This window comes from Seriola aureovittata, chromosome 18 (genome assembly GCF_021018895.1).
Source record: "Seriola aureovittata isolate HTS-2021-v1 ecotype China chromosome 18, ASM2101889v1, whole genome shotgun sequence".
NCBI classification, from domain to species: domain Eukaryota; kingdom Metazoa; phylum Chordata; class Actinopteri; order Carangiformes; family Carangidae; genus Seriola; species Seriola aureovittata.
Window position 1 is genome coordinate 20,752,276 of NC_079381.1, and position 72,089 is coordinate 20,824,364.

At 41.2% G+C, this 72,089-nt stretch overlaps 3 protein-coding genes across 28 annotated transcripts in view; 1 reads left to right on the forward strand and 2 right to left on the reverse strand.

Annotated features, from left to right (window-relative positions):
* LOC130186219 (formin-binding protein 1) overlaps positions 1-18,331 on the reverse strand; it is a 57,943-nt gene extending 39,612 nt beyond the window's left edge. For 21 of the 24 annotated variants that reach the window (XM_056403083.1, XM_056403090.1, XM_056403100.1 and 18 more), the window contains exons 1-2: positions 8,769-8,942; positions 561-676 (exon numbers count right to left, since the gene is read on the reverse strand). In XM_056403083.1, the coding sequence (XP_056259058.1) occupies positions 561-676; positions 8,769-8,939 (287 nt within the window). In that variant the 5' untranslated portion in view covers positions 8,940-8,942. Of the gene's footprint in view, positions 1-560; positions 677-1,526; positions 2,033-2,523; positions 2,896-8,768; positions 8,943-18,014 lie in introns of those variants that run through there. The other 3 variants (XM_056403094.1, XM_056403096.1, XM_056403097.1) reach the window with 3 other exon arrangements.
* Positions 18,332-26,656: 8,325 nt separating this feature from the next.
* Positions 26,657-45,859, forward strand: agpat2 (1-acylglycerol-3-phosphate O-acyltransferase 2 (lysophosphatidic acid acyltransferase, beta)). The gene is made up of 6 exons (XM_056403190.1): positions 26,657-27,866; positions 34,031-34,164; positions 38,539-38,714; positions 39,503-39,598; positions 41,124-41,196; positions 41,332-45,859. Exons 1-6 carry the CDS (start codon positions 27,691-27,693, stop codon positions 41,487-41,489), a joined length of 813 nt encoding a protein of 270 aa, XP_056259165.1. The 5' UTR covers positions 26,657-27,690; the 3' UTR covers positions 41,490-45,859.
* On the reverse strand, positions 45,523-56,793 carry egfl7 (EGF-like-domain, multiple 7). 3 transcript variants are annotated; one of them, XM_056403187.1, is made up of 9 exons: positions 56,590-56,793; positions 52,408-52,677; positions 51,633-51,755; positions 50,392-50,504; positions 49,749-49,844; positions 49,412-49,624; positions 47,399-47,475; positions 46,904-47,066; positions 45,523-45,993 (listed from the first exon to the last, which is right to left on the reverse strand). In XM_056403187.1, exons 2-9 carry the CDS (start codon positions 52,485-52,487, stop codon positions 45,974-45,976), a joined length of 885 nt encoding a protein of 294 aa, XP_056259162.1. In that variant the 5' UTR covers positions 52,488-52,677; positions 56,590-56,793; the 3' UTR covers positions 45,523-45,973. The 3 variants fall into 3 exon arrangements, with proteins under 3 accessions (XP_056259162.1, XP_056259164.1, XP_056259163.1); XM_056403189.1 differs by lacking the exon at positions 56,590-56,793 and adding an exon at positions 55,184-55,207; XM_056403188.1 differs by lacking the exon at positions 56,590-56,793 and adding an exon at positions 55,115-55,202.
* Between the last annotated feature and the right edge of the window lie 15,296 nt (positions 56,794-72,089).

Consider the following 72,089-nt stretch of genomic DNA (forward strand, 5'->3'; position numbering starts at 1 on the left):
GGGGTTGATAATGCTGATACCTACTAGTCTCTATGGAAACACAAGCTCCACCCCATCCCCCCACAACCTGACTTCCTCTTCCCTGAAGCAGAATCCAGCAACAACAGCAGACAGCATGCATGCACGAAAGAGTGGCAGACACACAGATTCTTTACAGACCAAAAAAGGATGGGGGGGGGAAAGCAGACATCCTCTTCTGCTTGTTTATCTAACTCTACACTTGCATAAAGCTGTTCTGCTTCCCTGCAGAGAAACAACAGTGCAACTATGAAAATTTGATTTTTTTTTTTTTTTTTTTTTTTAAATATTAATATAAATATAACGCACTATGTCCCATAATGAAACTCCCGTTTCAGTCTCCCCCTCCAGAAGGAGGTCAGAGGTCAGGGTCAGCTGCATAATGAGCTGGTAAGGATCCAGTCTCTTGTTTCAAGGACACTTGAGTAGGTCAAATCCTTCTGTAGAGGGGGATTTCTTTATCTAAGCCATCTGGATGGAAAACGGCCACCCTACTGCACTGCAACCCCAAATATGGATCACAGGTCAGCTGGAGCACTCACCTAATTTGTTTTGCATAGCTGGTTTCAATCTCTGATCGCTCCTTGACAAATTTGGTGTACTTCTCCACAAACTCGATCCCCCACTGTGTATGCTTCTCCAAGTTGTCAAACTGATCCTGCAGAAAAAGAGGAGACGTAATGATTAAATCAGTCAAGTGCAAGAGAGATAGCAATCTGTCATCATCACCTCACCCATCACAGATTAAATCAACTTGATGAGGACTTTGAATAGTATATGTATACACCAGTTTTCATCAAATACTACCAAGTATCCATCTTGGTATTTGAGGATTACACCGACATAGATTCTAATTAGCATCTGAAAATTCAACTTCAGCTTTGTGCTTCATTTGTCGTCGATTTATTGTTCATCTGGCTCCTCTCAACCAAAATAATCAGGCACATACTGTGGTATATGTCAGTCAGCATGTTTATTCTCAGTCATCGTCCGGCACAAGCATGTGACCCACTCTCTTAGCTGTAGTACAGACATTTCAACACCTTCAAATTTTCGGTTCCTGGCCTATGACTGTGACTGTCCACTCCATGATCATAAGATGATCTGCCGATGTGACAGCTGACAGATTTCTCTTGACATCCTTCATTTCTTTTAACACTGAGGTCTGTCACTGAAGCCTGTCACTGAAGCCTGTTGTGGTTCATAGCACAAAAAATAGGACCTAACTGCCCTGCACTACTGATAACCAAACACAGCTGTTCAGGCTGAACTCATTATTCATGATTTGCTCATGACTTGTGAGGAAAAAATTAGCCACTGGTTGGCTGAGGTAATGCCTTGAATTTCAGCAGTTCAGAAAAGACAGCGTTGCATCTGGGACATCAATTACCTCTCACACACACATACACACCTACCCACCTAAGATTTACTGACAAGCATACAGTTACTTTTAAATGATTGTCTTACAACAGAGTTAGTATCATTTTAAAGATGAACCAAAAAACGACCTTGGTGTAGCTCCAACAGTTCCCCATCCTCTCCTCTACCATGTCTGGAGTCTTCCTGAGTACAGTTAATAGTTCCTCTGGCACGACACACGGAGCTTGTGAAGTGTCAGCACGCTAAAGTTTCACCTGATTCTCTGAGCAAACCATGCAGTGGGCTCTACAGCCGCTTTAAGCATGTCTATTACTCGCTTGCATCACAAAAAGAGATCGAGCAAGTGGTATTCAAGTTGCTTCCTACTCATCTGCTTCAGGCATCTCTGCACTAAAAGCGTTTTCATTTCAAAGACACAGGAAGCGGTTGTGGTGATGAAAAGTTACACTATAGCCTTTCACAGTGGTGCAGCAATTTGAGAGATCTTCATCTTTTCTTTTTTTTTTTTGTTAAAATTTGATTTTGCTAAAAATTGTAGCTTTAGTGAAGCCACATTATGTCATATAAAGTGTGATTAAAAAAAAATCTCTTTAACACCTTTAAAACCGCATTCTCAAACAACTTCCGATTGAAATACTCAAGGAAAACAATAGGGAGTGATTTGATTGTGTGAGGAATAGGAACTGGGGGGGGGGCTTTCCAGTCTGCATTGTTAGTCAGTTTCAGTGAGCAATCACTTATCAAATGGCCACTCAAGAGAGGAATGACAAGATAAAACCAAACAATTCACACACATTTCAGTGAAATAATGAGACAACTTCTCGTCTTTGTTTTTCTCTGCCCTCAGACACCTACCTTTTTCTTGTTTCTACAACAAGTTTCCCCTTCCCCTCTAAAGCCCAAGAGCATGCTTACTCTCAGACCCATGTGCCAATTAAAGTAATCAAACTGCACTCGCTTCATTATCACTAGACCTCAACCACTCTCCGAAGAAAAGACACAATAATCAGCCCACTTCATGTCAGCCACAACAACATGCACATGAAATCCTCCTCTCCCTCTCTCCCTCTCCCTCTCTCTCTCTCTCTCTGACACACACTCCTTCGCACTCATAACTCAGATTACCCTTTTTTGCAGGGGCACCATCTTATCCAGTGTGTCTCGACGAGGAATGTGTACCCTTGTGAAATATCCAAATGTGGTAAATGTACATCCAACTCGCCCCCAAAGCAGCACAACAAAAGGCTGAGGTTAGGTTAGTGGAGGCATCCACAACACCATTTCCCAGGTATCCAGAGCAGAGCAAGTGTGAGAGCGAGGCTGGGTTGGGAACAATGTCCGCTGACCCCACTCCCACACTATAACAAAGAAACTGTGCAGTTGCAGCAAGTAATTCCCGAATGTCTGGAAGAGGCAAGAATCCCAGAGAGCAGGGGAGGAAGCCGATGCAGCACTGGCTCACTCACACTCACACACTCACACACACCACTCTGAGGCTGAGGCCACGGCTGCCCACAGCATAAAGGCTTAATGCTCCATCAGGCGTAAGGTGGAATAAGTGGGATGGGAGAGAAGGACAGTGAGAGAGACAGAGAGAGAGAGAGAGACCGGAAAAACAGAGGGAGGGGGCTTGAAAGGAACAAAAATGACAGAAGAGGCGGGATTACATGGGAGGGGATTAAATTTGGAGGGGTTCTAGTCCATGCTGCTGGGGCCTCATAAACTCTGTTTCCCCCTCATTTAATTTATATATAAAATAAAACTAGCATAAATATTAAAATCTGCAATATGATGAGTCATTCTGAGCGTATGAATCTTTAATATCAGATAGGATAGAAGAGTTAGTTGCTCAAGTAAAATGGAAAATTCATAAACAAAGATATTCCCCAACAACAAGAGAGAGATAGAGCAAATTAATAAATTATGAATCTGAGTGAGGGGCATATCAAAGAAAACAACATATTATGGGAAACTATGTCAGATTTATAGACTCCTTTACTCTGTCTCATTCTAGCTTGTAAAGAGTCTTTCCTCGTGCATTTTGTCCATTTGTCTGAACATAAAAGGAGATAAAATGACACAAATCTGTATGTAAACAAAAGAAAAACACACCGGCATGAAGAGTTAAAGAGACGGAGGGAAAACAAAAAACTTAAGGGATGAAATGATTAGTCAATTGACAGACAACCAGCAACTATTTTGAAATTTAAGTTATTTTTTTCATGCAAAAATTCCCTGTTAAGTATTAATTATACAAATAATCATCAGATTAATAGATATTGGAAATAATAAGTTGCAGCTTTAACAAACCATAATTTCTAGGTTGAAATGATGAACGTGATGAAGAGAGGTTCAAATATAGAGATGACTTCTAAAAGAAATGAAATCATATTTGTAGCTCTTCAACATTTCTAGCTGCACTTCTGGCTTTAATTTTTCCAAACCAAAGGCAGAGGTGAAGACAAAAATCACTTTCCATTCATTCCATCTGCTTTTTTCTGTTATTACTCCAGTGGAAACTATAAAGCAGCAGGATGCCAAGGACAGTTCATGTGACCATTCTTGTTTTGGTAAAAATATTTTCAGTAGGAAAAGATTCAGAAATTTGACTAACTGTGTAAAATGAATCCCCTTTCCAGTTACTCAAGGTAATGTGTGTGTTTGTGTGTGTGTGTGCTGCATGCAAATTACACAGTGCTTATCATCCTGTCACAGTTGGCTGAAGAGTGACTCAACTCAAAGTCAAACCTGCACATTAATTTTTGTAAAACCTCCTCCTGCGTGAACAAATACGAGCAACTCCTGCTCCTGCTCTCCTCCTGCGGCCTGTGACACCTGACCTTGCTCCTGCAGGAGGGAATAAGTGGGGGATCCCTTCAGGAGACGAACCAGCCCCACTCTGCTTGTTATTTCAGGACGCAATCCTGTTCACTGCCATGTATGTACTATTGTGGTAGTGCATGAAGAAAAATAAATAAAACTACTAAGATAAATATTTTTTATTATCCAGGAAATGGGAAACAGGTTCAAACTGAGAACAAAGGAGACACTTAGCAGTTACTAAATATAATGTAGGTTGGCCATGTGCGGAAAAAAAAAACAAATAGATGCTTGTTTAAGGATCAGCCTCCTGACCTCCAGCCCTTCCCAACTGGTGATGGGGATTATGGTGCAGTTTAGTGTACTGGACCTCCAGTTAATCTGAACTAATGCACATTATTTAGCTACCAATCCAGATCAGATCTCTTGATCTCAACCACACAGAGGACCCATTGACCTGCATCCCCACAACACAAGGTGGGGTTTCTCTTTTTTCTCTATCTGCAACACTGATGAAGTAGAAAACACATCTGGCTGATGGTTTTGCTGAATCTAAACAACAAATCTGCTGCTTCTTTTCAATGAAGCACATTCTTGGTAGAGACCAAACTCTGAAAACTGGCAACAGGAAAAGCTGACGAAAACTCTGCAGTCAAAAATCAATGTTAAATCAATGTTAATCCTTAAGATTTTCATTATATCGAACTCTTTTTGATACTATTTATGGTCAGCATTTTCCTGCAATAGCCAGTATTTACATTCACTAATTACCACTTTATAAAGTAGTTTTTATTGGCACAGACGGAGTCTGACGTTCCTACCTGGAATCAGACTGAACTACCAAAGCACAAAGGAATCACAGGAAAACTATGCAGCATTTAATCCAGCACAGTTTTCCCTTACAGCCTCACTGTTTATGATTCACTCTCTTTGCACCATGTCAGAGCCGTATGAAGTTACTGCTAACGCAAACAGAACATCCAACAACTGGTAAAACATAGAGGCTTTTACAGTGCAGAAGCATGAAACACAACATGATTTGTGCACATCATGATTGTTCATAAAAAAATGATTCTTGCAAGGAGTAATAGAACAAGAGGTTGCAGTCATTGAGAGCTGGTCCACCAGATTACAACTTTAATATTTAGACTTTAGCTGGGATGCTGAGTATTAGCCTGATTTAAGAGTTGGGAAATTCTGCAACCTCACACAATGGCTGGAATACGTTCATGTATTATTCTAGATTCTTATTACACAAACTATGTTGCGGTGACAAAAGCAAACTCAATTTTTGTTCATACAGCAGGTCTTCAGGCTATTATCAGGGTTTTGTTTTTTGTTTTCATAGTATGAAATTAAATGCTTATAACTTTCTTTCTATTTATAGCTTATCCAGTATGATGGAGGACATGAAATACAAAAGTACCCTTAAGAGTCTGTGTAATCTTCACCGTCAGTAAACTGTAATGATGCATGACACCAAATACATATCCGGGTTGCACAGTAAAAGTAGGTAAACTGTCATCTGGCCTTCTGTCATTCTTCTTTCTACCACAGAGGGCAGTACCGAGTAATAACACTCCTTCAATGTCAGCAGGAGTTAAAGTGAAGAAATGATTGATTACAGAGAATATGATCTTCTATGAGCAAATGCCTAAGGATGATATTTAAGTTAATGACAAAAACACATCTGACATAGTAGCTCTCATGGTACTGCTGTTGATTTCTTTTTTTTCTCTCCAGTAGATACCAAAGAAAAACAAAGTTTGTAATAAATTGAGCACATGGTAGAACACTTCTGTGACCTGGCTGAAAATTTCCAACAGACATATGGGTTTCAGATAACAATGCACCTGTAAAACCTGAGAACATGTTGATTGATGATTCGTGGATTCATGAGCATTCAGGAACGCAGACAGCACAAAATAAAAACCACTTGATGTGGTCATCTCTCTTTTCAAAGAAGAATATGGTAAGATAACGAGATAAAGAACTTCAAAAACACACAGATCTGGAGTTGAGGCTGCTTCACACAAAGGATCAGAGATAATAGCAGAACGACTTTAAGACAAGGTTGGTGAAAGCACCGTTTTAAAACCTCTGAGCAAATGCTCCCGGGGACACTTCCTTGTTTTATTACAACCATACCACCTTACCTCCGCAGAGGTTGGTTTGCTGCTCTGATGATTACGGAAAAGTCAATACACAGTTAAAAACACAAGAGAGGAGAAAATTACTAAGCTGTTTCATTGGTCGACTGAGGGGAATGAGCAGATAACAGGAAAAGGAAACCACTGGCAAATATGTTAAAAAGATGTAAATGCAGATGTGAGTGAGCCATCACGCCACATATACACAGCAGCTGTTACCTGACCCCAATCATATAACTGACAGAAATTGCATTTGTGGCCTTTCCTTTAATCAGAATAATGATTATTAAGTGTCATACTTTACAACCTTAGCTTCAAGCTTTCAGATAGTGTCAGTGGTGACGATATGAAATGTAGCTCCCGACAGGAAACCCACTGAGACAAAGAAAAGCAGACGTCACGCCAGAGTAGGGGGGTAATCCACATAGGCTGAGGGGACAGATGTTCTGCTGGAGGGAGGACAATGGGACAAGAGGCCTATGGATTCTTTTGTCTTTTTTATTGGTTCAATGTGCTGAGCAAGGACAGTAGGCTAGGTTGCAGTGGGGTGGGGGGTGTACTTGTGCTGAAAACATCTAATCCCTATCAAACTGCTCAGTGGAGGAGCCTCCTTCTTTCCTGCTGACCTGGACTTCTCTTCACATAGAACATGTACTGACCTGGAGTACATACCAGTAATTGTTAGAGTTACAAGAAAAAGTTGTGTCATAAACTATGATGAAAATGCCGACTGTGTCATACCCAAGCCTACGCCTATTTAGTCTGATCTTTTCTCTTTAGTCTCAGGAACAATGGCTGAAGTTGGTTTTTATAGGCTTGTCTATAAGAATTTTTTACGGTAAACAAGAATGAGCTATTTTAGGCATCTAGTTAGCTGACGAACCCCAAACTGCATTTGAATAAGAAAGATGACAAAGAAACTGCATTCATCCAGAAGTGTTCATTAGTCTGTGAGTGTCCCGACAATTCGGATACTAATAAATAACCCAATTGTTTAAGCGAGACTTGCCCGTCCTTGACAAATGAAGCAAAGAGGTGGAAAATGTCTAATGTTCTGGGCTTGCTCTTTTAGTGATCATCCAAAGCTCCATGTACAGACCATATCAGACAGGACACACCAGAGAAACCGTGTGTTCAGTAAAGCAGAACCACTGAAATCTGCCGGTCAATCAGCGCTTCACTGTATCTCGCGTTGGTGGGCGTCGAGCAGCAAGAACAAATATTTGGGGGAGATGCCAAACCCTCTCTCGGACACACACCGGGCTTTGTCCAAGAAAGCAGGGCGGAACAATGCCGCCATAGCCCGGAGTAACCCCTGTGTCAGAGACGAGTCACAGGAAAAGAGACAGTAGATTCAAACACACAATAAAACGCACGTGCACACACGTAAACAAAAGGACTGATGATAATGTGATAGACCGCTGAATAGCTGCCCTCAGCTATTTCACTTCAGGTTATTAAAGGTTGAAACAGACTCATCTTCCCTCTTTCCCACCTACCATAAATGAGGACACCCAACAAATGATTTCCTCATGGCTCACACAGCAAATGAATCCATCTTGATGCATGTGATTAACTTTTTTTAAAGTTTGATTTTAGTATTTGTTTTTCCATATGTTTGTTAAGGGGTGGATGCAATTTTGCTGAACACAACTCAAACACTAATAACTGCACTGACATTTGCAAAGAGATTGTCACTTTCACCATCCAGGATCAGTCTCCAACTGCCTGGTGATATGCAGAACACTCCTCTGAAGGAACTAAACAGACACACATGTCCACAGGCAAATACCACATCCACATGTACAGACTCACAAACTTCCTGCAGAATATGAACAGCTGTTTGGGGCAGTGGATGACCTTACGAGTAGCAGCTCTTGTTTTGCATGCCATGTAGATATTTATAGAAACAACGCCTCTGCCTGCCTGAAATTTAAGAATGTGTGTTGGTGTATGCACACGTGTATCATTCTTCTGCGCTCTTCTCTGTGCTGCTCTGCTCTGTACATTGTGCAGGTTGCTATTCAACCACCCTCCCTCTGTCCATGTCAGTTAAGAGTCATGAGCAGTATCATGTATGAGTAATCAGCTGACTCCATTAGAAATACCGACCCTTTTCTTATGCCAGTTAAGGAACAGGAAATTGCCTCCTCTCAGTTGTGAGTCATAGTCAACTCATTCATGGACAGAAACTTTTACAGCTGCATTTTTTAAGGCAGTGCCCCCTCGTAAAGTAAATAAGATGGCATGTAATGAGTTCTCGATTTTACAAAGTGAAAACTTTTTTTTTGTCACATTGTATAATGGTACATACTCCAGACGTTGTGTGAATGTAATAATACTGTAGGTTTGAATGGAAATTATAACTGCAAGAATTGCTTTCCTTCTCCGCTCACTTACATCACTGGTCACTTTCATCTGCAGCAGCACCTTTAGATACTCTTCATACGGACTCAGCTCATTCTCCTCCTTCTCCTCTTCCTTTTCCTTTTCTTTTTCCTTTTCCTTTCCTGGTTTCACAGAGCGAACGCTGTCCAGGAAAACAAAAAACTCACTTTTTCTGCGCAACATGGTCATGCTTTTGTGAAGTAGACAAAAAAAAAAAAGAGCCCAGGATGAAGTTAATCCATCTCAGAGGGATATTGTATGATGGAAGAAGTGTTGGTCAAGCAGAGCGGTGTCAACAGTTAACGGATCCTGCGTATAGTAATGGAAAGACTGGATCCGAACACATCCTATATCCTGGTAGAACAGAAGGTTCAATGAGACGGAACAACAGAAATGTTGTAAGCAGCAGAGAACTTGATTAAATGACGCTGTTATTAATCAGATTACTGAACCTCCCTCTTAACTACCTTCACCATCCAATGGGCTGTTCTGAGGACTAATCCTGCTAGGCCACTTAACACACACCAGCCATTGTTCCTGTTGAGCTGTTTTTGTTCTTTTTGTAGGATAAAGCTCTTTAATTCTTATACAACACTTTGTTTGGAACTGGGGAAAAATCTTTGAACTTTAGAAAATGAGAAACCCGCAATAACCTAATGACCTTACCTATACCTAACTGCAAGCTACTGGCTTCAGTTGAGTCCCATCCCTAATAGGCTGTTTCTTAACCCATAAGCTTGATTACATTGTATGGATATGGGCAGTTGAAGCAAGTGGGATATTGATGGTCAGATGAATCCTTATCAGTACAATGCCATTTACTGAAAATGTAAATTTAAGTTAAGAGTAAAGTGGCCTTTAATTTACCAAAGTGTGTCACTTTCAGCAGATAAAGCTTATTGCAGATGTATTGGTATCAGTGTTACTGACAAGTAACACATTAAGGTAGTTCTGCCTCAGTGGTCTAATCAGTCAAAATGATTTTTCCATCATTTGTTTAAAAAAAACTTCAGTCAGTAATGATGGAAACTATTCGGCCAATGTGACCCCTGGTTAACCCTGACTTCAGTGTTACTGTAAATGACAGCCCTGCTCAGCTGCCACCTAACAGTATACAGTAGACGCTATACATGGCTCAGGTGAATCTAATGCCAAGGCACTCATGCTATGTGCTGCCATGACATGTCTCATGTGCTCATTTCCCCCCGAAGAACATAATAAGTATATGTTCCTTTGCAGTTGGTCAAAATGGTACCTTTGTGATTACTATACTTCTTTGCCAATAGGTGTCGGTCTTTCAAGCTAATCACAGTGCTCATGGATCTTGTGGAATTTAGAAAAAAAAACACAAACATCACTAGCTTATAATTAACTCTGTTGGCAAACATGATGGTAGGAAATGAGAGACTAGATTTAACATATTTGGATTTCATGGGTTTCACACTTAACACTGAGGTGCATGTCTTGCTCACACAGTTTCAGTTCATAAATAGATCAGTCTGATTCTTTTTCTGTCAGCGTCATGTAAGGCTTCTCTTCTTGCAGTGGCTCTTTACTCACTCCAGCCACAGCTTAATGACTTAGCTTCAAATAACAAGAGTCAAATTGCTTCCTTGTAGTTGAAGTCATACTGTAGTAAGACCCATCCGGCTATATGTGCCAACCATGTATTGCATTTCTCTTTTGAGTCTCACACCACTTGTTTTCTTCCCCAAATAAGTCAGAGTGTGGTACTCTGTGTCGCTGTATTTACCCACTTAATTTAGCTCATTTATCTTAGATACTGCAGCACAGTGTCATAAGAGTGTGTAAAAGTTTTGCAGGAATGGTCTGAGGGGGTACACACTGTTAAACCAATAGCCGCTGTGGTTGGTCGTTTTTGTGCAGGCAGCACTAACAGTATTGAAGGCAGTTTCTCTGAATTGTGTTGCAGCACTTTCACTCCACCCTGATGTTCCTCATCTCAGGATATGAGTAAAGATGGCAGTGCTTAAGAGTCACCCTGACACAACAAGAAGGTTACTCATCTTGGAGCGACTCAGATCTCTCTTGACGTTTAATACACTTGACATGCAAATTTATTACACTTGTGAGAAAGGCTGTGTTTGTTATTGAATGTAGCCAGGCCTCACTGGAGGAAGTGATGGATATCATTTCAAATATCATTTACTGCTAAGACCATTTCTAATACAATCAATGACCTCCACCCTCTCTGTCTGGCATCATGCACATTAATTGTCCCACATCCTGGCCTATTAAAATAATTCCTAAATTAAGCTCGATATTCAAGCTAGAACAAAAAAAAGATACAGCATCCTACAAACTGCAACACAATGATCTCACCAGAAGGCCTTCTTAAGCTCATGTAGCCTCTCAAAAATTACAAAAATGTGAGGCTAATTCTTTCCCTAAATGAGAAAAAACTAAGCTAAGAGACATTGAACAACCACATTCACAGCAAATATCCATTAACATCTGTCTCTAAGAGAGCCAGGGGAGAGGGGGCAAGCTCGTGAGTCAGTGTGATGAAAACAGAGAGAATAAAACAAAAACACAGCAAAGGAGAAAATGTAAAGATATGCATGAGTGGGCTGCAGTAAATGTTGGACCTGCCTTGCACAGTTAAAATATCTTTAAGCAGTGGGAGACAACTGTGCATTAACTGCATGGCTGCATGAGCCAGCTTCATTATGGCTCTGACTCATTTCACATTAAGCAGCCATAAAAAAAAAAAAAAAAAAAAAAAAAAAAAAAAAAACAGTTAAAAGGTTCACGTGGTACCGACCATGTCTTTCGACCACATCTGGTATGCTTTTCAGGAAGCAAAATAACAGATCACTGCTGTCACAAAGGCAGCAAACCCACTGTGTCTTGGCCTCAGAACCATCCCCTAGCTTCATAATCACAAGAGCACAGATGGAGAACTGAAATAACAGAACCAATCAAATTTACACTAGCATCTTTAGCGCTTTAGCACACACACTTGCTAGCTAGGTAGCTGCAGTAAACATCTGTGCTGTCACATCCATTTGCTCTTTGGGGCTAATAAAAAGAGACTCCATAGGAAGAACCTGCGCAAATAAAAGAAAATAAAAAATTCTCTTTGCATTCAGCCTTAACACAACTTTTCTTTTTTTCCCCTCAAAGCATACTTGGATGTTTCCTGTTCATTTGTTATGTAGAGATGAGCTTATTTCAAACCAGGAAATACAGTATTTCATGTTGTTATTTGTTACATATGTTGAAGACTGAGCCCTAAAGTGCAATTCCTCTTTTACAAAATTAACTGCAATGTTATCAAATTAGTGTATATTTTTTGTTTTTCATCAGGTGAGACTTCTTTGTCCTTACTTTTCAGTAGCTGAATACTTCCGATGCTATCTCTGCCATTAATACTTGTTTATAGGCTACACTGTTTTGCTTATAATGAGGGACACAGTAGTTTAAGAAGGAGAAGCTGCATAAAAATTGCATCCTCCTCCCTGAACAGCCATAAAACAGGCAACAGTGCAGTAACATGTCAATCTCTGAGCTAGTGTTACTCCATTACTCCACTGAGGGAAACTCAATGCTGTCACAGCCTGAAGAACAAATGACACGAACAGTATGTAGTACAACACAGCAGTAATTCAGAGGACATGGAGGGCTGTGAGGCTTAGGTGACAATATGTCAGAGCTCATGTGACTGAGGCCCATCGGCAGCATAATTTCCACTGTTGCAGCACTGATTAGAGGCTGAATTTACAAATAACAGAAGAGCCAGTGCCTAAAAATGAGAGGCTGCAGCAGAAGAGTGTGGTGGGAAGGATTGAGTCACCTTTTCATCGACAAGATGACAAAACTCCCATATTCAGTTTTGAGAAAGCGGAAGGGCTACTCTCGTGGTCAGAAAACGCCCTAGGCACTCAGAATATTTCACTCAATTGTTTGGTCAATAAAACATGAAAAATAGCAAATAAATCCCTGCTACAATTTACTAGAGTGTCTCCAAATATCCTGTTTGTCTCACCAATCCAACCCCAAACCCAAAGATATCCAATTTACTATGAAGTTAAGACAATTAAAAGCAGCAAACTTTCACATTTAAGAAGCTGAAACTATTGAAAGGTTGGTATTTTTGCTTTAACAGATTACTGATTAATTGATCTTTATTGCAATTCATCTGCATATCCTATAATAGTCAATGTGAACCTACTCTGTTTGAATACCCCATCGCCTTCCCCCTCTCCAACTCCTTTCTTTCTGCTCTTTACTCCCCAGGGTGCAGTCTGGGGCCTTCAGATCAAATGTGGATCCATTCATCTCTATTTTACCGTCACAGGGGCTCAAAGAAAGAGGTGAAGAGAAAATGGGCTCTGGGTGGTTTCACTGAGTCAGCAGGTGGGTGGTGATGAGTGTAAGATTTAATGTGGGGGGTGCATCGATGTCTGTTGTAGTCTGCCAAAGGTTTCAGTCTCTCACCTCCCCACCCCACCCTGACTTCAACAGACAGACAAAAGGAAACATACTAGCTCAGGTTTCAGCCCTGGAAGTGGTCTGAATGTCAAGTGAGCAGCAGGGGATGGAGGCCTGACCCTGGGGGAGTCTGATTCAAGATGAGATGCAACAGCAGAACAAAACTGAGGAACTCTAACCACCAGGAGATCCGCCCTGATATCTCCACTGCCATGAATGCATGACTGAAATGCACACAAACAAGACCATGAGGTTTTGATGGAACATTTCTGTCTGCGGCCCTCTGGCGAAGTCTGGAGCACCACTTAACGGCATGAGAGAAAACAAGTGCCATTTACAAGGCCTCTCCAGACAATACCACTTTCCCTTCTCAATTACATTAGGGCATTAGGGCATTGTAGGCGTGTGCCTGCCTACAATTAAAAAAGACTACACAAACGAAAGACTTTTTCTCCAAAGCTGTCCCTGCCGGAAAGACGACAGATATTCACGCCTCAGCTGACACTGAATAAACAAAATAACGCATGATTTGAACAACTTTCAAAATAGGTTCAGTCCAACTCTGATGAGACCTGTGCATTTCAACTCACCTTAAGCTGCTGCTCTTTGAGAAGAGTTTCGACCTTGTCCATGTTGCCTCAATGGTAAATTTTTTCACAGAAAAAGGCACGTTTGCATCCTACAACCTATGGAGGGTTAGTGAACATCCTGCATGGAACTGTGAGAAATGTACTTTACATCCAGTTCTCAAATTAACCACACGAGAGAAGTGAAACATTCAAGGTGTGTAATAGTAGATAGCTGTAGTCAGTTTAATGTAAAGCCAGATACTTACAATTGATTTTTTTGCTGGTATTTAGTCTTTGAATGCTGTGTGTGTATGTAGTACAACCACCTGTCTATTTGATCTTCCTTCACCAGACTAGTCTGGCCTGGTTAGCAGCACCTCTGCTGCTTACACTGCATGTTCTACCTCTGACATCCGGCGCCCCAAAAGTAAATACTTGTGAGATGTTGCGGTCTCTCTTTCATTAGAATCACATGCATCTTGATTTAGAGCAATTATTAAGATTGCCATGCCTCTATAGTTTGGTGTAATTGTCATTTACAATTTCACTTTTTCTCTGTTCCACTGAGAAACAGTCACATGTTTGACCACATTCAACTTCCTTTTTCCTGGTTGAGTTTGCACATAATGTCTCTTGTGGTGGGGGTTTGGGGTCTTTGCTGTGCATGCATGTGACACATGATCCATTTACTTCATCCCCAAAAAGAAAACAACTGTTCTACAGTACATTTCAGTCCTCTGTAGACCCGACTTTGTCGAAATGTAATGTCCGTTTTTAAACATTTCTGTTGGTGACTTGTTGGTATTGTTACAAGGACAGGACACTGATGGTCATTATTTTCATGGAGGCAAACATTCCCAGAGTCTGACTTCAAGAACACAGTGAAGACTATAATCAGCGCTATGATGTTACACCAAAGGCATTCAACATTTTGGAGTCTATCAACTCTGACTGTTGCGCTTTGCTCATAGTGACTCACAAAGCCTAAACAATAGCGGTCCACCCCACTCATCTCTGCTTATTTATTTACCCTGTTAGTTTGTCTGAATGTGATCACTATTTTCCAGCCCTAGCCTGCCCCACATTCACTATATCCAATCAAGTAAGCTACTTAATCAATATAATTTGATTCAGCTCTGCTCAGACTCAACAGCCTCGTCTTCTGTTGTGATAAAATTTCAATTCCATGCTATTAACTTCATGAAACGGTATTTGGGAGGAAGATCACAACGTGGCTTGCTTTTATTACCTCACCGCAGCAGTCATGTTTGTGAGTGGTTTAGAAACCCCTGCTAAGCTGTGACTTACTGAAATATCATTTACTTTCCTGTTCACAGTGAGGAACAACAGGATGAGCACGACAAAATGTGTGCTGCATGTGCTGCCTCATGCTTCTTCTGTCATATTACACCATCTCATTTTTTTAGATAATTAACCTAAAAGACAGTGATCATCATATGCACTGTAAAAATGAATTTCAAGTCCAAAATCTGCCCTTTAAAAGTTATATAAAAGGAATCCAGAATAGTTAGTGTTGATTTTGAATTTTAGTTAGTAACCATTATGGTAATCTGTTAATTGCTAAACATTTATTGATTTCAGCTTCTCGAATCTGAGGTTTTGCTCCATGTGTTTGGGCTTAGGACTGTGAACTGGACAAAACGTGTATTTAAAGAATCTGGATAACTGTGATGAGCATTTTATGCACTATTTTTTCTACATTTCATAGATCAAATCAATTTATCAAGGAAATAACTGGCAGATTAATTTGCTAAATGGAAATAACTTAGTTGAACAACTACTAAAGGTACCTGTATAGCCTCACCCACAACATCCTGCTCTTGCTCTGTATAAATGTGTGGGTGCTGCCACAGTGCTGGTATCACGATATGTTTTTTCTGTTTGATCTGGTTTTGGACAACAAGAAAACAAATTGTGCACAATCACCAGTGGCAACAGCCACCTGCAGAGTTCTGCTGAACGGCTGCTGTCCTATAGCAGCGACTAAGATTAAAGAAACAAGTGTCTGGATTCAATTCAGCCTACTAAAGGGAAAAAAAGAAGCATGCATCTGGTTGTGATACATTATTCTCTGCAAAAGCTCAGCCTCTGTTTAAAAAAGTTGCAAACGTTTTCCAGACTTAAGCTACACATGAAAGCCCGTAAAGTGCCTCCAGGCTGTGTTCGCTTTGCATGACTACCTGGGCAGTGGTGTTTCTCGGTCAAGCATTGCACTAGTAAAGTAAAGCTACACTGACATCACTGGGAAAACACAAAGAATGTGTACTAGTGTGTTTTCGCTGTGAACTTTGGACCAGGTAAATTACTGGAGAATTCAGGGTAGTGCCTCCCCCACCATTTTTTCTTAGAAAGGAAAACACATCCCTGATTCAACTATCTCCAGACTTCTTTGCTGCTTGATAGAGGAGCAACAACTCTAACCCAAAATATTGACTTTAGACTGCAGTTTTATCAGAGAGAAAAAGTGCTCTACACTGCAATTATTGTGATCAGGTGCTGTGCAGAATCAGTGGTGTTTGGATCAAAATCAAATTCAATATATTGAGATATTCATTAAATAGCACAACTCATGTAAAAAATAAAAAAAAACTGCTGTTTGGTGCAATATACTTTCAGTAAAAGGAGTGCAACATGAGATTTAAAAAAATTAAATCTGACCCTTCCTGCAGGTTCAAATGCCAACCCCATGTTGTAACTTACAAGCTCTTGCACGTTTGCACTGACACACAAATACACATGTACTGAAAATACCACCATTCATTCAGAATGTGCAACAACAAGCTAACACCTCCGCCAGGCTGTTTGTCAGCACACAGACAGTGACTGCTTTTCCCAGTGGATCACTTCCACAACAAAATAACAACATGAGCCATTGAAACAAAAACCCTGACAGCAGGAATGGCACTCACCACAACTGCTTATTATCAAGTTGTAAAAATAGTTTGACACAGTCCTGTAATCTTCATCATTACCATATTGTAGTTTACAACACACTGTTTAAATGTGTGAGTATTTGTCTGAATATGGGGAAATACCATTGATACAGTGGCTGGCTTGATAAGAACTACTACTGGGTGAGTAAAGGGAATTTAACTGGGATTTTTTTTTTTTAAGTGACATCATAACACAGGAATTTATTGTAGTAAGGGTCACTGTGCTTTTACTTTGTCTTCAAGTGCTACTCACAAAGAGTGGAGGTTTTGGTTGCCTGATTAATTAAATCAAACATTAATAAGATATATAAGGTAACCTATTACCGAATATATCATTTATGGAGGATTAAACACTACAGGTTCTAGTTACTAGGTCAAATGAAATGCAATTTATGCTCAAATCTTACAAAAACCTATTAGGCATTTATCTTTGTGGATGCAGACAGTTTATTAGCCCAAGATTTGGGCAGTTGTGAATAAAATAAAAAAATTATACAAGATTTTTGTCCTAAAATTAGGTCAAATTTTTCTCACGGTGATGACAAAGAGGCCTACTGTACATCTGAAGTAAAATTAGCAAGCTAATTATCTAGTTGTATTAGTATTTCTTAACCAGTTAACCAAATAGTCTTAACCTCGGCTTGTAATTTAACAACAGTGCTTCAATATCCTTTTGAGTGCAGATACAGTAGAGAACTTGAAGTCCTCATTTACTTCCTCTATTAACAGTTTAATGTACCAGTTTGTTACACATTACAAAAAGACAAGTGTCACTGCAACATGAACACACAGCCTCAACAGCTTGGCACTGCAGGAACAGCTATGTTATATGGTGAGGGGGTGTGTGTGTGTGTGTGTGCAAAGCGTGGTTTGAAATTCTCCAAGGTAAACTAAAATGGATGTTGAGCTAGCTGCGGGTTTTCAATGATACCCGCGTCCTTGCTAACAACGCCGTGTTACACTGATATCGACGGGGGGAATAAATCACAAATCAACGTTGCACCGACATGAGAGCGACGGCACATAAGCTTCGGTGATTACCGCTGCAAATTAGCCCCCTGTTGGCTAACATCACTGAGGGCTGAACATCCACAAAAGCTGCGCATAACAAAACGTCGTTTTTTTTTTTTTTTAGCGGCAAAAGAAAAATGGAGCCACTGCGCCTCGCCTCGTCACGCGCAGGTTTATTTTATCTGAGAACCGTTATGTGTCCACCGAGGCTCAATAACAGGGGAAAAAAAGAAACCGTTAACAAACATTACAAGTGCACTGAGACTTACCCATAGCTCTGACCCCCAGCTCATGGTTTCAGTACGATGTCCTCGGAATAATCCACAACTCGTATGAGGTGTTTTTAGTACACAGCGCGGCAGACGTGATTTATGCCTTTGGTGGTGTTCGCCTGTCAACGGCCGTATGATGAAAAAAAAAAAAACACGCTTCTATGCTCGTAGTTTTTTTTTTTTTTTCACAGTCTCATCCTGTCTGATACAAGATGGCCATGAGCTGCAGCGTAATCTCCAAACAGGATAGTCTCGCTATATGCAGCGCGCGGGCACCCGCCTCAACCCACTGACAGCTGCTCTTGCGCGCGCACTGGCTAGAAGAAAAAGGGTGGTGGTGGTGGTGTTGGTGGTGGTGGTGGGGGGGGGGTCCCTGCAGGGTTGTCCAATAAAGCTTTTCTATCAATATCTCTGCTCACTCACAACCCCTTTTTTGTAATGTGGCTTGAATGCTTGAGGAACTTAGGGCGGTGGTGGGTGGTTCAAAAAGGTCACAACCCATGGCAGATGTTTCATTGAACAGCCCCAGAGGGTTTGATACTAACCTCTGAGCAACCAACCTTACTCTCTTTTTTTTTTTTTGTCTTTAGCGCTCTCCTTCTCTCTCTCTCTCTCTCTCTCTCTGTGACAACACTTTAGATTTACGTAACACGTAACACAACAGCCACAAGCTTCCACTTTGCACACAGGATGTTGCGTTGAAGGTGCAGACTTTAGAAACTTTGATGCACCAAGAATCAGAAAATAATCTGTTGATCCGAACTGGTGGTAAACAGAGTCATAACAGCCACTGGTTGCTATGTTCAGATAAGGATCTGAGCTGTGATCAGATATTTGCGGTTACTCTTTATGGAAAAGTACTTGTAGATAAATTTGAGATTAATTATTCAGTGCATTTATATCTTTCTAAAATATCTTCCTTCTTACACGCTCACCCAACTAAGTACCAATGCAAGGAGTTCCTGTATCTTATCATTTGTCATTCTGACTGGGACATACATTTTCTGTATCCACAGTTTCCACAGGTACTGCAAGTGTTGAACTACAGATATATTTTTGTGGCAAAAAGGAAGACATATTTGACGTCTCACACTACGAAATGCACAGGTGTAAATAATAAAACTGGCTCAATTCCACAGTACTGTCATGGCTTGAACAGGATCCTGCTATCTCTGGTAACAATGGTGACGCCAGCTATGTCTGTTGCCCCAAGCCTGTTTGGTCACATACCTCAATATACTGTAATTATATTACCAACATGTCATCCAGACATAAAACATTCACCATAGCAGCAAATATATAGCCAGCATAATTATTGTGATGTGAATGATTACATAATCTTAAAGTTTTATGGTAATGATGCCTTTAAATTATAAAATCCAACTCGTGTCAACGCTATGGCCAGTATTGCTACAGCAACACTACCATCTAGTGGTGTGTAAAACAGAGAGACACCGCTGGGGAAAGTAAGTGCAGATGAAGGAATTTCAGAATCAGAAATTTTCAGTGCAGACTTGCCAAAAACAAAAAGATTAATATCAGGGTCAGACTGTCTAGACCTGACTAAATAATATACTTTACTGATCTTTCTCAGAGCAAATATCTTTACTTGTCTAGTGTAATAAATAGCATTAATTATGTAGTGATTCTTTTCAGGTGTGCCAGATCCAGGGCCCTGGAACTCAGCATGGCTTACTGAGAGAGTTAATGGAGCAGAGCCACAGTTAACTTCATTACCTACACCTGTGTTTTTCCTGCTGCTGTAAGAGAAAATATATACTGTGAAAAAGAATTGTGTTTAGTTGCAAAAAAAAAAATATCAATGGGAGACAACCAGGTGTCCGTTTTTCCTGAAGTTCTTGAAAGATTTTAGGCCCAGCATCCTTGTACAGTCACTATATGGAATAAACTTACACCCTTTTAGCTGAATATTACAGAAATGCAGTTCAAAGTAAGCTGTTCTTTAGATATCACTAAGTAGGACCAAACCGTTCAAGATATGAATGCAATTACTTCATGGTCTGTGCTTCCAAAATTACACACAGTATCACACCAGCTGTACTCAAATATGCCTTAACGGACCATTAACATGTTCTGGCACATTATAGCTTATTTACAACAAATCATGTTTTGGGATTCATAGCAGTTTCAAGTTGGAGGCTAGACCAACTTTTTTTGTTCACATTTGGATTATGGATTGTACCTGTAAATAAAAGACAATGAAAACTATACATCGCATTCAGGGCTTAGCCCCAACTTAAGTCAATACTCAGGGGACATGCTCCCCCGGGGAATTTTTTCCCCCATTCACAGCAGCTACATGCACTGTTTACTGTATCAAGCCATTTGTACATCATTTGGGAAAAACATGAAAGTTGGCCAGGAAAAAAAATCATCATAAGCCTGCATCATATTTTGAATCTTAATGTTCTCATCATTGGTCTCCATCATTCTGAAAACACAACACAACAGATTTTGACAATGAATAATTTTGACTACTGTCACATAAAAAGAGGCAAAAATTGTCTGATGTTGATTATCTTAATAGTCCCCAACAGGGGGACTTTTAGCCTTTATTTTAGCCTGTTATTTTTCCAGCTGCTTTGAGGATGGAGCACTATATCGTAATCATGGATTGTGCATTTAAAGGAGAATCCAACCTTTTTTAAGAATTCATATTTGTTATTCCTGTGCCCCAGAACAAACTGGTGAATATGCACTCTCTTCTAAAGTAAGAAACCAAAGACAGAACCTGAGAATGTCATCCCAGTTTGCTCTATAACAGTGAATGGGGCTCTGATGCTGTGAGGACTTAAAATATTTGTCTGATTTCTTACACTAAAATGAGTGTTTCAAATTTTAAGCTTTAAATCCAATTCAAAATCTGGATGAGACCTGTTAGGAAGTACTCTACACAGCTACTGTAGATTATGGGGTTGGTGAGGGAACTCAGTGGCTCAAAGTAATTCCAGCTATATAACTCTAGTAGCCCAGTAGCATTCCACATTTTCATTTATAGCTTCTGATATTTAATGAATATTTTACTGGAATACAAATGTGTTGCTTCTTCACATAGTCAGTGCCTCTTGTGTTAATCTTTGGATTCTCTCCCATTTCTAGCTCTAGGACAGATAGATTTAGACTGAACTGTCGTTGGGCCCAGGAGTAACATATGTGACATTTAAGCCTTTCATCTAGTCAAAACTACTTTCATATTAATGAACTGTTTGTTTATGAACATTGTGATTATTATTTATTACTTACTTGAACTTTGTGCACAGCTGCTGATGGACTTATACTTGCAGTTTACCTTCACTTACCACCGCAGTTTGTTGATTTTTGCCGCTGCTCGTGGATTTCATGCTGGTTCACTTCTGTGTCCATGAGAATGTGAGTTCTTGTGTTGTGTAAATTAGTCTTTTAATTAAACGTTATGTAATCTGATTCCATGCTGCCTCTAAGGGAAGGGCTGGCGTGGGGATAATAGTAAGAAATCAACAAACGTCGTTGAAGCCCACCGCCAGAAGAGTAATGGCCGTCCGGCAGGTTTGGCGTGCTTCAGGCCTGGTTGAGGGTTGTTGGACTTGGAAAACCAGTCAGACCGCACATCAGCCGGATCTCTGGGCCCAGACCCGGGTGAGTCTTTGCCAGAATAACAGCATCAGAAATGTAGACTGGGGAACAAACAGACACTGAAACTTTTCGTACCTGTGACAGTTTTGGAAATCAGGCGAACAGGAAACGGGGCATGCTGGGAAAAACCAGAGGTGCGCACATCTGCCTGCTTTAATGGACTGTGCACATACGGGCATTTCGGCCAAAAGGCGCCAACTTTGCTTTAAATACAGAAGACAAAAAGGCAGGAAGGTCGCAGTTGGCCCATGCCTGGCTCTGAGAACAGTCCGCCAGGCTGTAGATGCTGCCTGCACGAAGAAATCAACTGCCCGGTACCGAAAAATGTTCATTTCTTGATGCTTAATGTGAACAGTGCGACATTCACTCACCCGAATAGGCAAACACAAACGTTTGCATATCACAAACTGAATATCAGTAAAAGGGAGACCATGATTGTAGTTATTATTCTAAGCATACATTTATTGTAATTAAGTATGGAGTTATTTTTGTGCCTCATTCCTGAGTGCACAGTGGGACTTTTTGTGCACAGACAAATACATTTTGCAAACACAGAAATTATATTTTGAAGAAAAAATATTATTGAGCAAATAATAACCTGAGCGAACTAAAAAATCTATTCTGTGCTCAATAAATGTATTTCTCATTTTGTTTTTAATCCACAATATCAATTTGTGTCACTCAGTTTTAGTCAATTCTATGAGAAGCTGCTAGGCTGAAACTGAATACTGCACTTGCACATACAGGCATACTATCATGCATATACTATAAATACATGTATACATAGTTATGCATGTGTAGGGCAGCAGCCTAAATAAGCGACTGGGTGTCGCGGTTGTGATGTTTATTCCCAGGTGAATCCCAGTTTTGGTGTTGTTTGACCGCTGTGGGACACCGTAGTTTTGAAGTGCATTCCGTACGGGACGCCATCTTGGTTTAATGTTTTCTTCTCTCGCCGTAAAAGGTAAGCAGTGTTAACAGCAGCGTGTAACATCTTAAAATAGCTTCATCTAAATCACACTTCCAGTCTTTCTGTTAAAGCGATCCGTAAACAACATGTTAGGTAACAGTTTGCCATAGGTCTGAGACGTGAGCAGTTGTATTTCCTGCTTTGGTGTTGTTCGTAATATTGATTAGCCGGCTAGCTTTCTGTTCGTCACTGCAGCGCTCGATCAGTGGAAAAGGTGTGGGATGTCTGATCTGGTTTGTTACACGTACACATGCTACTCATCTGCTAGTTACTTTAGTTAAGCAGTTAGTGATGGCTTCTCTCTCTCTTGCTCGGTGTTTTTGTAAGTTCAGTGTAGAGGACTGTGATGTCTGCTGTAAGTAAAGTAACGTCTTTTGTACAGATTGATACGTGAGGAGTGAAGTACAATCACCAAGCAGCAGGCACATTAAAAATTTCTCCAGGAATTTTCTAGTTGTTGTCGTTATTATTATTATTATTATTATTGTTGTTATTATTATTATTATTAGTATTATTATTAGTATTATTATAAAAGATAAATGTAGAGGAAGATTTATTTGTAACACACATCATGGGCTGTGGGAGGCAGTATTGCATCCAGAGGGTGTCTGTAATTAAAAGACGAAGAAGAAATCCGTTTCCTCAAGGGTTAAAGTGCACCAGCTAGCTAAGCTGGGCGCATGGCCCTGTGAGCTAGCCACCTCCCCCGTGAATTAGCATTAGCAAGCTGGCATTCTACATTGATGAATAAACAATTTCAACATAAGAATAATACATAACAAAAAGGTTTTTAAAAAAGTGCCAGAATACATTCTAAATGCATTGTATATCTAACTGATTGATCTGTCAGACAGACATCTAAGTATTTTTCTCTAACGGGTACTTCCCATCAGGGAGGTTCTCTGGGATGAGGTGTAATGTATACTATGTACACTTGTATTCATGCGTGATAACTCTAATAAAAATTGTAAAATGTCATTAAATGCACATTTACAGTGCTCCTTTTTGTATAGTGTATGTTTGCATGATGAGTTTAATTTATTCTTTCTGAATAAAAATCATTGCTAAAATATAACACTGAGTCTAACGTCTCAACGTTAACAATGTTATTATCTATGTTAATATTTATCTTTATGTTAAGTCATCTCTGACTGGATATATGTAACATTGTATATGGAGAAGTGCTAGTTGCCATTCTCTTTATTCCACTTAACAAAATTAGATTATATACTGTAAATGAGTGAATGAATAAAAATATTTTTAATGGTGGAGTTTCATCTGGTTATACAATCCTGTGTCAATTGATAAATACATGAACCTTGTAACCTTTCACTTATTTGGTATATATTGTGCATTATGATATATTCCTTACTATTACCACCTGTAAAATATGAGTTGGCTGTTCTAGTGAATGTACAGGACAAGTGAAGATAACTGCCAACTGAGTATAGCCTACATGTAGAAAATTTTGTCATTTGAAATGTTTTTTTTTTCACCAACAGGGGGTGCCCAAGGACCTTCACTGTCAGTGTCAAACACCAGTCTGCATACCCAATATCACAAACTAGTGTGATAAACTCATCAGTGTAGGGGGATCAGAGGCTTGTGCAGCCACATGAGATACTTTAATTCATATCAACAGCTTTTAACACCTGCATTTGATTTTAAAGATGAGATCATCGGCTTTGGCTGATCCATCAGGCCACCAGATGGTGACAGGTTAGCCTCTATAATCATCCAGTTGTACAGGTCTGATAAAACAATGCCAAAGTCAACATCAGTCTTTGGCCCAAGGTTCTCTGATACCATGAACATTCATGAATCCACTTGTGTTTCAAGTTGATGTTTAGATTGGACAATTTGTGGCTCGCACAGATGTCCAATCACAGCAAACCATGTCCATGTCTAAGCTGTCTCTTATTCACTCCTCTCAAGGTTCCTTTTGAGTTTCCTGTATGGGCATTGAAGACCGCTGAGTATACTCCAAACCTCTCTTTACACTCTCCAGATGAAGATGTTTGAGTCCAGAGCCAACAGAGAGCCTGAATGTGAACCCCAACCTTTCAATCAATCACACAAGAGCTGGATCCTTCCTCTAGCAGTGATTCCATTCCACATTTAGACTCCCAGTTTCAATGCACCCTCGGTTTCTCCTGGCTTTCTACTTGGGGCTTCAGAAGTTATTGTTGAATCAGCGTTGGGATGAACAGATGTGCCTGTTCTAAGTGGTTTAATTCAGGTAGCTTACTCCTATAAGGCCTTGCAAGAAAAAATATTTGATCTACAGAGCAAATCACAAAAACACTGAGTTCTGCAGAATGAAACAAACATATAGCTCTGCGTCCCCTTCCTGCTTCCCCTGTTGAACACCTTTAGACTGTCAGGTAGAGATGAATCACCGTTTAATACACAGTGTTGTCAGGAAACGTAATGGTTTAAGATGCAGTTGAAGCTGAGATGGGAGGGGATTTCATTTTTACCAGGTAATCTACACATTTAGACCTTGTTAAGAGGCACCCAGAGCTATCTGATAATGACTCGTGAAGGCTTTATAACTCTATGTGCAGAAATACTGATGTAATGAGTATCACTGACAACACAAATGTGTTAACAGTCATCTATGATATATCTCCTTTATTTCCTCAGGATACTTTCACTGAACAGCTTGTGTTTTTTTTGTGGCATGCTTTCAGTTTTTGCTGGTAGAAGTTTTGTGCTGAAAAAGCAGAAATGAAACAGTGTGACAGGACATTGCAGTTGTGGTGAGAAAGGGGGAAAGGAAATGGCAACTTGGAACCGATTTACTAAGATGTTTTTGTCGAATTTCATGTGGACAAGCTCATTTTTGTTGCTACATCACCAGGTGGATGTACTTTTGTAATCCTCTAAAATTCACATAAACGTGCATGCGTTGTTCCCTAGTAATCACCCCCAACCAAACACATTCATAAATACAAATATACCACAACCATATGAACCATATCAATAGAAAATACAAACCCACATCTCTCACAATAAGATATACACACTCACATAAATGATAAAGGCTCTCCGACGCTCGTTGTTATAATTCAGTGTATCTTGTTATCAGGTTTCTTCTCTTTCCACGAGTTTTAAAGTGAGCATTTCAGAAGATTTCATCAGCTCTCCAGAGAAAATGTGTTTACTGTGTACCTTGATAACTGGGCAAAGTCATACAGTAGTATTCATGTCAAAATCCTATAAAAGGGTTACAGCTACACTGGGTTGTTCTCCTGGATAAAGTATCAGAACAGTAGCTTTACTATCTCATTTTGTGAATCCATCTTGGAAAATTTCCAACAAAGCAGATGGAGTTTTTATTTTATTTTATTTTTTTTGTGCACAATAAGTGGCTATATTAAACATCCTGAAATAAACATGAAATAATTATCAATCAGCTGTTTATTATTAAATCACAAATGTAACTGGGAGCAAATGTGAGCCTTTGTATTGCCAACTTTGTGCAGATATCTGTATACTTGGTACGAGCCTTTCTTATTGAAAAATGTGTCACACCAATAAATAAGGAAGCAGTGGGTTGTGCTTGAACATCTCAGACACCTGACTCCAGTTTGTTGTCTTTGTTTGTTGACTCCACCTAAAGCACCATCACGCAACACCAGTTTAAAGGCAAACTTTTCCTGTTTGATGTTGACCCTCACTTGTTTAAAGGAGGAGTTGGTACACAAGGTTTTTTTTTTTTTTTTCCACTAGACCAATCCATTAGTATATTAAACAAACATCATCATGTTGTTGCAGCATACAGTTTACATTGCCGTCAGGGTTAAATAAAATATCCCCCTACCCACGACCAAACATGTTAAATCTCCTGTTAACTTGCCGATCACATGGCAACATAATGAGATATAATGTCAGTCTGAAACCACTTGATCACTCCTCATTATCTGTCACACAGGTTCCCATGGGCCAGTATGAGAGTGTTATCAATTTTAAAAGTGCAATACTAACATATTGTGTATACTGTATGCAAAAGTACATGCATATAGATATAACATCCCAATTTATTAGTTGACCCGACATTGTTCCAGTCTTTAAGAAAAGCTTTATTTTCATATTTTCTACCAGTGTCATTATTGTGATTCTGGATCTTTACAAAGTGTAGTCCACTTTTCTGTATTCCCACCTATAGATACAAGCCAACAGAGAAACCTTTAAATGATTTGAGGTTTCTTTTTTATCCATCACACACACTTAAGAGAGCATTATATTTTACTTCTATGCATTTTACAATGTGCAAATTAGACTCATTACTGCTACTGCCTGAGTAGATAGATGCCAAGTTTTAGAGTCAGCCAATGATTAGGGTAACAGCACATATTAAAACAGGATTAATGACGGATTGATCCTAATCTTCCAAATCATGTCAAGTAGAGCTCTTCGACATGTCTGGAGCATAGTCAAGGCTGCTGGACAGTGTCAGATTATAGCCAAGGATTGGATTATCACTGCTAATCCAATTATTCATGTAATCGGCTGTCAAACTGGTCTTTTTTATAAGGATATCACTTTGGAGAGAGTGAATCCACACAGGTTTATTACAGCGGACATAATTTGTATGTTTGGCCTGGCAAAATTTACATAAAGTATCCTGCAAGAGCTCAGATTGTGGATAAAAATGACTAAACCTAGTGCTTTCATTTAATGCTTGTAAAATTAATTTTATTCAATCTTATACAGGCTGCAAAATAAACTGAATTGTTAGTCTGTAGTTTGTGACATCAGACTATAGTAGTCCAGCAACCGGAAATAGAAAAAAATACAACCGATGACGACTTGACTCCACCTCATGATGCCATTTAGCAACAGATGAGCAGCGTTTCATGTTCATATCGGACGGCAGGAGACGAGCATTGCAATCGCTGAGGTTCCCCAAAGGAACACTTTTTGATTGTGTAATGTTTGTCAGGGTCTCGGTGCTTCCCTTCTCGCTCGCACCGTAGCTAACCGGCGTGTTAGCGGTTTTCTCATCCGCCCCAAAAACCCGCGTGTGTTACCGCTGGCACTGGTGAGCCTCTGTGGTGGATCGCTATGGATGTGATGTGGATGATACCGCTGCTGCTGTTTCCACTCCTGATGTGGACCAGCAGCACGTTTGTTTTTTATTTCAAAAAGTGCTTTTACGTCGCCTGGATGATGGTCTTGGCCCTGGTTGCGATTCCTCTGTGTATACTGAAAAGCGGAGGCAGAGACATTGAAAACATGAGGTGAGTTTGTTTGCATAATAAAAGTCGCTCGGCAGGCAGCGAACGTTTAACGCCTAGCCAACGCTAGCTTGTTAGCTGGCTAGCAGCAGCCGTGGTTCATATTAAACATTTAGATATGGCTTGCTAACAACATCATCTTTCTTAATGTAGATCTTCTTTATGTTAGAATAACATCACTGTAACCTCGGGGGGCTTCTAGTCTACACGTTTGTCTCACATTTGAAAGGAAAACATAACAAAATATAGTTAAATACTTGATGCATTTTTAATCACAGATATGCTAACATTAGCCCCCTTGGACTCTGGTAGTATGGGCGCGTTAGCCGAAAACAAGAATGCTAACATTAACATGTTTATGTCCATTGCTTACTCAAACCAAGTCAGGACGTGTTCTGACTATTCCCAACCTGAGTGAAACAATACTACCCTTAGATAACGGTAATTACCTTAATTATATTTCCTGCAAGAATGCGTGCTACCTTCCCTCCAGTCAAATGCCTGACGTTAGCCAAGTTCCGTGAGGTGATCACATAACGGTCATAAGTCACAAGTCTGCCCACCGAATATCACAACAACACATCATTGTTTCAGCTGCTTTTTTAATAATGAAACAGTAGAAATTACGCTAGCTAAATCAGTTTTAATCAAGCAGCTGATAGGTGTAGTACTATGCACTGAGCTGTCAGTGTGTCCCTTGAAGCTGCACCTCTAAACATACAAGCCAGGACAACATCTCTGCAATAAATCATATCCTTATGAAGCTTGTAATGTTCAGTTTTTGTTCAAAGTGTATGAATGAGTTCTTGAGGCCATTCTTTACCCATTGATTGATGCAGGTAAAGCTCTATAGGAATGACCACTTGGCCTTACCACTGGAGGAATTTCGATACTTCATACTTGACACACACATTGACCAGGTCAGCTGATACCTGTTAGAAATGTAGTACGCCTTTGAGGTCAGCGTCCACTTGGGGGGTTGCTGCTGCTGTTGTGGTTAAACCAAGATGGTGAGGATGGATTGCTGGACACAAATGATTGCATTCCCGTAATTACCTTGAAGAGACAGATGCCAGATGGCAAGTTCCCCCTGATTAGAGTTGGGTTACCGTATACTTATGAGGCCCTTCCTCGATGCAACCTCACTTGGCCTTGATCTGCTAACAGCAGCCCTGTCAGTTACAACAGCGGACCTTACTGCCTCGCTGCACTTGGAATAACTGTTTTGCAGTCACGTTAGCCGTGGTGTCATGTTGCACCAGTGTACCATTCTGACAGCTCAAAGGTTATCAGGACCTGTTGACTGTGACAAAGTGACTGAATTGGGGTCAGACCTTGCACAGGGAGTGAATAGAGTTTTGGCTGCACGTTCTACATACTAGCCAACTGTGGCGAAAAAAGAGCTCTGTGATTCATCAAGGACAGAGCAGTCTGTCACAGACATTAGCTGTCAGACGGGTACACAAAGGGCTGAATTCTGGGGGGTGACTACTTGCTTCACAGCTGACTTGAATGTGACCCAGTAACAAGCTTCAACATGTACGGTCATCCACATGCATCCACAGAACTCAAGTTACTGTTAATGTTGTGCTTGTGTTTCCTGAAACACTCTTGTTGGTTTTCATTTTATTGTAAATGTAGTCACACAGTATCTGTCACTTAATGTGAACAGTTACTTTTGGCTATGGGCTCCAGTTATCAGGTAGGATGTCATGACAACAGATAAAGGACAGAGGCTTAGTTTTCTCACTCACAATTGCGAGAGCTCAGGTTCCATACTGTGTAATAGCGTCTAGCATCAGTGGGAGACTACCATTGTTACTGTCTGTTTTACTAAGCAGTAATGTTGTCACTGAGACCGTTGACTGACTGACATTAAAGCCCACATTGTTAAAACTATCCCTTTTCTTGTCCCTGGCTTTATGAATGAGTCTGTCCTCTGCAGTGTCATTCTGATCCTGTCACCATGCCCCTGTCTTGAACAGCCCTCTGACCTTCAGCACCTGAATTAGCTTCAGCACCGGTATCTTTGTTTGTTGGTACAATATTTTCACAGCTAACAGGTCGGACTCACCTTTTAATCAATGAGCAGCCAGGATGGTTGAACCCTATGCTGGTATCACATCAACCTAAATGCCAATATGCTTTGTAGGTTCAAAAGGAACTTATTGAGAGACTGATAATGAATTGAATTAGTCGGAAAAGCTTAGTGGATTAGCCATAAAAAGAATCCAACCGAGGCCGTTTCATTCCCCTTGAACAATCTTAATATTGCTGCAACACTGTCTGAGTCATTGCATAACCAGTGACTTTTACACTAGACTGAGTGTTTTATCACTGTACTTCTGTGTTGTAAGATATCCCCAAGACTATATTGTGGTTTAAAGGTTAAGTTGTTTTACTATAGTGAGACAATCAAACGTACATGTGCAAGCTTAGCTTAAAAGTGAGACAGTAGAGTCACATGGTAATGAATTTAAGGGAATTAAGAACCTTATCATGTCTTTGATTATGAAAACATAGTGAGAGTTACTTTTTCATGCTGTAATCAAATACGTCTGGTTGCCACCTATACCAGCTCGACATGAGTTGCACCATCTTGCAAAAGGTAAGAAAAGGAAAGCTTGGCGTGAGTTAGCGAGGTAATCATCACATATGAATGTATATCATATGACAAGTAACTATTTTTATTTATGTTCAGTTCCTAAAAGGATTTTGTTCTTAGCAGTCTGTGTCTCTTTTTGATGTTTTGCTTATCATTCTTATCAGTTATGATAACATCTTCTTCCCAGCTTAATTGTTAACGTATGGATTTGTTGGTACTCAAGTCAGTGCAGCTTTACAGTGGACTCCATTGGCAATTGTATACACAAATAGTCAGACCACTTTTAGGAAAACTTCAGCTTAACTATGTCATCAAAACTTCTTATTTTATTTATATTATCACTGTTAACTCTCAGAGTTAGAGTTTTGCTTGTTAAGGTTTCATAATATTCCAGCAAATGTACAGTTGTTATATGCACATCATCGCCATTCAGCTGACCCAAGACTAAAATATTACAAGCAAAAAGAAAAAAACCCTGAGAGATTTGTTCATTTGCAAAAAAAAACAGACTCCTGAGAAAAACACAGGCAGATAAGACTGCAAATCCCTGCTCCCCTCATTTACAGCTAACAGCAGTTCAGCTGTCTTTCCAAGAGTGTTTATGTCCAGTAAATGTGCTCTTTGGTCCTTTTATCCTCAGTGAATGGGTAAAAGATTATCAGCTCTGGCATCAGGGTGAAATTAAGTGCATTGAAATGTACTAAGTGACTTTGCTGTTGTCAGTCCAGTAGCGCAAAATCACATAGAATTACCACTGACAGGATCATTTAGTTTAGTTTATTTTGGAACAAGATATTGGAAAGGACAATTGGAAATGTGTGATTATCGTAAAAGGGTTGCGGCATGATTGTGTACTAAAGTTGGAAATTTACATGTTTTTCACATTGTGTCTTCCTAGATAACAGAAAAAGAAAATCCAAACTGTAGTTACAACTTTCTTATTAAAGAAGTGTCAGGAAAAAAACTACCCTAAATTACAAGGAGATTGGTAGATGGCATTTTTAAAAGGAGGGCAGATTAGGACAACAACATGAGGTACAAGTTTTGGGGGGTGGGGGGGGGGGGGGTATGATTCATGAGGTATTTTTTGAAGTGATGATTTCTCCGGCTGAGACAGAAGATGGGGAGTGACTCTGCTGTTTTCCCTGAGAGGGAAGGTCATTCCAGTTGGTGGTGTAACAGAAGCTAGTTTTTTGTGTGTTGCACAGGAAAAAACAGCTGGTTTGTCATTCAAAATTTGTGATTCAGTGCTGCATGGGGAAAATTCTTGCGTGTTATGGATGTATGATTGTGAAACTGTGCTGTGACCATTGTACTTTTCATAACAAATTTTAATGGTAGTAGATTTCATTTTTTCCCTTTTTATAAAAGATCTTATTTTTAATATTTATTTATTATTTGATCTCTTACAGTGTTTTTATGAATCCTTAATGAATATTTTAGTCATATTTGAATTTTCATTTTCACTCACACAGATGACTTGCATATATGGCCTGTACCTTTCGAACATCCCTACACTTGCAGGATGTGACAGGTGTGGAATCTGTAATCAGCTGCTGCCTGAGGAAATTTGGATGTTAATTAGAGGCAGATTGCAAACATAAATTGAATGAAAGGCTTTGAACAAATTTGCACCGCACTCTTCATTTATGCAATTCTTACCAGCGTTTCTTCCCCCTTTCTCATAAAGTTAAAATGTTCCTTTTATTTTATAGATAAATCTACAGATATATTAACATTCAGTGAAAGGACTATGTGGGATCACAGTTTTGAATAGATTGTGTTGCTACCTCCTGGCTCCAGGAGGGAAAAGAGTGAAACCACAATTGAATGATGATAAGATACTGGTGAAGAATACAGGGCTGATTAGCTGATTGTAGTGTGGAGTTGGACTGGACATAAAATGCCAAGGCCCTCTTTGCAGTTTTCCATACCGACACCAGTGTAGATAAATCTGAGATTGACAGCCACTGACTGTGTGAGGTGAGACAGTGTACTGGTTCAGGACAAGGCAGACTTTTTAAAAGTGTTATAGGGCCAAGGAGAAAATGTTATGGAGGTAGGTGTGGGTGTTTACATGGGAAGGGATTAAATCTTTAACCTTGAAGGGTGTCACAGTGATTGGTGAGAAAGGATTTTAATAGCATGTATCCTGCATAATCAGTTTATGACATGGGTCTCACCCTGGAGCTGGTTGTTAAGAATGACAATTAGAGCTTTCCAAGTCAGGGGAGAGGTCACCTCTGATGTGACTTAATGCAGTTCAGAGATATTTTCGGCTTTGTCTCTACAAAGGTCAAGTTCTAGTATAAACAGGAACCAGCACAAATGATTCTGTGAAGATTTTGTTTTTTTTTTTTTTTTAAATCAAGTCGAGACATTTTTAACCTGAACCTCATTACTACTCTTGAACCTTGACTGACTAACTATATTAGAAGTGACTGAAATGTTAAAGGGTCACCAGTTGTGTCGGTTAACACCCACATGTGCAACTCTACAGAGCTTTTTCGCCTCTTTTAGCTCGTCGCTCTGGCTTCTGGTCCGCACATGTACTGCAAGGTTGAGAATGAGCTGTTTCTGTTATCCACGTTTCCAGCAACAGCAGTAGTCGGCAAACAAGCTTTGATTAAACCCCTGTTTACACTTCACTGCTTGACTCCAGGAAGTCATCAAATAGCTGGCAAAGAGTTTAACATTAAGCAGCTAAACACCCAGATATTTTTCTGAAGAGCTGATGAAGTCAAAACGACTAAAAGGAGAGGGAGTATTGAATTTATGTTTGCCCGGTGGCTAGAAATATGACTCTACATGATTGGTGATGTTGTTACCTGTTTGCTAGAGACTGAGTGAAACTACTGTTTCCCATGACAACATTATCAGCTGGTGTTGTGGTGGTGGTTGTAGGTTTGTCAGCCTGTTGGAAAGTTTTTATTCCCCCTAGTGGCAAAAATCAATCAAAGCAGCTTCTATCAAATATTGACTTTTATATTTAGCAGTTAGTTGGAAAGTGCTCTCGCTAAAACTGGATAATGAACATTTTACTACCCGTGTCACTCCCCTTTTTAGATTGTAATTGCAGATAAATTAAAGTATTGATTTCATCGGACTAATCACAGCCCATATTGGCTGTGTGTCTTCGACGTTGGTATCAAATATGTATCGTAACGTTGCTGTATTTGTTTCTCTTCAGTGTCAGACGGGCAGATGGTAGGAGATTCTTTCTCAAAGCTAATTGGAGCGTTGTACTTACTACAGGCGATAATTTAACCAAACAAGAAACAAACAAATCTAATGTTTGCAAAGTGGGACATGGATTTTCTACCAGATGTCTTGTAAGACAGTCATGACTATATTGCCTGATTGAGGTCAAATTGAAAATATCCGAGCTGGTGTTCTCACAATGTAAGGTAATACCTCAGTATTTAACAAGCTTTATACATTCCTCTGTGACCATTAACCTCTCCAACAAGGCTTTTGGTTAATAATATGTAGCCTACTGCACTCACATGACTGTGAACAGTAACCTATGCTCAGGACTGTAATTAACCTTTTTCCCCGCCAGGATTATCCGCTCCCTGGTTCGTCATGTGAAGTATTTCCTGGGTCTACGGTTCGAAGTGAGCGGTTGGGAGCATCTGCAGACAGAGGGACCCTATGTCATCATCTCTAACCACCAGAGTTCCCTGGATGTTTTGGGTGGGTACTGCTGTACTATATGGATTTTTTTTGTTATCCTGTGTTGGGGCTGTGCTCCAGCACACTGGATCTAAAATGAAACGATAACTAAAGCGTTGATTTATGGCTTTAATTTTAGATATTAACGCCCACTTTGGGCTATGTAGGAATCACTGCCTTGTTATTGTCCTGCTACATTGTTCAAACACTGGAGGGACTATGTATACAAAGAGCTATGACTCTCACATTGATCGTACAGTATGTGAAGCTGAAAGTCAACACTTTAAAATCAGATCTATAACTGGCGCCACTGGCACTTGTCATATCTGTTTTAAAAGTGAGCCTGGAACAATGGTGAGAGGTTAGGAAATGCAGCCTGTCTCATCTATTTTTTCAAAACTGATTTTGTTGGACGATGAGGAGTGATGCAAGATGGTTGTGCAGATGGCAGCTTTTCCTCAGCAGATTTCTTTTCTATTTTTGTTAGTTTGTGTTTGTTTCTTGTCTTCGGCAACTCAAATACGAACAGATTTGCCAGAGAAGAAGTGTTGTGCACTCAACAGTTCACCCTGAACTGAGCCGTTTGATAGAGGTGATGCACTCAGGGAGTTTTGTGGATGTTTTAGTTGAAGTAGCCGCAGTCATCTGCGGTAGATGCAAGAGTCACAGATGGAAGATGTGTACCACTGCACCGACTGTGGGGATTTCTGAATTTGCTCTCGAGTATACATGAGGCGAGTCTCCACTCCCTGGCCAATAACATGGAAAAGCTGCTGCTGCTCAATAGAACTAACAAGGATTATTCACACTCTGCCGCTCTGTGCTTCATGGAAACGTGGCTAGGTGAATGTTTCCAGGACAGTTTACATATCAGAGCTAACAAGGAACACATGGAGGGAGAATGTGCTTTTTATCAGAATGAATGTTGATGTCACAGAGTGGAGGGATTTTGTCATTTTTATGCTGACCTTTTATTGTGGTCAGTGCTGACGTCCTGCCTCCAGCCTGTGTGAGCAAGATGCTGCACACCTGACTGAGCAGGTAATCCGTACAGAGAATGTCTGCACTCCCCTGTTAGCCCAGTGACCGTGGTCACCGCTGCTTTCAGTGCTCTGACTGCTGACCTGGATGAGCTCACTGACATCATGACACAGGAAACCATCCCCTCCAATCACACTGTAAACGACTGACGACGGATGACCTGAATTTACTGTAGGGTTGACCCCCAACTACTGGTCCATAGTAATTAGCGGCCCGAATGAGTAATTTCATATGGATTTGATTGGCCTGGCCACCAAACAAATGGACAGTCGGGACTGTTAAAGACATCACTACCCACCCTGCCCGCCCCCCAGGACTTCACACCTCTCCTGATCCGGAGAGGGAAGGTCAGCACAGAACCCTCACAACTTATTTGAACCAAATGTTAGAGCCTGTCAGGTTAATCACATCCACACTTTAAACTTAATCTAGGAAGAACCAGCTCTCTTGGCTTTGGTTGCTAAATGCGATTGTAGTGAAGGTTAAGCAATAGTCCTGCGAAAACTGGGACAAATGTAAAATGAAACCAGCTTTGTGCTGGCAGAATGGAGCACGATGTGCAGCAGAGCGCCATGCAACCACAGAACTGATTTTAACATTGTATTCAGCGGTTTGGATTTGGCACAGAAGATCGTGGAAAGCGTTGATCAATACATACACCAATAAAAAAAAAAAATTCATACATCACTGGCCTCACAGGACCCAGTCGGAGATAAAAGCTGTCTTTAAATTTACTGGGTACCATTTAAACTTGGTGTAGAGTGAATAATAGCACGTCATAGCAAGTTTCTTGTTTGTCTTTGATTTTGCATGTGTGGGCAAGTCTTTTATCGGCGCGTCATTCCTCTCAGTCCTAAAACTCATTGTTGAGGGCACTAATTTAGCGGTAGGTATGTTTTCTTTCCATCAGAGCCTGGGAGACAGTGTTGTTCAGGGCCTCTGAGTGATGAGGCCAGGCTCCAGGCCAGGGTAGTGACAGCAGGGGGAGAACTAGGCATCTAATTAGTGCTGAGGAAACTCAGCATGAGTCTGATTTGGCGTCCAAGTTGCCATGCCAACAGCTACACCCAGCCATTAATAGCTGCTCATCCTCAAGATGATGTGATAAAATTCTCACCTCACCTCCACAGCTAGGCCTCGGTTTTAAGCACTCTTTTTGACATGATTTATAACGCTGGATCTGTCCGTACAGACGCATCTGCTTGTGTTTGCTTTCTTTTATTGTCTCTAATTTTTTGTTTGTTGTCCACCGCTATTTCTTTTGCACCAGCAGCCTTTGCACGAAGGTCGATCAAACATATTTTATAATGTAAGCGTTGGTCATGGAGATAATATTCATCAATAAACTCTATACTTGAGAAATCCAGGGTTTCACAAGACCATAGATAAGTACGACCGACAGACCAAAGTTCATCCCACATCGAGTTGTTGGATGTTACATTTAGCCAATTGGCGTCGGCATGTTGTTTCTCTTTCAAAGGTCTTTTTATTGATTGTCCATAATGAATAAAACAGTAACTGTACAGGGAAAGTTGGGGCGGATTTTTAGCTTTTTTGAAGAATACTCACCTGTATCACAACACATTCATCTGCCCAAATAAAAACACACACAAACAGCTGACCACAAGAGATATATTCTAGATTATGGCTAAATAAAATGAAAATTATAGACAACCAAACAGAGAAAATACCTATAATGTACCTTAATTGCACCAGAAAAAATAAGTGAAGTAATAGAGATAGAAAATAAGAAAATAACGTAGGAAAAAAGGAACTATGTAGAGATTATTTCTAGTAGGTTTTTCAGGAAATGTCAAGAAAGGGCGCCACACTGTACTCTCTGTTCCCCAGGTAGTATATCAGATCTTCTCCAGCGTGAGTGGGAACGAGGGGCAGAATCCCTCCACTTAAATAAGATAACTCGTTGAGCCGGTGAAGAAGTAAAAGCCAACACCTTCAGTTTTGCTTTCAGCCAATATTATGTACTATAGCCGGCATTGAGGCACAGTGCAGTTTTAAAATAAGGTTGTAAAGGTTAGACATAATACTTTTTGATGTGGGATTGACAGAGAGAAATATATCAACAGTATTGAGTGGAGGTTTATGAGGAAATTGGGACATTAAATGCTGTACATGATGCCTTACTCGTAAGTGATGAGACACCATATTTGTAAAGTTTCAGTTGCGTAATACCTGGACTATTTTTATGACTGGACTTCTTTTTTTTTTCATTTTTTTTTTTTTGAAAGTGATGGAAAAGATGAGTCTAATCTATTGATGCACACAGATACACACACTCAGTTTATTAGGTACCACCAAATAAAGACTCTATGTTTACGGCTGGGCAAAATGAATCAGTGTAAGGCAACGTCCATAAACAAATCCTGCCGTCATGAAGGTTATAATGTTGAGTTTCTGTAGAAACTGTTTCTAGAGAGGTGGTGATTCAGCTGCATGGTCATTTTAGTGTGTCACACTGACAGGTGTTTCTATTATTTACTCTACCCTCATTGATATAAATGGGTTGGACGTAATATTAGAAACACACTCTCTGTATGATTCAGCATTATTTACCTACAGCCTCAAAAATAACCACACAGTTGAATCAGCACCTCTGTAAAATGGGTTCAAAGAAAAACTATATAATAACCTTCATGATAGGATTTATTGCAGGTTTGTTGACTGCATCACTTTCAGCTAGTTTTACCTGATAATCTAGAGACTGAGTGTGAGTATATCAGATGTAGGTGTGACTTTTCATACAGTATCAGTCTGTTGTAAAAGGTTAAAGATGGTGAGCATTTAACATCTGGTGCTTTCATACAGAAGACTTCTGTTTAGTTTTTTTTTTTTTTTTAGCACTTTTTGAAATGAAATTACAGGCACAGATGCTCACTGCCTGTAATAGCACACAAGATCCTTTATCAGGCACTTCCTTGATCATTTCAGCAAACATGCAACTGAAAACTGCTGTAACAGGACTTTCATATCAGGAGCTGAGGCTTCACACAAACATCAGGCACTGCTGACTTTTACTATCCACCTGTGTATGTCTTTATTTGTTGCGCCGATTGCAGGTTTGGAGCAGCCTTTACCTGCCACACACTGTGGATAAATAAACTAAAACTTCTTTCCGTGGAAAATGCCTCAAATCTAGAGAGAGAGAACTACTTTTAATGCAGAATTTCATTCATGAACAGAACCAACCTTATTCATGATTAGTTTTATGTCTATGTAATGTACATGTATTATGTATTTTTTATATTAAACATATATTACTGTCTACATACAGTAGTTTCGACTGTCTTACCTGTTTGAAAACTCTGACGACTGACTTCCTCTTCTGTTTCTCAGGCCTGATGGAGATCCTACCGGACCGCTGCACCATGATCGCCAAGAAGGAGTTGATCTACGCTGGCACAGTAGGCCTCATTTGCTGGCTGGGCGGCATCGTCTTTATCAACCGCAAGAAGACCAGCGACGCCAAAAGTGTCATGGCTGACGCAGCCAAAACCATGTTGGACGACCAGGTAATCTGCCTCGTGTCTAAATGGGATTCATCAGTGATGATAGTGGAAGCCTTGAAGTCAGAATCAAAATGGATTACAGTTTGAATTTTATTTCCATTTCCAGAATAAATGTATATTTTTGCATGTATTTTCTTTTTATTTACAAATGTCAATTATTTAATAGATTCACTCAGATTCATTGATCCACACGTAGAAACCAGACGTGAACATCATTTACATCTTCCAGGATTTAGGACAGCTCACTGTCATTGAGGGGAGCAGCTATGGAATAAATACCATCATACTGCAACATGATCCTCCTCTCACACGTTTTAAATTCAGGCTCAGAGCTTATGTGGTGATCCAGGCGTCTTGAATTTTCTATCATATGGCCGTTTTTAACCCGGTGTCTTTAGTTGCAATTGTACATGTAGTTATGTAAAATGTTTTTTTTCTTTTCTATGTCATGTAAAAAAAAAAAAAATAATATATATTATTTTGTGTTTTCTTAATCATGATTGATTTTAGATTTAATTTTTATTTCCACTCCATTTCTCTTTTTTGGTGAGATCTCCTTTATAAGCCATTGTGGATTTTTTATTCATCTTAAATATTATATCTTCATATATCTTTTGCCAATAATTAAACTTAAAAATACCTAGTACTTCTCAAGCTTTAGTTTTTCAGGGTTCAATACTTATCTTTAATCTGTCACTTAGTTATTTGTGGTTGGTCTGTCACAAGGTTTTGGTTTTGACTCACTGGGGATGATGCGGGATGAATAACTCTTTGTCCTCTGACCCTCACAGATTCGACTGTGGGTGTTCCCAGAAGGAACGCGGAACCAGAGAGGCGACCTGCTGCCCTTTAAAAAAGGTGCTTTCCACCTGGCAGTGCAGGCACAAGTAAGTACTTTTTCTCTGATCTCCTTAAATTTCACCATCTTTTTTTTTTAGGGGGGGGGGGTTCATGTATCCCAAGTATAGCGGGGTTAAGCTGTTCTATCTATATCCTGTCTGAACATGTGAATTAAGTCGACGTTTCATGTGGTGTAACTGTACACCCTCATCCTCTTCATACTTTACCCTACTGGCAGAATGGCTGTGATGATGCTGGCTGTGCTCCAGGAGACTTCTGCCAACGTTTGCCTCCTGAAAGAGTGAGGGGTCATGTTGCCAGCATTGTGCTCCTTCTAGACACATGGGGGAGCTAGCAACCTTATATGGCGCAAGGCAACAGTATGATTTCACCATATCCGATATACAAATGCATCAGCCAGACTTGTTTGCAAGGAATGCTTTGAAATTGTCTGAATAGTTTAGTCTGTTTTTTTTCCTAAGTGTTTTCAATCTGACAGTTCTGCTCTGAAGTTGTTGTCCGTCCTGTATGAAGCAACTTATTCCCCCAACTCCTCTCACCAGATGATTAGAGGGAGGGCGGATGGAGCTCCCAACACACAGTGACTCCAGAGTAATTGGCAGCTCAGCTCTGTGCGTTTATGAGCTTTATCTCTCCGTGCGTGCGTGCAGGAGGTCTCTGTTCCTGAGTCGATGTTTCATAGCGCACACTCAGGGTCAGACGGGTGGAATGAATTAAAAAATGAAAAATGAAAAAAAGAAACCGCAACTTGGTTCACACCAGGCAAAAATGTTGTTGTGTGTATGTGTGTAACTGGCTGCTAAAGATTGATATCAGTTTGGTTCAGATATGCACCAGGGCTGAGAGGCTACAAAAATAAAACCCCGCTGCTCCCAATTAGCAAACACATTAACATTTTCTATTCGGGGGAGGGGGGGGGTCAGCTCAATTGGCTCTAAAGTGCAGAACCTGCTTATGTTATACAAATGGTGTTTAGATGTTAAAAGGAGAACGTGATTTGGATTTGTTTAGAGAGTGTGTGTGTGTTGGCGTGAGGTGGCAGAGCAACTTCATTTGAGGTGTGTGTTTTGGTTTTTCCCCCGGTGGCTTCGCTTTCCACTCGAGACTGTTTCTGTGTGAACAGAGACTATTTCAATCTCTGTGCGTTCGCTTCTGCTGAGTTACTGCGCAGCCTTTCCATTTGTGCTCAGGCCGGCTCGATTGAGTGGAAGCAGGACAGCCCCCAGGGGGAGCCACGTTTGGCTCAGCCAGTCCTGTTGAAGGGCCACTCGGGGGGGGGGGGGGGCCTTGAGAGAGCGACTCGGCCTCTATTAGCAGCAGTGGAGGAGATGGAGATTGCTTGTGTCGTGCTGGTTTTGTGTGTGTGTGGTTCAGTGAAGCATTCCTGCCTGTTTGTTTCTCGTGTTTCAGTTTGTTTAGGAGAAAGAAGACGTTCAAATGTAAAGTTTACAAGTCAGATTTTAATTTAAATATTTATTCTAACATGGCAAATAAGAGGTGATAATATTTTGGGGATACTGTGTGAATCCTCTTTTCATTCTTGTTTTCCAGGCACCCATCATACCCGTCGTTTTCTCCTCCTACAGCAACTTCTACCTACGAAAAGAAAAGCAGTTCAAAGCAGGTAACTCAGCTCGGCCTGTTCCCCTTTGTCCTTTTCTTTTTTCTTAAAGTTTTGTATTACTTATCAACATCTGTATGCAAAGAGCTGCTCGATGTTCTGTGAGACCTCTGACAATAAAGTTTTGCGCCTCCGCAGGGACCATCAGATTGAACATCCTTCCAAAGATCGAGACAAAGGGGATGACGTCAGACGATGTGTCATCCCTCTCCGACAAATCCTTCAACCTGATGCGCTCTGCCTTCCTGGACATCTCTGACTCCGTAACCCAGAGCAACGGGCCCTTGAGGCACTGAACATTTACCATACTCCCGCCTCTCTTTCTCCTATGTCCCTGTCTGAGACCCATTCCTCCCCCAGACCTCCCCACTCCCCCCAGGTTGTCCCATTACTTGGCCAGGAAACAACATGACACCGGTCTCTTGTCATGAAATCTCTTCTTGTCTAGTTGACGCCTGGTCCAGTCCGCCTCTGGCCTGACCATACAGCACAGTCAGTCCCGACCCTCACTGTGTCTGCAGCAGCACCGGCAGCAGCGCTGCTCTGCACGCCGTGAGCGGAGTGACGGACGGCAAGCCGAACAGTATGGATGTGTGTCGTTCTTCATGCATGCCTTTTGGATGGCTCTGTCCACCTGCAACCTTGCTTTGGAAGCCTGGTTTTGTTATTGTCTGACTTTATCACCATTTTATACTTTTTTTTTTGTCTTTTTTTTTTTGTCTTTTTTTTTTTCCTCCTTACCGCTTTCTGTTCAGCAGATAAACCTTGGCATTTTCTCTTTTCTGTTCATAAATGTCAGTGGGTATTTGTGGTTCTCTCATGCTGCCTTTGTTTTAGTTATCTTTGGACACTCATACACACACACACACACACGCACACCACACTTTCAAAGAACCATCTCCTTCCTTCCTTTCCTTTTTAGTGCGTTCTCCCCCTTTCTGCATTCCAGTCTCTTGCCTAAAGACAAAAGGAGCGGGGTCTCCACGAGGGGTGGAGAGCGTACGCGGAGGTGAGAGGTCGACGCCGGTTGACCGTGGACTTCTTTTAGTTCTGTCGCTGTGAATTTAACTCTGTATCCATATTGGCTCTTCAGCTCTTATGACCAATAGTTCATGGGCATACTTCATGATGTCAGAAAGCAAAGGAATTCAAGGTTACAAGATGCAGTGTAAAACAATAGCACCCATCTGTACTGGATTAATGGACTTCAGTGGACTGATCAGTTTTCAGTGTTGTGCATTGTTGGTGTACCATTGTGCTTTCTTTCAGTCGGTCTCTCCAAAAATTTTAAAATCAACCTGCGTGCAGCATTGAGCAGCAAGTGTCTTCTGCCTGTATTCTGTATTTTTGCTATTTATTTCCACGTTGAATAATCTTGTTTTTTCTTTTCTGGTTTGTTTGTTTTTAAAGTGATCACACGTTTTTTTTTGCTCCTCAGAAGGAACTCACAAGTGAACCTATTTAAGATGTGTCAAAAAAGGTGATTTCATAAAGTGCAATGTCCAGCTGTTTTAACATTACTGTTCCAAAGTGCAAGCCACCTGCTGTGCCATGACTGAGTATTTTTCAGGAAGTTTCCGATGCGAGCCCATTTACTTGACTCACTATGACCTGTTTAACCAGTCGTCTGCTGACTGATTGCCCTTTTACCAATAATATGATTTACCTCTACCAATGATGTAAGGCGGTTCTTGCTGTAAGGAAGAGAATCAATGGGATTATTTAGATCTCAAGAACTGTTTGACTGAGTCTGATTTATATTTGTTCTGAAGAACTTGGAAGATTAACTAATTACTAACGATCTCTACGTGCATCTCAGAAAAGTTGAATTACTTCAAATGTATTTTGTTAATTGGAAATGTGCAGGCGTGTCCCCGTTTTGTATTAATTAATATAAAAATGACATAAAAGTGAATGACATTGTTTTTAATTGTGATTTAATTGTTAACTAGACGTAACCTCATAGACAATATTTAGATGATAATTTAAATTTTGGCCTTAAGTTTGATTGGTTGTTGTTGTTGTTGCACTTTGGATTGTTCTGCTTGTTTGCTTACGATCAGGTTTTGTTCTGTAATTTTTACTGATGTTGACTTCTAACCAGATAGAACTGACTGAACTGTTTTTAGTTTACATCCAGGTCTTAAATTTCACATTATTCACTGCCTTTTACACTGTTTGCAAAATCAACTTATTTTTGCCGCTTTTGCCCATCAAACACCATCTGAGAATGTATTTCAGCATTCAGGATATTTATGTACTACTAACTGCATCTTAATGTTTTATTTTGAAGTTATTATTTTAAAGCGGGTTGCTGTCCTGCATACAGTTGGCATCAAATCTATGAAATGTATTTATTTGAGCATTAGACTGACTTGTGCACACAGACCTGCATCATGATGTGAATGGATTTATCAATACGTTGGTACTCAGCCTGTACACTGCTGTTCATGTTTGAGCGCATCAGTAGTTTTACTGATACCTGCTGGGCTCTCTGCTTTAAGTACATGACAGTCAGGGTTTCAGTTATGTTCACGGCCAGTGTGGAATATTTGCCCCTACTTACAATAATTGATCAAATTCTACTTTTTTTTTTTTTTTTTCTTAGTTTGAATATAGTATTTATTGACTTTTTTCTTAACTGTAAGAGCAGATTTAACCTTTGCAGAAAGTGGTTTGAATGTTAAAAAGTACTTTACCAAATTGGTTTCTTCCAAAAATATGAACTATACCATATACATTTTGCTAATGGAGTGTTTTATCCATTGATTTCCTGTTTGTTTCTTGGTTAGTTTGTAACAGAAAATGTGTGATTTGTAAGCTTTGTGTCATGAGCTTGAACCAGTGGCTAACAGGCTCTGCAATAACTCCTGCTGGTTGACTTTTTTTTTTTCTTTTCTTTTCTTTTCTTTTCTTTTTTTTGGGCAGTCGTTTACAAACTATTATGTAAAATATTGGAAAAGATTCAAAAGTATTCTGAACCTTAATAAAGCACCTTTCATGCTGAGTTTGGGTGGAAAAAAATAAAAAGGACTTCAAGTTTTCTCTGATTTTCACCAAAGCTATTAAAGTGTAATTGGTGGTAGCTGACAGAGCTGACATCCTGCAGAGCCTTGTATGTGTGTGGTCCCCTATTGTACTATATGTGTGTGTGTGTGTGTGTGTGTGTGTATGCACACATGGTATAGACGCCCATTATAGTATCGGGTTTAATATTGATGATGTAGTGTTCTTGTTTTCACCTACTCTGGGTAGACATGAATGCCTTGCAAAAGAATAAATACAAATTCATTCTTTTTTTTTTTTTTTTCTTTTTAAAGTTTTTGTGAATTGAAATGCGTGCTTTGCTTTCCACTGTCATTTATATTAAAATCAGTGATGGAAAGTAAATTCACAAGTACAATTAAGATGGATAGAGAGCATTTTCATTTTTTGCTGCTTCTTACTTGTAGGTAATAGTGAGGTAAATTAACCTGTTCTATAGTTTTATGAAATGATAGTTTCATTTTTTGTGAATTTTTTCTTCATTTTAAAGCAGCAATCTCTTTTATCTTCTTTAAATTTGATTTTCAAAACTTTTTTTTTTTACTTATTTTAAAAAGAAACAATGAAAAATCATAAAAACTTTGATCAGGCAACATTAAATAAAAACTGTTCACATGTTAATACTTGGGTGATTAAAAATTCAAGTTATCTATGAAAGGAGCTATTTGTACGTTTTGCTACATAACCATTGTTAGCATTAACAGCTGCTTCAGCCATCCTTGCGTTTACAATATAAGAAGTGCTACTTCTTCAGGGCAGACTGGGCGCTACAGTGACTCGGTATTGGAAAGTGACGAGACAGGCCAACTGGGCTGGGGCTAGCTGGTTAGCATGCTAACTTAAGTAGAAGAAAAGGCGTGATAGAAACGCTGAACTCGCAACGTTTCTTCTAGACTGGTAAGTAAACAGCTGTTAATGCTAAAGTTAGCTATGTAGCAATAGCAAAACTTACAAATATCTCCTTTAAAATGCTATGAAATGGGCTGTTCTGCTTGATGAAGACTTTTTATACTTTACATTTAGCTGGTAATACTTGTGTACTTTGAATGCAGTACTTGGGAGTATTATCACACTTCAGTGTTGATACTTTTACATAAGTAAAAGATCTGAATACTCCATCCTCTGCTGATTGGAGGTTATGTATAGGAGAGGTCAGACGGAGACATCCAGTGTTGTCTTAGCTTAATGGAGAGTTTGTCTAATCTTACATCAGCAGTGTGGACATGACCGTGTATTTGCAAACCTTATTCAGTGATCCTCTCATTTCATTGAGCACAACACATGTTTTGATTAAGGCTTTTTATTACAAAATGTTACAAAACTAGGTAAAAAAATGTCTACAGGAACGCTGAGAAATAACTACAAAGTAATCATAATTTAAATACATAAATACAGATGTCCACGTCTGGGGCTCAGACAGAGGACACAGCTGCACTGATTCAAAAACAAACACAGAAACAAAGTGGCCAGTTTAACCTTTGACCCTCAGGGGGTTTGATTTAGATGTTACAGGGATGATGTAATGGTGACACAGACCCTGTTACAGGTACTTTTACAAAATCACAAATTTGACAATGATTGAACAGGAAAAGTAAATGAACCTGTTGGGGGAAAAAAAAAATCACAGATGATTTGTGCCACGATTGTGTCCCTGCATAACAAGGACTGAGGTTGTTTCTGCCGTCTGCTTCTTACACACTTCTTCTTCTGCTGCGTACAATACAATGTTCGGTGGTTAATTCTCCTGGCAAGAACCTACAGGGAAGAAGAGAAGAAAGATATCTCATTGTACTGACCACGACTTTTTGAATTAAATTCCTTAAGTACTGGTAGCGACCGTAAAATTAAAAGTGAACCCACTGTAATCTGTGACCCCACTTTAATCCGAACTGAGAGGAATTTGGTTGTTGGCCTCAGATTTTCACAGTTGGAGCTTCATGATCCCAGAATGCAATAATTGAACATAATGTAATAAAACCAAATGTGATAAAGCTCCTAATGTCATAAAAATCTATAATAAGAAGCTGCTGTGAGTTTATTAAAGTTTAGGTCAGGGATCCACGCGGGGGGAACGTCTGATACGCAGATGGGATTTTCCACCACATTCTCCCGACCGCCACGTTTCCCTGGCGACGCCTCCTGACGACCACGTCTGTTCCTCTAGCGCCGCCATGAGGTCGATATTTGTGATGTTGAGTCACTGACATTCATGTTTCTTTTCAGGATTTACTGCTATAACATGATGATTCTTCTGATTTTCAATATTGTCAAATATTTTTGGTTTATGACCAAATACCTGTGAAACAATCTTTAATGTTCTAATTAGGTTCAAATTTGATTTCACTTATAGTTTGATCGACTTTGATTGGACCATTTAACTTATTTAGTCACTGCCAAGACAGTTATTACATTACAGACACAAGATTTTATTATGTTATTGGATTTTTTGTTAACACGGACTTTAATACATTTGATTTTATTCAATTATGGGACAACTGTTGCATTTGGGCTTTTACATGGTCTCTGATCTTCTTGAAGAAGTTGAAGTCTGACTTTCCTGGGACACAAAGTTTCACTGGTGTTCAACTAAATATTGATTTTCCCTCCTCTTAAGTGCTACGTTCTCAGCTATTAGCAATCAAAAGGTGAGCCCTCGGTAACTCACATGTGCCGAGGCGCTCCTCCAGAAAGCCAATCTGCTCGCTGAGGGAGTCGATGCGGTCCAGTTGCTGGAAGGAGTGGGACAGTAAGGTGGTCTTCTCCGACAGGCCCTCGTCCAACGACAGCGGGAAGAAGCTGGTGAACGGGGTCAGGACCAACTGCAACTTCTGCACGGGGAGAGGAAAAAGACTATTACTCACCTCATAAACAAAAAATAATTATAATCCCCAACTAATCTTCATGTTTGTTTCACTAAACACAGGCTGTTTTTATTCTTTTTTAAAACCCCGTAAAGCATTTTTTTAAAAAAAGCAGGTCTGGCATTTCAAAGAATCGTTGGTTTTTACATCAGACCAGTGAAAAATGGAGCAGAGGTGTTCATGGTGAGTGAGGCTGGGAGGTATCAGGGTAGGTGGCTTTTATGTGTGTGTGTGTGTGTGTGTGTGTGTGTGTGTGTGTGTGTGTGTTTGAACATGTGTTCATGTGTTTTCTGCTGTACCTTCTCCAGGAGCTCCACTCTGTTCCTCAGGCTCTGTACCTCCTCCGTCACGTTCTCCGCCAGGCTGAAGCTTCCACCTGTACAAACCATACAGACACATATACAGAGGATGGTGAGTGTATAGATCTAAAAAGGCGAGACTGATGTATGTTTATTCCTGTTTTTATCTTAAAAGGTTTCCTTGGAGGCATCCTGTTCTCATCAGTCCCTCTCCTCGAGTGATTCATGGCCCTAAACTGGAAACCAGGAAGAGGTTCGCAGAGCTGCAGGGAGGCCGGGGGAATTTTTGGGCACAGAGGGGGGAAATCATGGATATGGGAACGGCCCGAAAAAGCTGAGACACAAACTGAAAGAGAGGTCACTAGAAATAGAAATAGACTCATTCATTCCTCCTGTGAACCTGCATTGGTTACAGGGAAGTGTCTGCCTGTCTGCGTCCACCCGAGGGGAGCGTCCCCGGGGACAAACGCGACCAAGATCGGGGGATGCAGAATTAGGAACCTCTCTTCTCTCTGGCTGCGCTCCGGCACACAGGCCGAGAGCGACTCAATCTCTCCCAGATGTGGTCCATTACTGATACAAGAATGAGTTGAGAAACAGGGTGAGGAGGAGGAAGAAGAGGAGGAGGAGGAGGAGGAGGGGGAGGGGGGGGCTGGCGATGACCCCCAGCAGACAGGGTTGATGGAGCTGGAATGAGAACACAAGTGTTGGCCAAGTGTGGAGTGAAAAGAAGGAGACGTCGTCGTGGGGGGAAGAAAAAAAAAAAAAAAAGAAAAGAAAGGAAGATGGAGACGAAGTCCAACACTCCTCCTCCTCCGCAGCTTAGCAAGGGTCAGCGCCACGGTCTACTTTATAAGCATTTAAACCCGTGTTTATATTTGTGATCTCCTTCGACATCCCTCTGACATGTGTGCATGGACAGATAAAGAACGCAGCCTCAAGTAAAACATCTCTGCTGGCCTTGCATTTTGGCAACCGAGCGGTGAAACTGAGCAACACACTCCCACAAATAACTCTCCATCGTTTCACCAAGTCCTTTTTTCTTTTTCTTTTTTTAAACCGAGTGGGTTTTTTTTGTTTTTTTTTTTTCTTTCTATCCCTCTTTCTTCATGTGTTTTTCTGGCTTTTTGATGACTCAGCAATACACTCGCAGGACTCTCATCAATCCATATCATGTAGAGTCACGGGGGTGAACGGTCTCATTTCAGCTGAGGAGTTTCATTCTGTGTGATTTTAGTCTTTTTTTTTTTTCTTCTTTTTTTTGAACACTGATAAATATGAGGAAGTTTGGAGCAGAGCCTGAGAAATTTGGCAGTCTCACATTAATATAGAGATTTGTTTCTTTGATAACACATGAGACAGTGCTCCCTTTAGATTTACAGTGACTCACAAAAAAAATCCCCAAAGGTGGAAAAATTTGGGAGAAATAAAGGGGAGATTTCTTTAAGGTTTCATGTTGCGTAAATCCCCAAAAGAGCGATAACACTGACACAGATTAAAAAGGAATATCCTGGGGTCAACTACCACATTTGCAGACATGGAGATGGAGGGGGGGGGGTATTATTATTTGTTGCTAAGATACAGGAAGCACACACAAATGAAAATCCACTTTTTCATGGTGAGAGAAAACATTGCAACATTTCTAAGGAAATTAATGGAGTGTGCGGGATTAAAAAAAAAAAGGTCTGTATTAGCATGGGACCTCTATTAGAGGCAGATGTTTGCTTTGCTCGCAGGACTCTCAGGAGTCAACTGAATCATTATCAAAGTCCAACTGGTCCCAGTCTCACTGCACGGGGCCCAGACCACAACACATCCGTCTGGAGTCGGCACCAGTCGCAGTGCATTATTACTCACGGTACGAGTTGAGAGTGGCATAGCGCGTACCAAAAGTAATAATGGACCGCGAAGCTGGCTATGTTCCTTCCTTCTGCGCTCCAGACACTTTGCTGCTGCAAGACAGAAAATTATACTGTTTGAACGCACGCACACGCCTCTGTGCTGCTCATTTACCCGTGTCAGGGTGACCACCCACTGTTGCCTGGCTGGGCTGGGTGGGAGTGGGAGAGGTGGTACGAAGAGGAGGAGGAGGAGGAGGAGGAAGGCTTTGACAAGAACGGCCGTCTCCGGCGAGCCTGAAGCCGCCCCTGCACGCGCATCGATAGCTGCCAGCTGTGTTGACGCACCCCTGGGCGCACGGCCGCTGCTCGCTGCACTCATCCACATCTGACAGACAGGAGAGACAGGGAAAGGGTTTATGTGTGAATATAGAGACAGAGCTCATGTGTGGTCATGCAGGTAAATGTGAGTGTGAGTGTGTGTGTGCGTGTGTGTGTGTGTGTTTGTTTACCTGTTTGGCACTGGTGGCCCGTCCAGCCTATCGGACAAGCACACTGGTTGGGTCTTAAGCAGGTGCCTCCATTCACACAGGCTTGTCCACACACAGCTGTAAGACACGTTTAAAGGGACAGTTCAGGTGGTTGAAAATATTCTTATTTGGATTTATGCTGAAAGATGAGTGGATCGATACCAGTCCTTAAAATATGAAGCTACAACCAGCATGACAACCAGACTGGAGGCTTCCAGTCTTTGTGCTAAGCTACGCTGGTTGTAGCTTCAGCTCTGTAGGTCAGCTCTGTTTAACCGCACAAAATCTGCCTATCAGCACCTCTAACGTTTATTTTCTTTAATCTGTACAAAGTTGTGTTATTACAGGGCATTATGTGCTGAAATATTTCTTGGCTAGGAGCAGTGACTTCCTGGAGTTTTCGCCAGCTGCCTGGTTGTGTCTGGCTGTGAAATAGTCCAGCTCATAGCAGCCACCAATCAAACCACAGCTTGTCTTATTTTAACATTAACAAGAATCTTTCTTGCTTTCACCTTTAAATAGAGCTCGGCTTCCAGTCCTTTATGCTAAGCTAAGATATTAGCCTCCTATTCCTCCACTATACAGGTGCAGGTCATACAGGAGCAACATGGAGGGACCAGTTTACCTTGGTTGCAGTTGTGAGAGTGAAATCTCCGCCAGCCCGGGCAACACTCCGGGTAGAAACGTGAAGGAGACGCCACTCTGCTCACCTGCCGGTACGCCACCGAGTACACAGTTCTGTGTGAGACAAAAAACACAAGACAACCCACAGCAGTTAGGGATTTGTGGTTATTCATGCTGTCATCGCCTTCATGTGTGCGGTCTGCTCCGCGTTCTGCCAGACTGCAAGAACGCCGATGAGAGAATGGGAATTTTGGTGGAATATTGAAACCACGGACCACTGACTTTCAAGTGTGTGTCAGGGATGAGATGGGGAAGGAGGGAAGGAAGGAGGGAAGGAGGGAGGGAAGGAGGGAGGGAAGGAGGGAGGGAGCAAGGGGCAGGAGAAGAGATGCAAAGTCAGATTTAAAATTTGAGATTTTTCTGCAGCCTGCTGAGACTCTGGTATGTTTAGTTTGTGAGGAGAGATGCTGGGTGATAAACTGAGGCAAAAGCTAAAAGCAAAGTGAACATGACCAGAGATGTGTTTACTGAAAACAAAAGGAACAAATAATTTCATCTAAGCGAGGAGAACCACCATGGGATTTAGGGGCCTGTAATCGCCCTAAGACCTGCCCACATAATGAGCCAAAAAAAGAAAGAAAGAAGTGAAACTGAACTTTAGTGGTGAGGGAAGAGTTAAAAAAAAAAGAAAAGGATTAAAATTGAGGGAATGTTAAGGGGGAACTAGAAAGCATCAGAGCTGCAGAGAGGGATCGAGAGCGCCTAAGTATGAAGGGAGACGCGGTCCAAAATAAACACAACCGCAGTCTCTGCAGGCAGGCAGTTCATTTCCCGTAGTTACACAAAGTGCTCGATATTTAGATTCCACCCAAATATGTGCCACCATGACCCAGTTCTGTGCAGAATGCACATTTATGTGTGTGTGTGTGTGTGTGTGTGTGTGTGGGAGAAAGTCTAGGTCTATTTATGACTGCACCCTGAACCCTCTCCCTTCCTAAACATGTCAAGCATTGTTTACCCCTTAATTAAATAAACATCTTATCAAGGCTTAATTAGAACACTGTTTTGACACTGTTTTGACTGGAGTCCTCGTGTACAGTAAATGCTCGACTGTGTGGTTCAGCTCGTCCGACAAAAGCGCAAAATAAATAAAAAAATAAATAAAAAAGTCAATTTTTGTTGTTAATTTTGTTGTTAATTGTGTTGTTGCGTGCTCGTATGTATGAAGAGAGCGTGTCTTACTTGTAAGTGCTACAGAGGCGATGCCCCTGACACAGGGTGATGTAAGGCTTGTGCACCGGCTGGACGTAGGACTCCGTTGCCGTGACAACGTTGTGACGGAGGTCTCGGCCACACACCCTCCTCCTGCCAAAAATGGATGAGACATGAGATCAAATATTAAAACTGACCTGAAATACAGACTTTTCGAGGCTGCAAATAGCATCTGCGCCCGCAGCCCAGCTGGTTTTAGATGATTCTAGTTTTCCAGAGAGATATTTAGGCCCTGGAAGTCTCTCCCATCTGATTCAGAAAGCCTGAGCAAGTCCAGATTAAAGCCTCAAGGTTTCTGTTTGTCACCAAAGAGCTGGCATGCAGCCTAACTACTCCTGACTAACCCATGTAATCACTCCCGAATGTGTCAAAGTTAAGAGTTGATCTTTGACCGCTTTGGCTCCACTTGACCTTTCGTTTGGCTCTCAGTTTATTTTTGGTCTTTGTGCAAATCAACTGAAAGTGACAACATGAGCCCCGCAGACTCCCCCACGTTCATGTGTGCGTCTAATAGTCTCGGACAGAGGCGTAGAGCTGTGGTCCTGAGAGAGTGCACTCTTTAAAACGTTTAAATGTCATTTGACCGATCTGTATACATTCGCAGCGGGTGAGAACGTCGAGAGGACGCTAAAGCAAACAGGTCTGAATGACGGCTGAAGTGGAGATCCACAGCTGAGGGACCTCACGTACGGAAAAAATGACAGGCCATAATAAACACAGGAAGGGGTATTAAGTGAGCCGTTACCCGTGGTGAGCGAAGAACTGGGGAGTGCCCATCACATGAAGGATGAAGAGGGAGGAGGAGAGCAGCAGCGTTTGGTACATTGTCTTCCTCTTTCCCACGTTTCCCTCGCTCGGTCTCTCACACTCTTCTCTGTGCCAGGCGGAGGGAAGAGGAGAGGAGGATGAAAGGGAGGGTGGGCGGGAGGGGCAGGGAGGGGGGTCGTGGACAGCAGCCAACGTCTCCTCACGCTTGAGCGTTTTTTTCCTCCAGGAGGATGATGACTCCGGCTACCTGCAAGGAGAGGAGATGTGAGATGATTATGTGTTAAGACTAAGAGATTCAGCAGTTTTCATCATGCATCTACTTGAGCTGAGAAATCGGGTGAACAAGAGGATAAATTCCCAAAGTTTCAAGAGAAACATGAATGAAATACAGCTCATTCCTCTGCGGCCACGGGTCAGGACTCGTTTCCTTTGAAGAGGCCGGCCACTAGAGGGATGGACACAGCACTGTCGGTGTCAGCTGTGTCGTGTCTCAGAGAGCAGACCACCCCTCTCCAAAGCATTAGTGCGCATTAAATCTGGGCAGAAAATGTTAACCACCACCCGTCTGTAGGAGCTCTGTCATTCATCGTTAGTGGCTGACGAGCGCAGGTAAGGTAAGAGGGTGAGAAACAGCAGACGTCTTACTCTTGAACCTTGAAATGAAAGGAGGGCGGGAGTCGTCACGTCACAATGTGAAAAGATAAACTGTCTGAAGCTGCAAAGTGGGCACATTTTTCATGTCAGGAATGAGTTTGAGCTGAGCAATATGGAGGGGTTATAAAAAGGAGGAGACGCTGTTCTGTTGTGGGCGGTCAGAACGAGCACGGACAAGGTTACTCTATAGTCATACTTTTCCTTTAATTAAAATGTCAGCCAGCAGCTGAATTACATGACAGCTGCTTTAAGTTTGAACATTTCCCGCTTTGTTTGGTCCAATTTTTTGTTAAATAGTCATTTTAAAAACATTACCACAATCATTCGTATATTTGTTTTTCAAACTCTAACTTTTTGCTAACACTTGAACTTTTTATTACTCATAGATTTAGTGTGTTTCCCTGGTGAGTGATTTTAAAAGTCATAAAATGGAGTGCAGTGGCGGGGGGTATGTGACATAGATGTTGCATGTTTACTTAAGCACACTACGTCCTCAAGTCTAAAACAGTTTTATGACCAGCGGTAAAGAACTGACCTATGTTTTGTTTGTGTTTTAAATTGAATATTTTGATTTGTGTGCAGAATCTCAGGAGTCGACCACAACTACCCATGTAGAAGTTAATGTTCCCGACACAGACGGAGACGCCGGACGCCAACACAGAAGATAACATGTTGTTAGGCAGATGTTTGGATGCGTTCTTGAGCCTGGCAACTTGCACAAGAGTAAAACCGAAATGAAATGTGGACCTGGACTGGTTTTTAGTGGCTCTCTGGGCTCAACTTCTGACCGCACAAAGAGCCCAAGCACAGAAAAAGCGTGTGTGTGTGCATATATGCATCACATATACTTATGTACTCTGTACACAGTCATGAGTTCTTGCGGGCGAAGCAGTTCTGAACTCTCACTGACCTGCACCTGCATGGACTCTGAGACTGTGAGACAAAAGACAGGGGGGGAGAAAAGACAAAGAACTCTCCTTTCACAGAAACGCTCTTATCCCTTCACACCATATTAGCCACATTATTACATACTGTACAGGATTAAAAGACAGACTGAGGCATCCCTTTGTAAGGAAGAATGCTCATAATGCAGCAGGTCCAGGCTGCATGACAGTCAGCTTGGACGTTCTCCTGCTCTGATGCTATCCTGCAGGAACGTTCTTTAACAGAGCAGATACTTAACCCCGGGGAAATCTGTAACGGGGCCTTGAAGCCAGCCCAGTGTGACTGCAGGTTACGGGCCCGTAGCCTGCGGGAGAGACCTCACTTATCCTGGAGGTGATGCTAAGCCTCGGCTGACAGCTTTGCATGTCTCCCTGATCCCCTGCTGGCACGGCGCCTGGAGACAGGACACGCACATCTAAGGCCTGTGTTCATTCACAAATCACCACAGTGAGTGTGACTCTCGGAGCAGCGGAGGGAGGGAGGGGGGGGAGGGCTTTGAAGCCAACGTGTGTGTGGAATTGTGTGACAATCTAAGCATCATAACATCTGCAGTGAAAAAGGTGCTGTCCAAAAAGTTTATACTAGTTGGGTGTGGAATACAAAAAAATACCTATGATTGGAGAACAGCTCATTATTTCTCTTACTAAGTGCATCTCTACACAAGCCATTGAACCAGCAGTACTCAACTTAATTGGAGAATAAATGTTTGTATCTGCATCAGCATGTGTTTTATGTGTATTTTTTTTAATGAAGTCATTTCTGGCTGCTGACACATCAGGAGTTAAGTACAGCACACACGTTTCTTACATTCTCCATGGGAGGGCGCTGCACTGCACATATCTGGAGATCAGATTAAGAGCAACATGCTTCACTCAAAGCACCATCTCTCTAATACTCGCACATACACGCACGTAAAGTTACAGGCACACACATTAAACCAGTGACCTCCATAAATAAAGAAATAGGAAAACCTCATTCCTACACTGAACAACAAGCGGGGATGCTGAACACGCACGAACACGCACGAACAAGCCAATAAACCCATAACTAGGGCGCATGCATGGGATACAGTAATGATCACAAACCGTGCAAATGAGCAATCAGACTTCCTAAGATTCAATTCCCACCAAAAAAAAAAAAAACCACAGTCGTACACTGCAGGAAGTGAAGAGAAACGCCCGCGCTCCCGTTATAATCCGCCGTGAAGAGTTAAACAAGAGTCCAGTGATAAAACTCCGCTCCGAGTCAGTCAGGTTTCTCCTGGAGCTCAGACTGTCAGAGAGCATGGGGGGTGATGGTAGGACCTCCTCCCACTCCTCCAGCTGGGTGTCCCGCAGCTCAGACTGCCTGAACTGGGGAGAGGGGAGGGGGGGACCCAGGAGTGACGTCATAGCACAGACTGACTTTAGTTTTTTTTTTAATTTTTAAATTTTTTTTTAAATGTCTGTGTTAGAACAACTCTTATGAGGATTAAAACTAATTTTATGTGTTGTTCTCGTTCCTCTTGTCCATACTGGACATTAATTGATCTCATCCTGACATGACTTCCAATGTAAGCGAAGGCGGGCAAAATCAGAGTAAGTCAAATCAAGTGCTTGTCTTCAAGACTTTGTCTTTTTAGTATGGACGAAAGGTCTGATTACTGCACACAAAACCATTTCCACTGTTCATCTGTGCACCTGAGTATTGTTTTAAGACAGACTTAAAAACCTGTGAACCCACCCTTTAATTCACTGTCGAGGGAAAACTGAAGGAAACGCGCGAACTCCAGCCACATAGGAAATCACAAGGAAAAGAAATACTGATTTAAGTCAGGATTTGTAGCTATATGAAATATATCTTTTGCAAATTATGAATGTATATATATTAAGTATGTGCAAAAGAAATTTGAGCCATTAAGAGCTATAATCATGTTTTTCCTGTCATTGCAAGTGTGCCAATCCTTTTCCTCTGAAGGTATCTCCAAGGTGAATTAGTTCAATATTCGGGAGACCTAAATTAATGAATAGGGATAATATAAGCCAAAAAAAAAAAGTATTTATGTCATGTTTTAGTTTATTAATGCAAACTACCAAAACTACATGCCCATTACTCCCATTAAGAAATCATTACAGTTCACACAAGGTGAATGGGAATCACTAGTGACACATATTGTGGCATGAATTTTAAGAAAAAAATTAAAATAGTCCCAAAGTGAAAGGTACAGAAACATAGTGTAACACTGTTTAATATTATGCACATAATGATCCTTTCATTGTCATACATAAGTCTAAGTGGGCTGTACTCTGTACTCAACTCTATGTATTATACCTGCACTCCTGCACTAACTACAACACTACAGTGCAGTTACAATCTGACCTGTACCTGTGTACATAGTTTGTTGTCCATTTTCTTGCCTGTATAAAATGTTTAAGTTTAATTATATTAGTTTAGCTTGTTAGTTTAGTTTAGCAGTGATGACATCAAATTGAGAAAATCAACGTAAAAACACAGCTGTACGGGATTCAGCGGGGGCCCTTACACGGGGCCTTTTTGAAAATGTGTGAAAGAAAAATCTTACCCTCGCGGTATGTGGTCGTCAGGTGCGTGTGCGCGCGCAGGCTGAGCGGCGGCCATGGGCACGAGCCGCCGGACCGGTCGACAAGAGGAGTCTTCCATGGTGGCAGTTTCTTTTTAAAAGCTCGGGGTTGGTGGGTTTCAAATAAAAAACCTCGCGGTCAATTCGCGGTGCTCCCTGTGAGTCGACTGGCGACAAATGAAATGTCTTTGGGCGTTTTTCAGTTGCTTTTTATGCAGGGCTTCCTGTGGCACGCAGGAATTGGACGGACAATCCCAAACCGGAATTCCTGTGAGTGTTTGCCGCTGATAAAACCCCTCTCCTGCACAAACACTCTCCATCCTGCTCAAACCGCTTCGCGAATCTGATTTTGAAGCATTTTTCTGTCCCCCCATTGTGGCTCGGACATCTTGAAGGGGGCAATAATAAGTGCCTTCAGTCGGCCTCCTCACCTCACGGGGCCCTTCTGCTGCCTTTGCAGTCCAGAGCAAAACGAGGGAATGAACAGATCTGGGAGGTTATTTGCATTTACTGAACCTTATACCAAGCTTAAATATAACACAACTTACTGGTATTTCAAATGCTGAAGCTGGTGGCACAATGGCAGCTCATAGCGGCTCATGTTTACAGATCAAATCTGTTAAATTGCAGCTTGTTAAACCCAAACAGTTGATAAGGAAGAAGTTTATTTCCCTCCTTCTGCCTGTGCTTCTATTGTAGCTCAGTGCAGCTCAGGGAATGCTAAACCTGTCACACAATGGTTAAAAAAAAACAAACTTATCTAATATAAATTTGGCCACTCTCATCCACACCGAGGCAGTTTTGTGAATCGTAAAAGCCACAGGTCAAGCTGTTTGTGTTGATCATGTGGTTCAAATAACTCTTCAGAAACATGGTAATCCATTTAGCACTTAGTTGACAGTTTGCAAAAATCAATTTTAAAATGAAGAAAACAATCTTACAATGAGTTGTTGTTCTGGAGCTTACAAGCAGAACAGAGCAGCTGCTAAAAGAAACTTGTGAGATTGTTTTCTCAGCTGCTGTTTCCAAATTCACAAATCTGCAGAAATTGTTTGACCCCCTAAAGATGGTAAAGAATTTGAACATTTTAGTTATTGGGTGGTAAAAGGTTGGTGGTACCTAAAAAATAATTACGTTTTGGTCTTCAGACCCTTGTAGTGTAGGATTTTTGTGTTTCATTATTGTCCAACACATCTGCCTAAATGTCTTTCTGGAGTGCAAGAAGTTTGTAGTGTTTCAGTAACACGAATTCACTTGAGTTGACAAATTGCCGTTAATGTTTTTCCATGTTTCCCAGTCTAGTCAAGAGTTTTGGAGTTTGTCCGGACGGGGTCATGCCATCAAGGTTCAGATCAAGTATCTAATGTGAGTGTAACGAGTTTTGAGTCTGTAGCTGACATCATGTACCAGAGACAGAAAAAGCTGCTCTTCCTCTGCCTTGAAGCTGAACTTGACTGAGATTAGTCTGACAACCAGGACTCATTTGTCATTGTAAGTACATGCAGAGGCGCACCACATACTCGCACAGTTAAACATGCATGCAAGTGTGCACACACACACACTCACACAAGGTTTTGTGTGAGTGTGTGTATGTGTTCATGGTTTAGTGGCTCGGCTTCAGAGGGCATGAACCAGAACATGTACTTCTTCTCTACTTAAATTTACGATGAGAAGTGACTTGATATTAAATCATATTTTTAAGGCTTAGGTTTGTTTCTCTTTGTTATGTAATGATAGATTATTTAATGTTTTTTAAATGTTCATTGACCCTCCCTGCATACAAAGAACTACTACTACGTGCCGAGGAACCATGGGAACACTTCACTTCGGGGTCGCAGGTGAACACACACCAACACACCCATTCAAGGCTGATCGCTCAGGAGGGGCGCATTAGAATATAGGATGCAAAATCAGTGTATACTCGTTTTGTGAATACACTGGTGTGTGTGTGTGTGTGTGTGTGTGTGTGTCAGAGAAACTAAAGTAGGAGGGTATCTCATTTTAAGGAACCTTTTTTCACTCTTTGAAATCAAGACTTGGCCGACACAAGCAAAGTTTTGCAGTCAGTGTTCCAGATTTGTCCCAGAGAAGATGCGGGAGGGAAAAAAAAAAACTGAAGCATAGCCGCACTTCCTCTTTGAGAGGAAACAGGAAAAGGCTGAGGGAGTTAGATTCTGGAGCCTGCTCCCTTGGAACAATAAAAATCTCACTTTGACAGGAAACGGATCTGCGTCAAAGAGGACCTGACAGATTTTGCTAAAGGGCAGTAGCAGTGACCCTGGATGGGGCATGAACAAGAGGGCAGCTGTGCCCAACAATAACGCTAAGAAAGTAAAAATTTTAAGTTCATACAAAACATTTTAACTCAGATTTCAAATCAGGATTGTGTAGTTGGGTGGGGAAGGGATGCATCTGTACGGCAAGTAACTCCAAAACCTTTACGGTAAACGCAGTAAAGTTTTATGATGGGAGGAATAATGGCTGAACATTCTTGAAAAGTGAGAGGAAGAGGTAGACGACACAATACAGATTAAATATTATTGTTCCCCCTAAATATATCTAAACAAGAGCTTCCCACTTAATGTTGATTTTATATTGTCTGCATCTTCAATAGAGTTGGAGTGTTGGAGCGCTTTTGTTGCTGGTTTCAGTTCGTATGTTTTTGAGCAAATTTTTGTATGCACATGTGTGTGTGCGCACTGATGTGTGTGCGTGCGTGTGTGTGTGTGTGGATGCTTTGTGCTCTTTTGAATAGATGTTAGTGTTTTGATGATGGTGGTGGAGAGCACTGTTTAACATGATGGTCCAGAATCTCCTCTGCTCAAAAAGAAATCAGAAATAGCACCAGTGCCTGTGGGGGGGTGGGGGGGGCCTTTGTAATATCAACAGCTTCAGTGAGACAGCTAACGCTAGCGAGACCCTCTTGTTTTTTAAAAGGCAGGACGAACACAGCAGTGAGTCTGTGAGGGCCACTGATGTCTCAGCAGTTGTTGAAATACCATAAAAGAAGAGCTCATTTTAGTGGAAATCATTGCTAACTTTAGCGAGCTAGGCTAACTATTCTAACTAATCCTAAATGCTGAATGTTGCAAACCTTTAACTTTTATATTGACTTGTTGAAACTGGAAAAACACAATACAGATTACATAATATGACGTTCTGAAGTCATGTACGCCACAGGAGTTGACAGAACGTTTTATTTTATTTTGAAAAATGGAAAAACATGCACAACAGCTGGAATATCACAGAAGTAAAAGTGAGGAGAATTTGTCTCCTCCTTTAGTTTTTACAGTCAACTTTTAGTCATCACCACTAATGGAGGAATGTAAGTCAGCAGAATGAATAATGTTTTATATAACTGCAGCTTTTAGGGATTTGATACTTTAATAGGGTCATAACATGCTTTGCTGTCGAGAGGAGTGAAGCCAGACTTAATGTTGTGTGATTGTGTTTGTGGTTAAGTGTGAAATAGGCAGAGACGGGTGTGAAGATACAGAGACTCACTGCAGTTGTGCAACAACATTCCTACCGTTCCTACTTTTTTAAATCTCATTGTAAGTTGACCTGTCGTGTCGCTAAATTTTGCAATGGCAAACTACCGTTATGTTAGATTTGATCAACTTTGCTTATTCACGAGTGACCCGGGAACAAGACTCGAGGTGTAACATGTGTCTCAGTGCTGTAGGATTTCCATGCTGAGCAGCCAAACAGGACATCCTGTTGTCCAAGGCCTGCCACCATACCGTCACTCCCCTGTCACCCTGAGCATTAGACAAAGCAGAGGCATGCACTCATCCGCAGCCCTCCTGGAAATGAAAAGACTTCGCGTTGGTGGCCCCAGCACTTCCTGTGCTCCACTTCAACAGCCTAGTAGTAGTTTGAAAATACGTCACTCAAATCTGCCGTAGGATTCTGACGGACCCAACCAAGCCGAAAATATCCTCGACTAAATTTTTGCTCCGTGCTGTATTTTCTTTTGCAAGTACATGTTGTAATGTCCCTCTTAATGGCCTCTCCTTCATACATTACAGTATTTCCGTCCTCCCGCTGCCAGCTCTCCTTGTCAGTCTGTCATCAACAGTGCGGAGAGATTAGGGAGTTAAACACATTCCACCATAAACTCTGCGTCTCAGAAACACGTGAGTCTGATTTACCGTAGTAATTGAATTCTCCCGCTCTGAGGCTCATGTTTGGAACAGTGGCCGTGTCAGCTGTGGTCCAAAATGAATTTCTTTGAAGCTGCGAGAGTTTTAAATGTGGACGCTCTCCCTGCGCTGCCACAATAATCCTGAAATATTTTCTCCAGCTTGTTCCACAATGATTTAATGTTCTGTTCCCGCACAAATATTTATTGCCTAGATGCAGCGGTGTCACAGCGAGGATCGTTGTTACAAGAGGAAATGTAATATTTCTTGGCTGTGACATTCATCATAGTGTTGCCAACTTTTATTACGCCCTGTCAGCAGCAGTAATTGGGATTTCACTCTTTTTTTATAATTTTTCAGCGACGGTTTTCCTTAGATCGCTTCTTAGACTATTATCCGACTTTTGCAGAAATAGACCAAACAGATAAATGATATTGGAATGAGAACATTATTCATTTCAAGAATTGTTAGAGAGACATGAAACATGTATGTTTGGTGAATGCAGGCAGTCAACCAGCTGCCTGCATGTCTGGTTTCCTCCAGACATGAAGCTCAGAATTGAAGCCAAACAGTTCATTCTTGGTTTCATCAGATCAGAGAATCCTGTTTCTCATAGTCTGTGAGTCCTCCTCTCACTTCTCACTGAGGAGAGGCTTCGGTTTGGCCTCGCCTGCCAGAAAGCTCAGATCGGAGGAGAGCTGCAGTGATGTCTGTCCCTCTGGAAGTTTCCACACAGGATCTCTGGAGCTCACCCACAGTGATCATCGGGTTCTTGGTCAGCTCTCCTACCAAAGGCTCTTCCCCCCTGATTGCTCAGTTTGGTCGGGCGGCCAGCTCTCGGAAGAGTCCGAAATCGGGGCATAAATAGGAATCCTTTATTTTGAATTGCTTATTATTTAAGATTCCTGCAATTCAGTTTTCTTCTGCTCCTCTTTCTCATCACATGAACCGATGTGGGAGACCTTTACCAAACTCTCCACTGCTCATAGATGCCAACATGACCCTTTTAACCACAGATTCATCCCCCCACCCTCCACTATTGTGTTTTCCCTGCATCTTCAACATTGTCCTCTTGATAAATTGACCTGTAAACTTCTCAGTGAAAACCTGCTTTAACAACAAAGCTCCCCATATGTGATTCTCCTCCTGCAGAACCCAGTCGATTGTTGATTTGTGCCAGTCTGGATGACAGCTCTGATGACATCCACAAGTATGGTGTCCACACTCCTGAATGGAGGGATACTACTTCAAAAGGGACTGAGTGACATTAGGGTGGAGCAGAGAGCAGGAAGGTTTCTGTGCAGCCAGGCAGCCATCTGCTTCAGAGCTGGCCTCAGGGAGAAAGAGCACCGGTCCATTAAGACCAAGACCACCCAACACACCGACAGCAAGAGCGTAAGACTCGAGCTTTAAAAGTGTCTGATGTTTACAAGCGCGTTTTATTCACGTTTTACTTTTTACAAAATTGTCCTCAATATTATCATGCCTGAATTAGGGTTGCAAGTAACAATTATTTTAATTACATTATCATTAAAAATAATAGCATTTTTTAATTCATGTTCACTCTCCTTTTAACTCTGTTTTTGGTCTCCACCAGCAACTTTGTCTCTTTGTCACCACAGGGCTTCAACCTTTTTCATACAGGTAACCAATGTGATCAGATATTAAGGAGATATTGATTCTAACAGTCAACCGATTATCGTAATTGTGGATTGATTAATCAATTAATCACCTGACCAAATCGTTGCATTCATTACTTTCACTTCAACGACCTCATATTCAAACACACACAGTTAATACTATAAACTATATAGGAAGGGTAGGGGGGCTTTTACCAGGGGCCTCTTTTTCTTATAGTGCATCAGGGCATCGCAACTGAATTCTTTATGTTGCTTTATTCAGTTGGTCCTTGGCATAATCCTTTTTACAAGTTTAACAACTTTTCTTAATATGTGTAGAATAAATATTTGAAAAAAGGGCCATAAAATCAACTCCTGAGTTATTTCATTTCCGTAACTTCTGGTATTACTTATTGCTTCAGCTGCAATTTTCATAACCAACATATTAACATTCATCGTGCAGCATTAATGCATTTCTATATATTTTTGCCCTCACCAGGCAGCAGCTCTTTCTCAGTTTCCCCTCACATGTTCACGTATTGAGAGAAAAGTGAGAACATAATAATGGAGCATGCAGGAGTGTAAGTTAAGAGTGAGTCTGTGTGCTGCTGATGGGAGGTTTATGAGAATCCAGCCCTGTGTACGAGACCCCACCCTGCTCTTTCTGTCGGGTTATAACTTGATTCTCATCGATGTCGGGAATTGATTTTTTGTCTTAGTGCAGAACAGATTGTGTGGAGATCCCAGTCCTGCAATGCAGCTCCGTAATGAAGCACAGTACTGTTTGAATTGTTGTATTTAGTGGGGCCATCAGCGGACCACAGAGAGGGAGTACCAGCCCAAAGCCGTTACTTTCTCCTAAGGTCTTAATGATGGGTTCATTAAAAAGGTATCTAGCTCACTAACTATACGCAGATGGCCAAGAGGCAGTTATGGTATATCAGACAGACTCTGGAGGAGATTTATGTCAGACCACAGCTAGACCCCGGGAACACTGTGCAACAGTCTCAACATTACAGCTATTTGATCTCCTGTCTGTCTCCAGTTGTACACGAGCTCCAAAGTTCCACTGTCCTTGACATCCATTTTGTATAAATGTGATTATTCACTGTAGCTATGGAGAGCGGATCAGAGCAAATCAAAAGTGACAGTTGCGTTCAGCGTTCCTATGAATGTGCCTGTTGAACTGAGGGGAAACACACGAGGGGCATCAGATCCTGAACCTCCGCAAACTGGAAACACTCAAAGAATACACCCATGGTTGTTGCTCTGCTCCCCTAACGGTGTCAATCATTTTAATAAGAGAGCATGAAAATATAAATCACGACCTTTTAACCTTCAATGTAACCAGCAGCAAAAAGCCTCAATAAACAAGCCTGACAAATGGGCCTCTCTCTCTGATGAGGCTTACAGCTACTGCACGCTGCTGCACACGGGCTTTATGAGGCTAGACGCGCTCATAACTATGTCAGAGACATTAGCAGTGGGGCCCTAATGCGCCCATAAAGTGTGAGTGGCATTGCCCCATCAACAAACTGTCTCCAGGTCAGCAGCACTGATGGCACAGAGGAGACGACCGCGGACCAAAAGTAAGAACAGCGCGGCATTAAGGAATAAAAAAAAAAAATGGAAATAAATGGGGACAAGGGAAGGTGATAAAACAAGGGGAGGCAGCCTGAGCTGAGCTGAGCTCGCATGCAAGATAAACAAGTCGTCAGCAAAACAATTGTTGAGTTGAATCTGTTTTATTTTTCCAAGTGGATTCCTCTGCCATGTGAAAGATTTTAGTGCAAACTTTTAACGCATTTAAATCCCGGAGCAGACTAAAAGCACCCACGTGTTGTGGTGAACAGCAGACCTGCGTTTATTCTTTGATTTGTTGTTTTGTCTCTTAAAGCCGCAGTTTGACATTTTGGAAAAATACACTTTTTTTAATGTGACTCATGTCGTTACAGTAAATATGAAACAACCGCCAGCAGCCACTTAAGTCTGTTTTGAGATGGAAATATATGGGTCAAAAGAAAACAAGAAAGAACAACAGATATGTGTTTATTTTTAAGACTGGTCGCTACTCGTTCTTGTGAAATACTGGGCGGTTTTACGTCTTCAACGCAGTAAAAATTTCTCAGATGAAGTGATAAAAAGGAAAATTGATTTATCTGCTCAAAACTCACAGATTTGAACAACTTGTGATGAGGGGTTGCAAACAGAAGTGGACAGAGAACACAGCTCCGTTACGTGAGTCAAAGTATAGATGCTCCTGGTCCAATATTAGGGTGTAGTTAAAGTGAGTGAGTTAAAGTACTCACTTTATTAGAGTATTTGCTTTTGAAAATAGTTCTTTTTTTTTAGGCAGTAATACAGTGCGGTCGTGGTATACACAGCAAACATTTCAAATGAAAGGCATCTTTCTATATTTTCAAAATCTCCAACGTACCTAAGATAAGACCATGGTGCTCTGCTGAAGAATCTACCGTCGCCGTCGTTAGGACACTGCAAGGTTCAAACATGACTGACACTGTAGGAGTTGGCTGTGATTATTTTTATTTTTAGCATGTGGTCTGTCAAATTTTCAAAATAAAATCTATTCCACTGCCTAAAAGTCACAAGCACGTCATAGAAATGTTAAAAGTACAATATTTGTCTTTTAAGTGTAATGGAGTAAAAATCATAAGTTTCCTATATATATATATATATATATATATATATATATATATATAAGTACAGATACTGCATATATATAAGTACAGATACAGGAAAAATATATTTAAGTACAGTAGGTGGGGAATTAATTTCTGAGAAGTCGTCAAACTAGATTTTGAAAAACTTTGCATTACCCAACTTCGGATCCTTCTGCAGCTGCTGACTGCAGTTTCCTAGAGAGTCATTAGCAGGACTGAGGTCTTTTCTGTAGAAAAGCGGTGGATTTCCGGATGTCTGTGTGCAAGAGAACTGGGCATCGTTGGGATGTCCCCGGAGAGATGTACCCATTTACTAATAAAAGCCTGCAGACATGACTGACATCCTGCCTTTAACAGCGCAACACAATGGAAGTGTCAGGTGTTGGTGAGCTGTGGAAAACATATTTGTTGAGCCACGGGAGTTTTAGATAAAAGGGAACGATGTTAACAAATGTGTGCACTTACATAGCTATAGAAGCTAATAGCGGTTTAAACACAGGCATACGCAGGCCTGCAAGTACACACACCAATACACACACAGGCTTCCTTATAAGGGTCAGTGTTTATATCAGTGTGCTGGGACTGCAGGGCTTTGGTATGTCTCTGAACCCCGGCCTGAGACACACACAAGGACAGGCCTGCCACAGGATGTGATGAGGGTGTGGTGCTCGAGTTTTCTCATTCTCCCACAGACCCCGCAACACACACACACACACACGGGATACACAACACACACAGTTGCAAAAGAAACCAGTTGAACTCGATTGGGTTACTGAACTCATCAGAAATAGCGAAAAAACACATGCACTCTTGTCGATGCCCTCTCTCATTCATTCACAAACACAACAACAGCGCACACACATGCACACGAGTCCTTTCCCACCTCAGCGCTCCCCTTACGCCGAGGTTAATGAACTTGTTTTGAATTCCTTCACCTCTTGCAGGAACTACATTCCAAGCCTTGAAAATAGCGGCTAAAACAAAGAGAGGAAGTGATGTGAGAGCACTTCCCATCGACTCCCCTCTGAATTTATCTCAATCCTGCAGACTTGCTCTCCCGCGCCTCCCGCTCGGGCCCCACCCAGACGAACGCTACGAAAAACGGGCAGATTTGCTGCTCCAACCTTTTGTCCGCGGACATCAGTTGAGTTAACCCCCGACATTTTAACGTCAAGCAAAGCAACATCTTCTAATCGTCCCCCCTCCTTTTTGATCCTCATCATCTGAGTCTTTGCTCGTCGTTCTTTCGGCCTGGTTGTGATTATCCGTCCTGCTTGGCCCAAACTTAAATTTCTCCTCGACCCCCTTGACGTAAATGTAGATGTATTGGTGGTGAGAAGTGGAGGATACATCTGTAACATGTGTCAGGGTGTATTTTGCGCTTGATTCAATGCAAACCTGCTGTGACCTGCGACCTCTGATTCATATGGCATTCTGCTGCAGGGACTGCGGTGGGCAATGGCAATAAGCAAAAATGTCTTTGGCAGAGCTCACATTGGATATGCTGTTCACAAAGTCTGTACTTTCTCCTCGACTGTTTATTTTGTCATGATTCATTTGAATGTGACAAATGTTCACCATGCAAATGACTTCTTTTTTTTTTTTTTTTTTTAGTAAAATATGCAAACCTTGTTCCCATAATGGAAAATTTCACTATTTCCCTCATTCTAGCCGCAGTACAGGTACAGTTGGTTGACTGTAATATATTTGCAAGAGCACAAATGACATGATTGGTCTTTCAGTGTTGGTTATATAAGCACACAGCTCTAATCTCCTGTTGAAATGGGTAAAAAAAAAAAAAATCATTTAGCAAGGCTGTAGCCTGTGGCTTTTAATGTTGATGTAATGGGTCTGTAGGCAACATTAGAAGGGGGGGGGGGGCAGGGGTTGGGAGACAGGAAGCGTCATTTAGCTACTAGCTCAATCTCCAGAAGCAGATCTTCCGGTCAACGGGTGCTTCCCTGCGTTAACTCTACAAAAATATATGAGTCACAACACAGGCTGATAGATGAGGAGAAGAACAGGAGGGAAGGGCGGACTGAGACGGGGATAAAAGCCGCGCAAAATCACGCTGTGCGGCAGGAGTGGATTTAGAAATCTGTGATGTACACGAGGCAGATCTGCGAAGCGGGTGGTGTGTTTAGGCAGTAACACGTCCTGGTGATCTGTAGCTGTTAGTAACAGTGAAAATATGATACCTTTTTGTTTGTGATTTCTGCAAGCGGGATCTTTTGCACATGGGATTTTGCGTGTAACATGTAGCGCAAAGGCCTCAGAGAGCGAAAGAAAGACAACACTGTCTATATGGCACTGCAGGGGGTATATAGACATGCTGGTAAACCCTGCTGCCATTGTGTTAAAAAAAAAAAAAAAAAAAAGGAAAAAAGAAATAAATTCAGTTCTTCCTCGACCACACTGGTTCAGGATCAGGTTGCACTGTAGGTCACAAAACAAGCCTGATGACTGGGTTTCCTGCTCCGCGGATGCAGATATTCATGTTTCTGTCTCTCCACCTCTTAATCATTCTCTCGGGTCTCTGTCATTGGCACCATCTGCACCATTTCCCGGCATGTAATGTATACACTGGAGAGCACATCTCCCAAGAAGCAAAACTCGCGGTGAAAAACATAATGAAGTGCTGACATCCCATATCGAGAAAACCCCTGCGGTTCAATCGTGCATGCACATGAGCACACACACTAATATGAGTTCAGGTTTCCCTCCGAGAAGCTATATGAATACATGTTGCGCTTTGTGACTGGTGGTAAGATTTAAAGGCCACTAATGTGGGTGGCTGGGGGGGGGGGGCAATGACCCCGAGAGCGACTCCCCCTCCTGCTCCTGACCAGAGGAGCGCGGCGAGGTTCCCCCCTTTTAACAAGTCTCTGCAGGCCATCCGTCTTCCCTGAGACCCTGTCAGTCTGCGCTCAGGGATTTATCAGGTTGAAAAATGGGTCTCACATGAAAAGGCGCCATCAGAGGATACTCCATTTCCATCGATCTAAACAACAACCTGCTCCACGCCGTCCATGCTTTCCACCCCAGCCATTGATTACCCTGAGCCTTATTTTGCATGCAAGCATGTTAAACCAACAATAATGTAATTTTCTTTCATTACAGGTTTTCTCAATCAAAACAATAACAAAAGTCGGAGTTTGGAGATGTAGTGAAGTAACTTGGGATCATGAGAGTTGTTGCCTTCACCACCATGATGAGCCGAGCTGCTAACATTTGCTCAGTGTGTTTCTCTGATAACTTATGACCCAGACTTCAGGAGGTTTTTACCTGGAGTCAAATAATCTGCCGAGGTCTCTTTCTCTCCAAAACAAATGGATTAAATCTGTTAAAAACACAGAGTGTAACAGTTTCATGTCAAAAACTGTTTCTCGCTAATGTTTGCTCAGCGTGTTTCTCTGATAACTTATGAGCCATAAGTTGAATGACATCAGAAAACATAAAGATATGGTGGTGGGAACACCATATTGTATTGTGTGATAAACCATATTGAAACAGTAATCAAGTGATCACATGGAGAGAAATAAAAAAAAAAAAGGAGACCTTCAGTCACTTTTATTAAACTCAACTCACAGTTTATCAACTGCAATTAACCTTGAGAAAAGGAAAATCATTAAGCTGCTCAGCATGGAGGCAAACTTAACTTAACTGAGTTTTTGATTTAGTCTGAATTCGTGTGGACACAGTGTGTGAGGCAGTTAATCAGTGTGAGGGGGGGTGGGAGTTTAAACAGGAGCACAAACATGCAGACACACACTTGTACAGATGCTGTGTGTGACCATTGATCACCAGCTTCACTAACAGCTCTTATCAGTGCTTTGGTCCATTGGCTGTCTGCACTGAATCACTTTCACGGACCAATCAGCACTCTGTGATTGAACGTGACTCCTTTCTCTCAGTAAAAGCATTTATAATCTCCATTTGTGTGTGTGGGTGGGTGGGAACGGGGTGGAGGTGGGTCAAAGAGTAAAGGAGGGAGAGTAAATGAAAAGGATTCCCAGAGTTGCAAGGTTTAAAGGTTGCGGATGGCTTCAGCGACCTCGCTCTCTCCATCTTCGTCAGGAAAGTTAAAGTAATTAACTCTTATCTCACAGCTGAGCCTTTGGTAGCGTCCATTGAATCCCTCAGTGTCACTTCACAGCTTTCAGTGGGAGAGTGATGGTCCGTGTGTGTGTGTGTGTGTGTGTGTGTGTGTGTGTGTGTGTGTGTGTGTGTGTGTGTGAGAGAGAGAGAGAGACAGCTCCACCACCTGAACAGAAGGCACGAAAATCCTCTTTGATTTTGGTACTTGATCTAAAAGTTCATAGTAGTTCATATAAATTGATTATTACTGATCTATGCAGTATTATTAAGTTTCTGATAAGGCATTAGCTGTAATAATGGATTCATTAATGGTTAATACATCATTTACTAATGCTTTATAGATAAGTTATAGGCCATTAATAAGAACAACTTTTGGGTTGCCAGATTGTGGAAAAACATGGCTCTTTATTTCATTAGGGACACCTCTCCAGTGGACTGTTTGACCACTCACCCTGTAGGAGAAAATCCATTTATAAACTTCTTATTAACACTGTGACTTGTGATGAATTGTAAAAACCTTTTAAAAATGACTCATTAACATTTGCAGCTGCAAGATGAACAACTAACTCTTGCTTGAGAAGAGCTGCCTGCTGCATTGGAGTCACAGCAGAGAGAGTGCAGGTGAAAAACCAAAACAATTAGCTGAAAGACGCCAAAGCTCCATTTCAGTTATTGTTAATATAAAAGTGAGGGACCTTGATAGTTCTTCCACCACTGCTACTGAATGCTCAAACATCCAGAAATGTCTTCTTCACCACAGGTATATTCATGAGTCTTACGTTCACTTCCTAGTAGTCAAACTCTGTTCTGTCGGGGGCCAGTGGAGCAGGCGGGTGTAAAACTAACCCTGTGTTTGTTTGTTTCTCCCCCTTTCACCTGCTGTTTCTTCCTCCTCTCATTTATTTGGGGTTTTCCTCATTTCATCCGCCGCTCCTCAGTCTGCGACAGGTTGTTCCCAAGCCCCTCTCACAGCAGGGATTCACAGATGGTAGCGAGATAGTTCACAGGTTGCGCTCCTGCTTCTGATCCAGCTGCAGCTCAGCTTTAGTTCAGTAGCACAGAGGTCACAGTCAAAGCAGCTGCTCGTGTAACAGTGTAATCAAACATTCGGATTCATCGCTTTGATTGAATTGTAAATTCAACATTGTTTTTGTGTCTACTTTTTAACACGAGAGTCGAGTTTCAACTCAAGTTGCTCCAAGACACCTGTTTGAAGAATCGCTGACCCATGGTTCAGGGTGTGTTTGTTTAGCTTTTAGACCAGAAGGACACTCACTCACATACAAACACCCAAGCAAACATGATTGAAAGGGCCAGTTACCTTGAAGGTCACCACAGGTGTGTTTGTCTGTTCCTGTCCTTTCACTGTTCCCATTCTTGGAGAACAGCCTCTTTTGTGTGTCTCTGCTGTCACCTTGAAACACTTCAGACTGGTAATATAAGCGTATATGGCTCCTCACAGACTAGAGTCACTGAAAGAAATCAAACACATTTATTTTCATTTTTTGCCACGTTGCTTTATATGCTTCTCATGCCTTTACTCATTGTGGTCACAGCCCAGTGACTTCAAGTCAAATTTGTCATGTTTTCAGGCATTTAAAAAAAAAAAGAGTTTGGCCTCTCACCAAAAGTGTTTTTTTTTATAAATGAAAGTTACAGTTATACTGAACCATAATGTGTCTCAAACCAGTGGTTTCTCAAACCTTTTCATTTCAAGGAGCCCTAAACTGCCACAAATTAGAACAAGATACGATTTTATCCCCGGGCCCCCCATCTGATAAGAATTTAATTTTAAGATGTTTTATTAGAGAAAGTGTTTCATATACATTTCAAAATAGTCATACATTTTGTCATTGTGTTACTTATGGATGGAATTATAGTGAAAATAAATGACTCCCATTTTGGCTGGAAACTCCAAGGAAACTCCTCAAGGACCCATGGAGGTCCCCGGGCCCCACGAGAACCACTGACTTAAACTAATCAAACCCTTTACCCTGATAGATATTTCTCTTTCATTCCCACATATACCTCTCTTTCATTTTCCCTTTGCTCATTAGCATGCACAGGTTACAGACGTGGGCGAGTGTGTTTTAATACACTACTATACAAGTTTTCTGGCTTTGGCCCAGCTTGAACTTTACAGCTCCCTCATAAGGTTTTACGACTGTAAGCCAAGCATGTCAGTCCTTTTTCATCAGCTCCTTTGCTCCCTACAGGTTCCTTGTCTCAAACTCATGCTTGTTCTGTTGTAATCAGTGGAGTTGAATGTGTTTGCCAATCCGACTGGTCCACAGTGGATATTATGTGGGTTTTCTCAACATGGTTAATGGTCTAAAATGACTGTAAAGACAAGAGACATTTACATTTTTACATTGGGTCTATTTCTGCCTGATTTTTACATATCTCTATTTAATAACTTCAACATCACTGAACCACAGTTCAAGGCTTAAATTAAGACTCCAACGATTAAATACATTAACTGAACAAAAAAAAAAGAAGCATTTAATACGTGTCACCAACCCTATTTCTAGACAGGGTGCTTCTACTAATCCGACACTTCAAGCTAAACGAAGCTCATGATTGTGTCGCAGGGTACACATATAAATGTTTTCAGGATATAAAGAATTAATCTGGAGGAAAGAGTTGTGAATAACAATATACTGAGGTAACAACATTTGTTGGCTGCGCCATTCAAATCCAACCTTTTGCACGGGGCCCTGCCTGCTCTCCATCACCCTCCTCCTTGATCTGGGAGGTCTGCTGCCGGGAACGTTCAGCACCTGAGAGAGGAAGACTGAGGCGGATGTTGGATATGAAATCACTTCCTGCTCAGGGTCTGAATATAGTCATGATGGGGTACAAAGGGGATGTTTACATAGTGGACTACAGGGGCTCCTGACACAATAGGGACAGCTCAGAGCATGTTTGTTGGATGACGG

Coding starts and splice junctions, on each gene's coding strand:
- egfl7 (XM_056403187.1), bottom strand. CDS start 52,487: ATGTACCAAACGCTGCTGCTCTCCTCCTCCCTCTTCATCCTTCATGTG. Junction 51,756..52,407: donor CAGTTCTTCGCTCACCACGG/GTAACGGCTCAC, acceptor CATTTTTGGCAG/GAGGAGGGTGTGTGGCCGAG. Junction 45,994..46,903: donor GGAGGAGCGCCTCGGCACAT/GTGAGTTACCGA, acceptor TCTTCCCTGTAG/GTTCTTGCCAGGAGAATTAA.
- agpat2 (XM_056403190.1), top strand. CDS start 27,691: ATGGATGTGATGTGGATGATACCGCTGCTGCTGTTTCCACTCCTGATG. Junction 34,165..38,538: donor GAGTTCCCTGGATGTTTTGG/GTGGGTACTGCT, acceptor TCTGTTTCTCAG/GCCTGATGGAGATCCTACCG. Junction 41,197..41,331: donor AGAAAAGCAGTTCAAAGCAG/GTAACTCAGCTC, acceptor GCGCCTCCGCAG/GGACCATCAGATTGAACATC.